Source organism: Narcine bancroftii, chromosome 12 (assembly GCF_036971445.1).
Source record: "Narcine bancroftii isolate sNarBan1 chromosome 12, sNarBan1.hap1, whole genome shotgun sequence".
Lineage (NCBI taxonomy): Eukaryota > Metazoa > Chordata > Chondrichthyes > Torpediniformes > Narcinidae > Narcine > Narcine bancroftii.
The window spans coordinates 103109970-103180129 of NC_091480.1; the positions used below are offsets into that span (position 1 = coordinate 103109970).

The window sequence follows — 70160 nt, forward strand, 5'->3', positions numbered from 1 at the left end:
CATGATGGTGATAAAGGTGACGATGATGTTGATAATCGGGATTATGATGATGATGATGATGATGTCAATGGTAATGATGCTTATGATGGTATTGGTGGTGATGTCGATGGTGACGATGATGATGGTGATGATGGTGATGATGAGGAAGATAATGATGATAGTGACGATGGTGAAGATGGTGATGGTGATGATAATGATGATGGTGATTATGGTGATGATGATCATGATGATGATGATGATAGAGATGATGATGGTGACAATGGTGATGATGGTTATGATGATGGTGATGATGTTGATAATGGTGATGGAGATGAAGATGATGATGGAGAAGGTGTTGATGATGATGATGATGGCAATGATGATGATGGTGACGATTTTGATTATGGTGATGATGGTGCTGATGTTGCTAATGGTGATGGTGATGATGATGCAGATGATGTTTGTGATGGTGAAGATGTTGAAGATGGTGATGATGGCGATGATGGTGATGATAATGATGATGACGGTGGTGACCAAGGTAATGATGGTGACAATGATGGTGAAGATCGTGATGTTTGTTATGATGGTAATCATGGTGATGATGATGATGATGTTGATGATGATGGAGATGATGGTGATAATGATGGTGATGATGATGACGATGGTGATGATGGTGATGCTGGTGATTATGATGGTGATGATGGTGATAATGCTAATCATGATGATAATGCTGATGATTGTGATGATGGTGACAGTGGTGACAATGGTGATGTTGGAGAAAATGGTGACAATGGAGATGATGGTGATGATGGTGTTGGTGATAAAGGTGACGATGATGATGGTGATTTTAAAGTGGATTATGACAATGGAGATGATGGTTATCATGGTGATGATGATCGTGATGATGGTGATGATGATGGTGATGATGTTGATGATGGTGACCATGGCGATTGTGGTGATTATTTTGATGTGGTGAAGATTTTTATGATGTTGACAATGTTGACGATGGTTATGATGGTGATGATGATGGTGATTATGGTGATGATGGTGATGGTGATGATGATGCAGATGATGTTTGTGATGGTGAAGATGTTGAAGATGGTGATGATGGCGATGATAATGATGATGACGGTGGTGACCAAGGTAATGATGGTGATGAGGATGGAAATGGTGATGATGGTGATGATGGTGACAATGATGGTGAAGATCGTGATGTTTGTTATGATGGTAATCATGGTGATGATGATGATGATGTTGATGATGATGGAGATGATGGTGATAATGATGGTGATGATGATGACGATGGTGATGATGGTGATGCTGGTGATTATGATGGTGATGATGGTGATGATGGTGACCATGGCGATTGTGGTGATTATGTTGATGTGGTGAAGATTTTTATGATGTTGACAATGTTGACGATGGTTATGATGGTGATGATGATGGTGATGATGGTGATGATGGTGATTGTGTTGAATTGACAAATCTCATGATGGAGATGATCGTGAAGATGGTGATAAAGATGACGATGATTGTGATGATGGTGACGATGGTGACAATGGTAATGATGATGTTGATGATGGTGATGATGATGAAAATGGTTATGATGGTAATGATGTTGAAGATGGTGCCAATGATGATGCTGGTCATTATAGTGACAGTGGTGACAATGGTGATGTTGGTGAAAATGGTGACAATGGTGATGATGGTTATGATGGTGATGATGTTGATGAATGCGCCAATGATGATGATGGTGGGTATAGTGACACTGATGATGATGGTGATGATGGTGCTGATGTTGATAAAGGTGACGATGATGATTGCATTTATGATGTGGATTATGATGATGGAGATGATGGTTATCATGGTGACAATCATTGTGACGATGGTGATGATGATGGTGACGATGGTGATGATGGTGATGATGGTGATTATGTTGAATTGACGATTCTCATGATGGTGATGATCGTGATGATGGTGATAAAGGTGATGATGATTGTGATGATGGTGACGATGACGGTAACGATGGTGACGATGGTGATGATGGTAACGATGGTGACGATGGTGATGATGGAGATGTTGATGGTGATAATGGTTATCATGGTGATGCTGGTGATGCTGGTGATTATGATGGTGATGATGGTGATAATGGTAATTATGATAATTTCTGATGAATGTGACGATGTTGGTGATGATGATGAAAATGTTTATTATGGTAATGATTTTGACGATGGTGCCAATGATGGTGATGTTGCCAATGAAGATGATGTTGGTTATAGTGACAATGATGATGTTGGTGATGATGGCGATGATGGTGATGATAGTTGTGATGGTAATGATGTTGAAGATGGTGCCAATGATGATGATGGTGGTGATAGTGAAAATGATGATGAAGGTGATAATGACAATGATGTTTATCATGATGATGATGTTGATGATGGTGATGATGATGAAAATGGTTATGGTGGTAATCATGTTGAAGATGCTGCCAATGATGATGATGATCATTATAGTGACAGTGGTGACAATGGTGATGTTGGTGAAAATGGTGACAATGGAGATGATGGTGATGATGTTGATGAATGTGCCAATGATGATGATGGTGGTTATAGTGACACAGATGATGATGGTGATGACGGTGTTGATGGTGATAAAGGTGATGATGATAATGGTGATTACGATGTGGAATATGATGATGAAGATGATGGTTATCATGGTGACGATGATCGTGACGATGGTGATGATGATGGTGACGATGGTGATGATGGTAACCATGGCGATTATGGTGATTATGTTGATGTGGTGAAGACTTTTATGATGTTGACAATGTTGACGATGGTTATGATGGTGACGATGATGGTGATGATGGTGATGATGGTGATTATGTTAAATTGACGATTCTCATGATGGTGATGATGGTGATAAAGTTGATGATGATTGTAATGATGGTGACGATGATGGTGACGATGGTGACGATGGTGATGATGGTAATGATGGTGATGATGGTGACGTTGATGGTGATGATGCCAATGATGATGATGTTGGTTATAGTGACAATGATGATGTTAGTGATGATGGCGATGATGGTGATGAGAGTTATGATGGTAATGATGTTGAAGATGGTGCAAATGATGATGATGTTGGTGATAGTGAAAATGATGATGATGGTGATAATGACAATGATGTTTATTATGATGATGATTTTGATGATGGTGATGATGATGAAAATGGATATGATGGTAATGATGTTGAAGATGGTGCCAATGATGATGATGGTCATTATAATGACAGTGGTGACAATGGTGATGTTGGTGAAAATGCTGACAATGGAGATGATGGTGATGGTGGTGATGATGGAGATGAAGTTGATGATGGAGAAGATGTTGCTGACGATGATGATGAAGGCAATGATGATGATGGTGACGATTTTGATTATGGTGATGATGGTGCTGATGTTGCTAATGGTGATGGTGATGATGATGCAGATGATGTTTGTGATGGTGAAGATGTTGAAGATGGTGATGATGGCGATGATGGTGATGATAATGATGATGACGGTGGTGACCAAGGTAATGATGGTGACAATGATGGTGAAGATCGTGATGTTTGTTATGATGGTAATCATGGTGATGATGATGATGATGTTGATGATGATGGAGATGATGGTGATAATGATGGTGATGATGATGACGATGGTGATGATGGTGATGCTGGTGATTATGATGGTGATGATGGTGATAATGCTAATCATGATGATAATGCTGATGATTGTGATGATGGTGACAGTGGTGACAATGGTGATGTTGGAGAAAATGGTGACAATGGAGATGATGGTGATGATGGTGTTGGTGATAAAGGTGACGATGATGATGGTGATTTTAAAGTGGATTATGACAATGGAGATGATGGTTATCATGGTGATGATGATCGTGATGATGGTGATGATGATGGTGATGATGTTGATGATGGTGACCATGGCGATTGTGGTGATTATTTTGATGTGGTGAAGATTTTTATGATGTTGACAATGTTGACGATGGTTATGATGGTGATGATGATGGTGATTATGGTGATGATGGTGATGGTGATGATGATGCAGATGATGTTTGTGATGGTGAAGATGTTGAAGATGGTGATGATGGCGATGATAATGATGATGACGGTGGTGACCAAGGTAATGATGGTGATGAGGATGGAAATGGTGATGATGGTGATGATGGTGACAATGATGGTGAAGATCGTGATGTTTGTTATGATGGTAATCATGGTGATGATGATGATGATGTTGATGATGATGGAGATGATGGTGATAATGATGGTGATGATGATGACGATGGTGATGATGGTGATGCTGGTGATTATGATGGTGATGATGGTGATGATGGTGACCATGGCGATTGTGGTGATTATGTTGATGTGGTGAAGATTTTTATGATGTTGACAATGTTGACGATGGTTATGATGGTGATGATGATGGTGATGATGGTGATGATGGTGATTGTGTTGAATTGACAAATCTCATGATGGAGATGATCGTGAAGATGGTGATAAAGATGACGATGATTGTGATGATGGTGACGATGGTGACAATGGTAATGATGATGTTGATGATGGTGATGATGATGAAAATGGTTATGATGGTAATGATGTTGAAGATGGTGCCAATGATGATGCTGGTCATTATAGTGACAGTGGTGACAATGGTGATGTTGGTGAAAATGGTGACAATGGTGATGATGGTTATGATGGTGATGATGTTGATGAATGCGCCAATGATGATGATGGTGGGTATAGTGACACTGATGATGATGGTGATGATGGTGCTGATGTTGATAAAGGTGACGATGATGATTGCATTTATGATGTGGATTATGATGATGGAGATGATGGTTATCATGGTGACAATCATTGTGACGATGGTGATGATGATGGTGACGATGGTGATGATGGTGATGATGGTGATTATGTTGAATTGACGATTCTCATGATGGTGATGATCGTGATGATGGTGATAAAGGTGATGATGATTGTGATGATGGTGACGATGACGGTAACGATGGTGACGATGGTGATGATGGTAACGATGGTGACGATGGTGATGATGGAGATGTTGATGGTGATAATGGTTATCATGGTGATGCTGGTGATGCTGGTGATTATGATGGTGATGATGGTGATAATGGTAATTATGATAATTTCTGATGAATGTGACGATGTTGGTGATGATGATGAAAATGTTTATTATGGTAATGATTTTGACGATGGTGCCAATGATGGTGATGTTGCCAATGAAGATGATGTTGGTTATAGTGACAATGATGATGTTGGTGATGATGGCGATGATGGTGATGATAGTTGTGATGGTAATGATGTTGAAGATGGTGCCAATGATGATGATGGTGGTGATAGTGAAAATGATGATGAAGGTGATAATGACAATGATGTTTATCATGATGATGATGTTGATGATGGTGATGATGATGAAAATGGTTATGGTGGTAATCATGTTGAAGATGCTGCCAATGATGATGATGATCATTATAGTGACAGTGGTGACAATGGTGATGTTGGTGAAAATGGTGACAATGGAGATGATGGTGATGATGTTGATGAATGTGCCAATGATGATGATGGTGGTTATAGTGACACAGATGATGATGGTGATGACGGTGTTGATGGTGATAAAGGTGATGATGATAATGGTGATTACGATGTGGAATATGATGATGAAGATGATGGTTATCATGGTGACGATGATCGTGACGATGGTGATGATGATGGTGACGATGGTGATGATGGTAACCATGGCGATTATGGTGATTATGTTGATGTGGTGAAGACTTTTATGATGTTGACAATGTTGACGATGGTTATGATGGTGACGATGATGGTGATGATGGTGATGATGGTGATTATGTTAAATTGACGATTCTCATGATGGTGATGATGGTGATAAAGTTGATGATGATTGTAATGATGGTGACGATGATGGTGACGATGGTGACGATGGTGATGATGGTAATGATGGTGATGATGGTGACGTTGATGGTGATGATGCCAATGATGATGATGTTGGTTATAGTGACAATGATGATGTTAGTGATGATGGCGATGATGGTGATGAGAGTTATGATGGTAATGATGTTGAAGATGGTGCAAATGATGATGATGTTGGTGATAGTGAAAATGATGATGATGGTGATAATGACAATGATGTTTATTATGATGATGATTTTGATGATGGTGATGATGATGAAAATGGATATGATGGTAATGATGTTGAAGATGGTGCCAATGATGATGATGGTCATTATAATGACAGTGGTGACAATGGTGATGTTGGTGAAAATGCTGACAATGGAGATGATGGTGATGATGGTTATGATGGTGATGATGTTGATGAATGTGCCAATGATGATGATGGTGGTTATAGTGACACTGATGATGATGGTGATGATGGTGTCGATGGTGATAAAGGTGACGATGATGATGGTGATTATGATGTGGATTATAACGATGGAGATTATGGTTATCATGGTGACAATGATGGTGACAATGGTGATGATGATGGTGACAATGATGGTGAAGATCGTGATGTTTGTTATGATGGTAATCATGGTGATGATGGTGATGTTGATGATGTTGGTAATGATGGTGATAATGATGGTGATGATGATGATGATGGTGATGATGGTGATGCTGGTGATTATGATGGTGACGATGTTGATGATGGTGATGATGGTGACCATGGCGATTATGTTGATTATGTTGATGTGGTGAAGAGTTTTATGATGTTGACAATGTTGACGATGGTGATGATGATGGTGATGATGGTGATGATGGTGATTATGTTGAATTGATGATTCTCATTATGGTGATGATCGTGATGATGGTGATAAAGGTGATGATGATTGTGATGATGTTGACGATGATGTTAATAATCGTGACGATGATGATGATGATGATGATGGTGACAATGGTAATGATGGTTATGATGGTATTGATGGTGATGTCGATGGTGACGATGATGATGGTGATGATGGAGATAATGGTGATGGTGATGATGATGGAGATGATGGAGATGATGATGATCATGATGATGGTGATGATGGTGATGATGAGGAAGATAGTGATTATAGTGACAATGGTGAAGATGGTGATGGTGATGATAACAATGATGGTGATTATGGTGATGAGGATCATGATGATGATGATAGTGATGATGATGGTGACAATGGTGATGATGGTTATGATGGTATTGATGGTGATGTTGATGGTGATGATGGTGATGATGTTGATGATGGTGATGATGGTGATGATGATGGTGATGATGTTGATAATGGTGATGGTGATGATGATGGAGATGAAGTTGATAATGGAGAAAATGTTGATGATGATGATGGCGATGATGATGATGGTGACGATTTTGATTATGGTGATGATGGTGCTGATGTTGCTAATGGTGATTGTGATGATGATGCAGATGATGTTGATGATGGTGAAGATGTTGAAGATGGTGTTGATGGCGATGATGGTGATGATAATGATGATGATGGTGGTGAGCAAGTTAATGATGGTGAGGAGGATGAAAATGGTGAGGAGGATGAAAATGGTGACGATGGTGATGATGGTGATGATGGTGACAATGATGGTGAACATCGTGATGTTTGATCTGATGGTGATCATGGTGATGATGGTGATGATGGTGATTATGTAGAATTGATGATTCTCATTATGGTGATGATCGTGATGATGGTGATAAAGGTGATGATGATTGTGATGATGGTGATGATGAAGTTGATAATCGTGATGATGATGATGATGATGATGATGGTGACAATGGTAATGATGGTTATGATGGTATTCATGGTGTTGTCGATTGTGACGATGATGATGGTGATGATGGTGATAATGGTGATGATGGTTATGAAGGTGATGATGTTGATGAATGTGCCAATGATGATGGTGGTTATAGTTATAGTGACACTGATGATGATGGTGATGATGGTATTGATGGTGATAAAGGTGACGATGATGATGGTAATTATGATGTGGATTATGACGATGGAGATTATGGTTATCATGGTGACGATGATCGTGAGGATGGTGATGATGGTGATGATGGTGACCATGGCGATTATGGTGATTATGTTGATGTGGTGAAGACTTTTATGATGTTGACAATGTTGACGATGGTTATGATGGTGGCGAAGATGGTGATGATGGTGATTATGTTGAATTGACGATTCTCATTATGGTGATGATCGTGATGATGGTGATAAAGGTGATGATGATTGTGATGATGGTGACGATGATGTTGATAATCGTGAAGATGATGATGATGATGATGATGGTGACAATGGTAATGATGGTTATGTTTGTATTGATGGTGATGTCGATGATGACGATGATGATGGTGATGATGGTGATAATGGTGATGGTGATGCTGATGGAGATGATGGAGATGATTATGATCATGATGATGCTGATAATGGTGATGATGAGGAAGATAGTGATGATAGTGATAATGGTGAAGATGGTGATGGTGATGATAACAATGATGGTGATTATGTGGATGAGGATCATGATGATGATGATAGTGATGATGATGGTGACAATGGTGATGATGGTTATGATGGTATTGATGGTGATGTTGATGGTGACGATGGTGATGATGGTGATGATGATGGTGATGATGTTGATAATGGTGATGGTGATGATGATGGAGATGAAGTTGATGATGGAGAAAATGTTGATGATGATGATGGCGATGATGATGATGGTGACGATTTTGATTATGGTAATGATGGTGCTGATGTTGCTAATGGTGATTGTGATGATGATGCAGATGATGTTGATGATGGTGAAGATGATGAAGATGGTGTTGATGGCGCTGATGGTGACGATAATGATGATGATTGTAGTGACCAAGGTGATGATGGTGATGGGGATGAAAATGGTGATGAGGATGAAAATGGTGACGATGGTGATGATGGTGAGAATGATGGTGAACATCGTGATGTTTCTTCTGATGGTGATCATGGTGATGATGGTGACGATGGTGATTATGTTGAATTAATGATTCTCATTATGTTGATGATTGTGATGATGGTGATAAAGGTGATGATGATTGTGATGATGGTGACGATGATGACGATGATGGTGACGATGATGATGATGGTGGTGACCAAGGTGATGATGGTCATGTGGATGAAAATGGTGACAATGGTGATGATGGTGATGATGGTGACAATGATGGTGAAGATCGTGATGTTTGTTATGATGGTAATCATGGTGATGATGGTGATGTTGATGATGATGGTGATGATGGTGATAATGATGGTGATGATGATGACGATGGTGATGATGGTGATGCTGGTAATTATGATGGTGATAATGGTGATAATGGTAATCATGATGATAATTCTGATGATTGTGATGATGATGGTGATTATGATGATGATGGTGCCAATGATGATGATGTTGGTTCTAGTGACAATGATGATGTTGGTGATGATGGCGATGATGGTGATAATAGTTATGATGGTAATGATGTTGAAGGAGGTGCCAATGATGATGATGGTGGTGATAGTGAAAATGATGATAATGGTGATAATGACAATTATGTTTATTATGATGATGATGTTGATGATGGTGACGATGATGAAAATGGTTATGATGGTAATGATGTTGAAGATGGTGCCAATGATGATGATGGTCGTTATAGTGACAGTGGTGACAATGGTGATGTTGGTGAAAATGCTGACAATGGAGTTGATGGTGATGATGGTTATGATGGTGATGATATTGATGAATGTGCCAATGATGATGATGGTGGTTATAGTGACACTGATGATGATGGTGATGTTGGTGAAAATGCTGACAATGGAGATGATGGTGATGATGGTTATGATGCTGATGATGTTGATGAATGTGCCAATGATGATGATGGTGGTTATAGTGACACTGATGATGATGGTGATGATGGTGTTGATGGTGATAAAGGTGACGATGATGATGGTGATTATGATGTGGATTATGACGATGGAGATTATGGTTTTCATGGTGACGATGATGGTGATGATGGTGATGATGATAGTGACGATGGTGATGATGGTGTTGATGGTGACCATGGCGATTATGTTGATTATGTTGATGTGGTGAAGAGTTTTATGATGTTGACAATGTTGACGATGGTGATGATGATGGTGATGATGGTGATGGTGATGCTGATGGAGATGATGGAGATGATGATGATCATGATGATGGTGATGATGGTGATGATGAGGAAGATAGTGATGAGAGTGACAATGGTGACGATGGTAATGGTGATGATAACAATGATGGTGATTATGGGGATGAGGATCATGATGATGATGATAGTGATGATGATGGTGACAATGGTGATGATGGTTATGATGGTATTGATGGTGATGTTGATGGTGACGATGGTGATGATGGTGATGATGATGGTGATGATGATGGTGATGATGTTGATAATGGTTATGGTGATGATGATGGAGATGAAGTTGATGATGGAGAAAATGTTGATGATGATGATGGCGATGATGATGATGGTGACGATTTTGATTATGGTGATGATGGTGCTGATGTTGCTAATGGTGATTGTGATGATGATGCAGATGATTTTGATGATGGTGAAGATGTTGAAGATGGTGTTGATGGTGATGATGGTGACGATAATGATGATGATGGTGGTGACCAAGATGATGATGGTGATGAGGATGAAAATGGTGACGAGGATGAAAATGGTGACGATGGTGATGATGGTGATGATGGTGACAATGATGGTGAACATCGTGATGTTTGTTCTGATGGTGATCATGGTGATGATGGTGATGATGGTGATTATGTTGAATTGACGATTGTCATGATGGTGATGATCGTGATGATGATGATAAAGGTGATGATGTTTGTGATGATGGTGACGATGGTGACGATGGTGATGATGGTGACGATGGTGACCATGGTAACGATGATGATGGTGATGATGTTGAAGATGGTGCCAATGATGATGATGGTCATTATAGTGACAGTGGTGTTAATGGTGATGTTGGTGAAAATGGTGACAATGGAGATGATGGTGATGATGGTTATGGTGGTGATGATGTTGATGAATGTGCCAATGATGATGATGGTGGTTATAGTAACACTGATAATGATGGTGATGATGGTGTTGATGGTGATAAAGGTGACGATGATGCTGGTGATTATGATGTGCATTATGAAAATGGAGATGATGGTTATCATGGTGACGATGATGGTGACGATGGTGATGATGATGGTGATGATGGTGATGATGATGAAAATGGGTATGATGGTAATGATGTTGAAGATGGTGCCAATGATGATGATGGTCATTATAGTGACAGTGGTGTTAATGGTGATGTTGGTGAAAATGGTGACAATGGAGATGATGGTGATGATGGTTATGGTGGTGATGATGTTGATGAATGTGCCAATGATGATGATGGTGGTTATAGTGACACTGATGATGATGGTGATGATGGTGTTGATGGTGATAAAGGTGACGATGATGATGGTGATTATGATGTGGATTATAACGATGGAGATTATGGTTTTCATGGTGACGATGATGGTGATGATGGTGATGATGATGGTGACGATGGTGATGATGGTGTTGATGGTGACCATGGCGATTATGTTGATTATGTTGATGTGGTGAAGAGTTTTATGATGTTGACAATGTTGACGATGGTGATGATGATGGTGATGATGGTGATGATGGTGATTATGTTGAATTGATGATTCTCATTATGGTGATGATCGTGATGATGGTGATAAAGGTGATGATGATTGTGATGATGGTGACGATGATGTTGATAATCGTGACGATGATGATGATGATGATGATGATGGTGACAATGATAATGATGGTTATGATGGTATTGATGGTGATGTCGATGATGACAATGATGATGGTGATGATGGTGATAATGGTGATGGTGATGCTGATGGAGATGATGGAGATGATGATGATCATGATGATGGTGATAATGGTGATAATGAGGAAGATAGTGATGATAGTGACAATGGTGAAGATGGTGATGATGATGATAACAATGATGGTGATTATGGGGATGAGGATCATGATGATGATGATAGTGATGTTGATGGTGACAATGGTGATGATGGTTATGATGGTATTGATGGTGATGTTGATGGCGACGATGGTGATCATGGTGATGATGATGGTGATGATGTTGATAATGGTGATGGTGATGATGATGGAGATGAAGTTGATGATGGAGAAAATGTTGATGATGATGATGGCGATGATGATGATGGTGACGATTTTGATTATGGTGATGATGGTGCTGATGTTGCTAATGGTGATTGTGATGATGATGCAGATGATGTTGATGATGGTGAAGATGTTGAAGATGGTGTTGATGGCGATGATGGTGACGATAATGATGATGATGGTGGTGACCAAGGTGTTGATGGTGATTGGGATGTAAATGGTGACGAGGATGAAAATGGTGACGATGGTGATGATGGTGATGATGGTGACAATGATGGTGAACATCGTGATGTTTGTTCTGATGGTGATCATGGTGCTGATGGTGATGATGGTGATTATGTTGAATTGACGATTCTCATGATGGTGATGATCGTGATGATGGTGATAAAGGTGACGATGATTTTGATGATGGTGACGATGATGGTGACGATGGTGACAATGGTGATGATGGTGACGATGGTGACCATGGTAACGATGATGATGATGGTGATGATGTTGAAAATGGTGCCAATGATGATGATGGTCATTATAGTGACAGTGGTGTCAATGGTGATGTTGGTGAATATGGTGACAATGGTGATGATGGTGACCATGGTAACGATGATGATGATGGTGATGATGTTGAAGATGGTGCCAATGATGATGATGGTCATTATAGTGACAGTGGTGTCAATGGTGATGTTGGTCAAAATGGTGACAATGGAGATGATGGTGATGATGGTTATGATGGTGATGATGTTGATGAATGTGCCAATGATGATGATGGTGGTTATAGTAACACTGATAATGATGGTGATGATGGTGTTGATGGTGGTAAAGGTGACGATGATGCTGGTGATTATTATGTGGATTATGACAATGGAGATGATGGTTATCATGGTGACGATAATGTTGACGATGGTGATGATGATGGTGATGATGGTGACCATGGAGATTATGGTGATTATGTTGACGATGATGTTGACGATGGTGATGATGATGGTGATGATGGTGACCATGGAGATTATGGTGATTATGTTGATGTGGTGAAGAGTTTTATGATGTTGACAATGTTGACGATGGTGATGATGATGGTGATGATGGTGATGATGGTGATTATGTTGAATTGACGATTCTCATGATGGTGATGATCGTGATGATGGTGATAAAGGTGACGATGATTGTGATGATTGTGACGATGATGGTGACGATGGTGAAAGTGGTAATGATGATGATGATGGTGATGATGATGAAAATGGTTATGATGGTAATGATGTTGAAGATGGTGCCAATGATGATGATGGTCATTATAGTGACAGTGGTGACAATGGTGATGTTGGTGACAAAGCTGACAATGGAGATGATGGTGATGATGATTATGATGGTGATGATGTTGATGAATGTGCCAATGATGATGATGGTGGTTATAGTGACACTGATGATGATGGTGATGATGGTGTTGATGGTGGTAAAGGTGACGATGATGCTGGTGATTATGATGTGGATTATGACGATGGAGATGATGGTTTTCATGGTGACGATGATGGTGATGATGATGGTGACGATGGTGATGATGGTGATGATGGTGACGAGGATGATGATGATGGTGGTGACCAAGGTGATGATGGTCATGAGGATGAAAATGGTGACAATGGTGATGATGGTGATGATAGCGATGATGGTGATAATAGTTATGATGGTAATGATGTTGAAGATGGTGCCAATGATGATGATGGTGGTGATAGTGAAAATGATGATGATGGTGATAATGACAATGATGTTTATGATGATGATGATGTTGATGATGGTGACGATGATGTAAATGGTTATGATGGTAATGATGTTGAAGATGGTGCCAATGATGATGATGTTCGTTATAGTGACAGTGGTGACAATGGTGATGTTGTTGAAAATGCTGACAATGGAGATGATGGTGATGATGGTTATGATGGTGATGATGTTGATGAATGTGCCAATGATGATGATGGTGGTTATAGTGACACTGATGATGATGGTGATGATGGTGTTGATGGTGATAAAGGTGACGATGATGATTGTATTTATGATGTGGATTATGACGATGGAGATTATGGTTTTCATGGTGACAATGATGGTGATGATGGTGATGATGATGGTGACGATGGTGATGATGGTGTTGATGGTGACCATGGCGATTATGTTGATTATGTTGATGTGGTGAAGAGTTTTATGATGTTGACAATGTTGACGATGGTGATGATGATGGTGATGATGGTGATGTTGGTGATTATGTTGAATTGATGATTCTCATTATGGTGATGATCGTGATGATGGTGATAAAGGTGATGATGATTGTGATGATGGTGATGATGGTGATGATGATGTTGATAATCGTGACGATGATGATGATGATGATGATGGTGACAATGGTAATAATGGTTATGATGGTATTGATGGTGATGTCGATGATGATGATGATGATGGTGATGATGGTGATAATGGTGATGGTGATGATGATGGAGATGATGGAGATGATGATGATCATGATGATGGTGATGATGGTGATGATGGTGACGATGATGTTGATAATCGTGACGATGATGATGATGATGATGATGATGGTGACAATGGTAATGATGGTTATGATGGTATTGATGGTGATGTCGATGATGACGATGATGATGGTGATGATGGTGATAATGGTGATGGTCATGATGATGGAGATGATGGAGATGATGATGATCATGATGATGGTGATGATGGTGATGATGAGGAAGATAGTGATGATAGTGACAATGGTGAAGATGGTGATGGTGATGATAACAATGATGGTGATTATGGGGATGAGGATCATGATGATGATGATAGTGATGATGATGGTGACAATGGTGATGATGGTTATGATGGTATTAATGGTGATGTTAATGGTGACGATGGTGATGATGGTGATGATGATGGTGATGATGTTGATAATGGTGATGGTGATGATGATGGAGATGAAGTTGATGATGGAGAAAATGTTGATGATGATGATGGTGATGATGATGATGGTGACGATTTTGATTATGGTGATGATGGTGCTGATGTTGCTAATGGTGATTGTGATGATGATGCAGATGATGTTGATGATGGTGAAGATGTTGAAGATGGTGTTGATGGCGATGATGATGACGATAATGATGATTATGGTGGTGACCAAGGTGATGATGGTGATGAGGATGAAAATGGTGACGAGGATGAAAATGGTGACGATGGTGATGATGGTGATGATGGTGACAATGATGGTGAACATCGTGATGTTTGTTCTGATGGTGATCATGGTGCTGATGGTGATGATGGTGATTATGTTGAATTGACGATTCTCATGATGGTGATGATCGTGATGATGGTGATGATGGTGATGATGGTGACGATGATGTTGATAATCGTGACGATGATGATGATGATGATGATGATGGTGACAATGGTAATGATGGTTATGATGGTATTGATGGTGATGTCGATGATGACGATGATGATGGTGATGATGGTGATAATGGTGATGGTCATGATGATGGAGATGATGGAGATGATGATGATCATGATGATGGTGATGATGGTGATGATGAGGAAGATAGTGATGATAGTGACAATGGTGAAGATGGTGATGGTGATGATAACAATGATGGTGATTATGGGGATGAGGATCATGATGATGATGATAGTGATGATGATGGTGACAATGGTGATGATGGTTATGATGGTATTAATGGTGATGTTGATGGTGACGATGGTGATGATGGTGATGATGATGGTGATGATGTTGATAATGGTGATGGTGATGATGATGGAGATGAAGTTGATGATGGAGAAAATGTTGATGATGATGATGGTGATGATGATGATGGTGACGATTTTGATTATGGTGATGATGGTGCTGATGTTGCTAATGGTGATTGTGATGATGATGCAGATGATGTTGATGATGGTGAAGATGTTGAAGATGGTGTTGATGGCGATGATGATGACGATAATGATGATTATGGTGGTGACCAAGGTGATGATGGTGATGAGGATGAAAATGGTGACGAGGATGAAAATGGTGATGATGGTGATGATGGTGATGATGGTGACAATGATGGTGAACATCCTGATGTTTGTTCTGATGGTGATCATGGTGCTGATGGTGATGATGGTGATTATGTTGAATTGACGATTCTCATGATGGTGATGATCGTGATGATGGTTATAAAGGTGACGATGATTGTGATGATGGTGACGATGTTGAAGATGGTGCCAATGATGATGATGGTCATTATAGTGACAGTGGTGTCAATGGTGATGTTGGTGAAAATGGTGACAATGGAGATGATGTTGATGATGGTTATGATGGTGATGATGTTGATGAATGTGCCAATGATGATGATGGTGGTTATAGTAACACTGATAATGATGGTGATGATGGTGTTGATGGTGATAAAGGTGACGATGATGCTGGTGATTATGATGTGGATTATGACAATGGAGATGATGTTTATCATGGTGATGATGATGGTGATGATGGTGATGATGATGGTGATGATGGTGACCATGGAGATTATGGTGATTATGTTGATGTGGTGAAGAGTTTTATGATGCTGACAATGTTGACGATGGTGATGATGATAGTGATGATGGTGATGATGGTGATTATGTTGAATTGACGATTTTCATGATGGTGATGATCGTGATGATGGTGATAAATGTGACGATGATTGTGATGATGGTGACGATGATGGTGACGATGGTGACGATGGTGATGATGGTGACGATGGTGACAGTGGTAATGATGATGATGATGGTGATGATGATGAAAATGGTTATGATGGTAATGATGTTGAAGATGGTGCCAATGATGATGATGGTCATTATAGTGACAATGGTGACAATGGTGATGTTGGTGACAAAGCTGACAATGGAGATGATGGTGATGATGTTTATGATGGTGATGATGTTGATGAATGTGCCAATGATGATGATGGTGGTTATAGTGACACTGATGATGATGGTGATGATGGTGTTGATGGTGATAAAGGTGACGATGATGATGGTGATTGTGATGTGGATTATGACGATGGAGATGATGGTTTTCATGGTGACGATGATGGTGATGATGATGGTGACGATGGTGATGATGGTGATGATGGTGACCATGGCGATTATGTTGATTATGTTGATGTGGTGAAGAGTTTTATGATGTTGACAATGTTGACGATGGTGATGATGATGGTGATGATGGTGATGATGGTGATTACGGTTATGATGGTGATGCTGGTGATGCTGGTGATTATGATGGTGATGATGGTGATAATGGTACTCATGATGATAATGCTAATGATTGTGACGATGATGGTGATGATGATGGTGATGATGGTGATGATGGTGATTATGTTGAGTTTTCGATTCTCATGATGGTGATGATCGTGATGATGGTGATAAAGGTGACGATGATGGTGACGATGGTGACGATGGTAATGATGATGATGGTGATGATGGTGATGATGATGATGATGGTCATTATAGTGACAGTGGTGACAATGGTGATTTTGCTGAAAATGGTGACAATGGAGATGATGATGTTGATGATGATGATGATGATGATGGTGATGATAGTGATGATGAGGAAGATAGTGATGATGGTGACAATGGTGAAGATGGTGATGGTGATGATAACGATGATGGTGATTATGGTGATGAGGATTATGATGATAATGATGATAGTGATGATGATGGTGACAATGGTGATGATGGTTATGATGGTGGCGAAGATGGTGATGATGGTGATTATGTTGAATTGACGATTCTAATGATGGTGATGATCGGGATGATGGTGATAAAGGTGATGGTGATTGTGATGATGGTGACGATGGTGACGATGGTGATGATGGTAACGATGATGATGATGGTGACGTTGATGGTGATTATGGTTATGATGGTGATGCTGGTGATGCTGGTGTTTATGATGGTGATGATGGTGATAATGGTACTCATGATGATAATGCTAATGATTGTGATGATGATGGTGATGATGATGGTGATGATGGTGATGATGGTGATTATGTTGAGTTTTCGATTCTCATGATGGTGATGATCGTGATGAAGGTGATAAAGGTGATGATGATGGTGACGATGGTGACGATTGTAATGATGATGATGATGGTGATGATGGTGATGATGATGAAAATGTTTATGATGGTAATGATGTTGAAGATGGTGCCAATGATGATGATGGTCATTATAGTGACAGTGGTGACAATGGTGATTTTGGTGAAAACGGTGACAATGGAGATGATGCTGAAGATGGTGACGATGGTGGCAATGGAGATGATGATGATGATGATGATGGTGATGATAGTGATGATGAGGAAGATAGTGATGGTAGTGACAATGGTGAAGATGGTGATGGTGATGATAACGATGATGGTGATTATGGTGATGAGGATTATGATGATGATGATGATAGTGATGATGATGGTGACAATGGTGATGATGGTTATGATGTTATTGATGGTGATGTTGATGGTAACGATGGTGATGATGGTGATGATGATGGTGATGATGTTGATAATGGTGATGGTGATGATGATGATGATGGTGATAAAGGTGATGATGATGGTGACGATGGTGACGATGGTAATTATGATGATGATGGTGATGATGGTGATGATGATGAAAATGGTTATGATGGTAATGATGTTGAAGATGGTGCCAATGATGATGATGGTCATTATAGTGACAGTGGTGACAATGGTGTTTTTGCTGAAAATGGTGACAATGGAGATGATGCTGATGATGGTGACGATGGTGGCAATGGAGATGATGATGATGATGATGATGATGATGATGATGGTGATGATAGTGATGATGAGGAAGATAGTGATGATGAGGAAGATAGTGATGATAGTGACAATGGTGAAGATGGTGATGGTGATGATAACGATGATGGTGATTATGGTGATGAGGATTATGATGATGATGATGATAGTGATGATGATGGTGACAATGGTGATGATGGTTATGATGGTATTGATGGTGATGTTGATGGTAACGATGGTGATGATGGTGATGATGATGGTGATGATGTTGATAATGGTGATGGTGATGATAATGGAGATGAAGTTGTTGATCGAGAAAATGTTGATGATGATGATGATGATGGCGATGATGATGACGGTGACGATTTTGATTATGGTGACGATGGTGCTTATGTTGCTAATGGTGATTGTGATGATGCAGATGATGTTGATGATGGTGAAGATGTTGAAGATCGTGATCATGACGATGATGGTGACGATAATGATGATGATGGTGGTGACCAAGGTGATGATGGTGATGAGGATGAAAATGGTGATGATGGTGATGATGGTGACAATGATGGTGAAGATCGCGATGTTTGTTATGATGGTGATCATGGTGATGATGGTGATTATGTTGAATTGACGATTCTCATGATGGTGATGATCGTGATGATGGTGATAAAGGTGACAATGATTGTGATGATGGTGACGATGATGGTGACGATGGTAACGATGATGATGATGGTGATGATGTTGAAGATGGTGCCAATGATGATGATGGTCATTATAGTGACATTGGTGACAATGGTGATGTTGGTGAAAATGGTGACAATGGAGATGATGGTGATGACGGTTGTAATGGTGATAATGTTGATGAATGTGCCAATGATGATGATGGTGGTTATCTTTGGCTTGGCTTCGTGGACGAAGATTTATGGAGGGGATAAAAAGTCCACGTCAGCTGTAGGCTCGTTTGTGGCTGACAAGTCCGATGCGGGACAGGCAGACACGATTGCAGCAGTTGCAGGGTGACGATGGTGATGATGGTGATGATGATGTTGATGATGTTGATAATGGTGATGGTGATGATGATTGAGATGAAGTTGATGATGGAGAAGATCTTGATAATGATAATGATGATGGCGATGATGGTGATGGTGATGATTTTGATTATGGTGATGATGGTGCTGATGTTGCTAATGGTGATGGTGATGATGATGCAGATGATGTTGATTATGGTGAAGATGTTGAAGATGGTGATGATGGCGATAATGGTGACGATAATGATGATGATGGTGGTGACCAAGGTGATGATGGTGATGAGGATGAAAATGGTGACGATGGTGCTGATGGTGATGATGGTGATTATGTTGAATTGACGATTCTCATGATGGTGATGATCGTGATGATGGTTATAAAGGTGACGATGATTGTGATGATGGTGACGATGATGGTGACGATGGTTACAATGGTGATGATGGTGACGATGGTGACCATGGTAATGATGATGATGATGGTGATGATGTTGAAGATGGTGCCAATGATGATGATGGTCATTATAGTGACAGTGGTGTCAATGGTGATGTTGGTGAAAATGGTGACAATGGAGATGATGGTGATGATGGTTATGATGGTGATGATGTTGATGAATGTGCCAATGATGATGATGGTGGTTATAGTAACACTGATAATGATGGTGATGATGGTGTTGATGGTGATAAAGGTGACGATGATGCTGGTGATTATGATGTGGATTATGACAATGGAGATGATGTTTATCATGGTGATGATGATGGTGACGATGGTGATGATGATGGTGATGATGGTGACCATGGAGATTATGGTGATTATGTTGATGTGGTGAAGGGTTTTATGATGCTGACAATGTTGACGATGGTGATGATGGTGATTATGTTGAATTGACGATTTTCATTATGGTGATGATCGTGATGATGGTGATAAAGGTGATGATGATTGTGATGATGGTGATGATGGTGACGATGATGTTGATAATCGTGACGATGATGATGATGATGATGATGGTGACAATGGTAATAATGGTTATGATGGTATTGATGGTGATGTCGATGATGATGATGATGATGGTGATGATGGTGATAATGGTGATGGTGATGATGATGGAGATGATGGAGATGATGATGATCATGATGATGGTGATGATGGTGATGATGGTGACGATGATGTTGATAATCGTGACGATGATGATGATGATGATGATGATGGTGACAATGGTAATGATGGTTATGATGGTATTGATGGTGATGTCGATAATGACGATGATGATGGTGATGATGGTGATAATGGTGATGGTCATGATGATGGAGATGATGGAGATGATGATGATCATGATGATGGTGATGATGGTGATGATGAGGAAGATAGTGATGATAGTGACAATGGTGAAGATGGTGATGGTGATGATAACAATGATGGTGATTATGGGGATGAGGATCATGATGATGATGATAGTGATGATGATGGTGACAATGGTGATGATGGTTATGATGGTATTAATGGTGATGTTGATGGTGACGATGGTGATGATGGTGATGATGATGGTGATGATGTTGATAATGGTGATGGTGATGATGATGGAGATGAAGTTGATGATGGAGAAAATGTTGATGATGATGATGGTGATGATGATGATGGTGACGATTTTGATTATGGTGATGATGGTGCTGATGTTGCTAATGGTGATTGTGATGATGATGCAGATGATGTTGATGATGGTGAAGATGTTGAAGATGGTGTTGATGGCGATGATGATGACGATAATGATGATTATGGTGGTGACCAAGGTGATGATGGTGATGAGGATGAAAATGGTGACGAGGATGAAAATGGTGACGATGGTGATGATGGTGATGATGGTGACAATGATGGTGAACATCGTGATGTTTGTTCTGATGGTGATCATGGTGCTGATGGTGATGATGGTGATTATGTTGAATTGACGATTCTCATGATGGTGATGATCGTGATGATGGTTATAAAGGTGACGATGATTGTGATGATGGTGACGATGATGGTGACGATGGTTACAATGGTGATGATGGTGACGATGGTGACCATGGTAATGATGATGATGATGGTGATGATGTTGAAGATGGTGCCAATGATGATGATGGTCATTATAGTGACAGTGGTGTCAATGGTGATGTTGGTGAAAATGGTGACAATGGAGATGATGGTGATGATGGTTATGATGGTGATGATGTTGATGAATGTGCCAATGATGATGATGGTGGTTATAGTAACACTGATAATGATGGTGATGATGGTGTTGATGGTGATAAAGGTGACGATGATGCTGGTGATTATGATGTGGATTATGACAATGGAGATGATGTTTATCATGGTGATGATGATGGTGACGATGGTGATGATGATGGTGATGATGGTGACCATGGAGATTATGGTGATTATGTTGATGTGGTGAAGAGTTTTATGATGCTGACAATGTTGACGATGGTGATGATGATAGTGATGATGGTGATGATGGTGATTATGTTGAATTGACGATTTTCATGATGGTGATGATCGTGATGATGGTGATAAATGTGACGATGATTGTGATGATGGTGACGATGATGGTGACGATGGTGACGATTGTGATGATGGTGACGATGGTGACAGTGGTAATGATGATGATGATGGTGATGATGATGAAAATGGTTATGATGGTAATGATGTTGAAGATGGTGCCAATGATGATGATGGTCATTATAGTGACAATGGTGACAATGGTGATGTTGGTGACAAAGCTGACAATGGAGATGATGGTGATGATGTTTATGATGGTGATGATGTTGATGAATGTGCCAATGATGATGATGGTGGTTATAGTGACACTGATGATGATGGTGATGATGGTGTTGATGGTGATAAAGGTGACGATGATGATGGTGATTGTGATGTGGATTATGACGATGGAGATGATGGTTTTCATGGTGACGATGATGGTGATGATGATGGTGACGATGGTGATGATGGTGATGATGGTGACCATGGCGATTATGTTGATTATGTTGATGTGGTGAAGAGTTTTATGATGTTGACAATGTTGACGATGGTGATGATGATGGTGATGATGGTGATGATGGTGATTACGGTTATGATGGTGATGCTGGTGATGCTGGTGATTATGATGGTGATGATGGTGATGATGATGATGATGGTCATTATAGTGACAGTGGTGACAATGGTGATTTTGCTGAAAATGGTGACAATGGAGATGATGATGTTGATGATGATGATGATGATGATGGTGATGATAGTGATGATGAGGAAGATAGTGATGATGGTGACAATGGTGAAGATGGTGATGGTGATGATAACGATGATGGTGATTATGGTGATGAGGATTATGATGATAATGATGATAGTGATGATGATGGTGACAATGGTGATGATGGTTATGATGGTGGCGAAGATGGTGATGATGGTGATTATGTTGAATTGACGATTCTAATGATGGTGATGATCGGGATGATGGTGATAAAGGTGATGGTGATTGTGATGATGGTGACGATGGTGACGATGGTGATGATGGTAACGATGATGATGATGGTGACGTTGATGGTGATTATGGTTATGATGGTGATGCTGGTGATGCTGGTGTTTATGATGGTGATGATGGTGATAATGGTACTCATGATGATAATGCTAATGATTGTGACGATGATGGTGATGATGATGGTGATGATGGTGATGATGGTGATTATGTTGAGTTTTCGATTCTCATGATGGTGATGATCGTGATGAAGGTGATAAAGGTGATGATGATGGTGACGATGGTGACGATTGTAATGATGATGATGATGGTGATGATGGTGATGATGATGAAAATGTTTATGATGGTAATGATGTTGAAGATGGTGCCAATGATGATGATGGTCATTATAGTGACAGTGGTGACAATGGTGATTTTGGTGAAAACGGTGACAATGGAGATGATGCTGAAGATGGTGACGATGGTGGCAATGGAGATGATGATGATGATGATGATGATGGTGATGATAGTGATGATGAGGAAGATAGTGATGGTAGTGACAATGGTGAAGATGGTGATGGTGATGATAACGATGATGGTGATTATGGTGATGAGGATTATGATGATGATGATGATAGTGATGATGATGGTGACAATGGTGATGATGGTTATGATGTTATTGATGGTGATGTTGATGGTAACGATGGTGATGATGGTGATGATGATGGTGATGATGTTGATAATGGTGATGGTGATGATGATGATGATGGTGATTATGTTGAGTTTTCGATTCTCATGATGGTGATGATCATGATGATGGTGATAAAGGTGATGATGATGGTGACGATGGTAATTATGATGATGATGGTGATGATGGTGATGATGATGAAAATGGTTATGATGGTAATGATGTTGAAGATGGTGCCAATGATGATGATGGTCATTATAGTGACAGTGGTGACAATGGTGTTTTTGCTGAAAATGGTGACAATGGAGATGATGCTGATGATGGTGACGATGGTGGCAATGGAGATGATGATGATGATGATGATGATGATGATGGTGATGATAGTGATGATGAGGAAGATAGTGATGATGAGGAAGATAGTGATGATAGTGACAATGGTGAAGATGGTGATGGTGATGATAACGATGATGGTGATTATGGTGATGAGGATTATGATGATGATGATGATAGTGATGATGATGGTGACAATGGTGATGATGGTTATGATGGTATTGATGGTGATGTTGATGGTAACGATGGTGATGATGGTGATGATGATGGTGATGATGTTGATAATGGTGATGGTGATGATAATGGAGATGAAGTTGTTGATCGAGAAAATGTTGATGATGATGATGATGATGGCGATGATGATGACGGTGACGATTTTGATTATGGTGACGATGGTGCTTATGTTGCTAATGGTGATTGTGATGATGCAGATGATGTTGATGATGGTGAAGATGTTGAAGATCGTGATCATGACGATGATGGTGACGATAATGATGATGATGGTGGTGACCAAGGTGATGATGGTGATGAGGATGAAAATGGTGATGATGGTGATGATGGTGACAATGATGGTGAAGATCGCGATGTTTGTTATGATGGTGATCATGGTGATGATGGTGATTATGTTGAATTGACGATTCTCATGATGGTGATGATCGTGATGATGGTGATAAAGGTGACAATGATTGTTATGATGGTGACGATGATGGTGACGATAGTAACGATGATGATGATGGTGATGATGTTGAAGATGGTGCCAATGATGATGATGGTTATTATAGTGACAGTGGTGACAATGGTGATGTTGGTGAAAATGGTGATAATGGAGATGATGGTGATGATGGTTATGATGGTGATGATCTTGATGAATGTGCCAATGATGATGATGGTGGTTATAGTTATAGTGACACTGATGATGATGGTGATGATGGTGTTGATGGTGATAAAGGTGACAATGATGATTGTATTTATGATGTGGATTATGACGATGGAGATGATGGTTATCATGGTGACGATGATCGTGACGATGGTGATGATAATGGTGACGATGGTGATGATGGTGATGATGGTGACCATGGTGATGATGGTGATTATGTTGATGTGGTGAAGAGTTTTATGATGTTGACAATGTTGACGATGGTTATGATGGTTACAATGATGGTGATGATGGTGATGATGGTGATTATGTTGAATTAACGATTCTCATGATGGTGATGATCGTGATGATGGTGATAAAGGTGACGATGATTGTGATGATGGTGACGATGATGGTGACGATGGCTATGATGGTGAAGATGGTGACAATGGTAATGATGATAATGATGGTGATGATGGTGATGATGATTGTGCCGATAGTGATGATGGTGACAATGGTGATGATGCTGATGATTGTGATAATGGTGACGATGATGTTGATAATCGTAATGATGATGATGATGGTGCTGATGGTGACAATCGTAATGATGGTTATGATGGTATTGATGGTGATGTCGATGGTGACGATGATGATGGTGATGATGGTGATAATGGTGATGATGATGGAGATTATAGAGATGATGATGATGATGATGATGATGATGGTGATGATGGTGATGATGAGGAAGATATTGATGATTGTGACAATGGTGAAGATGGTGATGGTGATGATAATGCTGATGTTGATTATGTTGATGAAGATTATAATGATGATGATAGTGATGATAATGGTGACGATGGTGATGATGGTGATGATGATGGTGATGATGTTGATAATGGTGATGGTGATGATGATGGAGATGAATTTGATGATGGAGAAGATGTTGTTGATGATGATTATGATGGTGATGATGATGATGGTGACGATTTTGATTATGATGATGATGGTGCTGATGTTGCTAATGGTGATTGTGATGATGATGCAGATTATGTTGATGATGGTGAAGATGTTGAAGATGGTGATGATGGCGATGATGGTGACAATGATGGTGAACATCGTGATGTTTGTTATGATGGTGATCATGGTGATGATGGTGATTATGTTGAAGTGACGATCCTCATGATGGTGATGATCGTGATGATGGTGATAAAGGTGACGATGATTGTGATGATGGTGTCGATGATGGTGACGTTGGTGACGATGGTGATGATGGTGACGTTGGTGAAAATGGTGACAATGGATATGATGGTGATGATGTTGATGAATGTGCCGATGATGATGGTGGTTATAGTAACACTGATAATGATGGTGATGATGGTGTTGATGGTGATAAAGGTGATGATGATGCTGGTGATTATGATGTGGATTATGACAATGGAGATTATGGTTATCATGGTGACGATGATGGTGACGATGGTGATGATGATGGTGATGATGGTGACCATGGAGATTGTGGTGATTATGTTGATGTGGTGAAGAGTTTTATGATGTTGACAATGCTGACGATGGTGATGATGATGGTGATGATGGTGATCATGGTGATTATGTTGAATTGACGATTCTCATGATGGTGATGATAGTGATGATGGTGATAAAGGTGACGATGATTGTGATGATGGTGTCGATGATGGTGACGATGGTGACGATGGTGATGATGGTGATGATGGTGACAGTGGTAATGATGATGATGATGGTGATGATGATGAAAATGGTTATGATGGTAATGATGTTGAAGATAGTGCCAATGATGATGATGGTCATTATAGTGACAGTGGTGACAATGGTGATGTTGGTGACAAAGCTGACAATGGAGATGATGGTGATGATGTTTATGATGGTGATGATGTTGATGAATGTGCCAATGATGATGATGGTGGTTATAGTGACACTGATGATGATGGTGATGATGGTGTTGATGGTGATAAAGGTGACGATGATGATGGTGATTATGATGTGGATTATGATGATGGAGATGATGGTTTTCATGGTGACGATGATGGTGATGATGGTGATGATGAAGGTGACGATGGTGATGATGGTGATGATGGTGACCATGGCGATTATGTTGATTATGTTGATGTGGTGAAGAGTTTTATGATGTTGACAATGTTGACGATGGTGATGATGATGGTGATGATGGTGATGATGGTGATTATGTTGAATTGATGATTCTCATTATGGTGATGATCGTGATGATGGTGATAAAGGTGATGATGGTTGTGATGATGGTGATGATGATGGTGACGATGATGATGATGATGGTGGTGACCAAGGTGATGATGGTCATGAGGATGAAAATGGTGACGATGGTGATGATGGTGATGATGGTGACAATGATGGTGAAGATCGTGATGTTTGTTATGATGGTAATCATGGTGATGATGGTGATGTTGATGATGATGGTGATGATGGTGATAATGATGGTGATGATGATGACGATGGTGATGATGGTGATGATGATGACGAAGGTGATGATGGTGATGCTGGTGATTATGATGGTGATAATGGTGATAATGGTAATCATGATGATAATTCTGATGATTGTGATGATGATGGTGATGATGATGAAAATGTTTATTATGGTAATGATGTTGATGATGGTGCCAATGATGATGATGGTGCCAATGATGATGATGTTGGTTATAGTGACAATGATGATGTTAGTGATGATGGCGATGATGGTGATGATAGTTATGATGGTAATGATGTTGAAGATGGTGCCAATGATGATGATGTTGGTGATAGTGAAAATGATAATGATGGTGATAATAACAATGATGTTTATCATGATGATGATGTTGAAGATGGTGCCAATGATGATGATGGTCATTATAGTGACAGTGGTGACAATGGTGATGTTGGTGAAAATGGTGATAATGGAGATGATGGTGTTAATGGTTATGATGGTGATGATCTTGATGAATGTGCCAATGATGATGATGGTGGTTATAGTTATAGTGACACTGATGATGATGGTGATGATGGTGTTGATGGTGATAAAGGTGACAATGATGATTGTATTTATGATGTGGATTATGACGATGGAGATGATGGTTATCATGGTGACGATGATCGTGACGATGGTGATGATGATGATGACGATGGTGATGATGGTGATGATGGTGACCATGGTGATTATGGTGATTATGTTGAATTGACGATTCTCATGATGGTGATGATCGTGATGATGGTGATAAAGGTGACGATGATTGTGATGATGGTGACAATGATGGTGATGATGGTGATGATGATTGTGCCGATAGTGATGATGATGACAATGGTGATGATGCTGATGATTGTGATAATGGTGACGATGATATTGATAATCATGATGATGATGATGATGGTGCTGATGGTGACAATCGTAATGATGGTTATGATGGTATTGATGGTGATGTCGATGGTGACGATGATGATGGTGATGATGGTGATAATGGTGATGATGATGGAGATTATAGAGATGATGATGATGATGATGGTGATGATGGTGATGATGAGGAAGATATTGATGATTGTGACAATGGGGAAGATGGTGATGGTGATGATAATGCTGAGGTTGATTATGTTGATGAAGATTATGATGATGATGATAGTGATGATGGTGATGATGGAGATGATGGTGATGATGATGGTGATGATGTTGATAATGGTGATGGTGATGATGATGGAGATGAAGTTGATGATGGAGAAGATGTTGATGATGATGATTATGATGGTGATGATGATGATGGTGACGATTTTGATTATGGTGATGATGGTGCTGATGTTGCTAATGGTGATTGTGATGATGATGCCAATGATGTTGATGATGGTGAAGATGTTGAAGATGGTGATGATGGCGATGATGGTGACAATGATGGTGAACATCGTGATGTTTGTTATGATGGTGATCATGGTGATGATGGTGATGATGGTGATTATGTTGAAGTGACGATCCTCATGATGGTGATGATCGTGATGATGGTGATAAAGGTGACGATGATTGTGATGATGGTGTCGATGATGGTGACGTTGGTGACGATGGTGATGATGGTGACGTTGGTGAAAATGGTGACAATGGAAATGATGGTGATGATGTTGATGAATGTGCCAATGATGATGATGGTGGATATAGTGACACTGATGATGATGGTGATGATGGTGTTGATGGTGATAAAGGTGACGATGATGCTGGTGATTATGATGTGGATTATGACGATGGAGATGTTGGTTATCATGGTGACGATGATCGTGACAATGGTGATGATGATGGTTATGAAGGTGATGATGTTTGTGATGATGGTGACAATGATGGTTACGATGGTGACGATGGTGATGATGGTGACGATGGTGATGATGGTGATATTGATGGTGATGATGGTTATGATGGTGATGCTGGTGATGCTGGTGATTATGATGGTGATGATGGTGATAATGGTAATCATGATGATAATGCTGATGAATGTGATGATGTTGGTGATGATGATGAAAATGTTTATTATGGTAATGATTTTGATGATGGTGCCAATGATGGTGATGGTGCCAATGATGATGATGTTGGTTATAGTGACAATGATGATGTTGGTGATGATAGCGATGATGGTGATGATAGTTATGATGGGAATGATGTTGAAGATGGTGCCAATGATGATGATGGTTATTGTAGTGACAGTGGTGACAATGGTGATGTTGGTGAAAATGGTGATAATGGAGATGATGGTGATGATGGTTATGATGGTGATGATGTTGATGAATGTGCCAATGATGATGATGGTGGTTATAGTGATACTGATGATGATGGTGATGATGTTGTTGATGGTGATAAAGGTGATGATGATGCTGGTGATTATGATGTGGATTATGACGATGGAGATGGTGGTTATCATGGTGACGATGATGGTGACGATGGTGATGATGGTTACTATGGCGATTATGGTGATTACGTTGATGTGGTGAAGAGTTTTATGATGTTGACAATGTTGACGATGGTGATGATGATGGTGATGATGGTGATGATGGTGATTATGTTGAATTGACGATTCTCATGATGGTGATGATCGTGATGATGGTGATAAAGGTGATGATGACTGTGATGATGGTGATGATGGTGATGATGGTTACAATGGTAATGATGATGATGATGGTAATGATGGTGATGATGATGAAAATGGTTATGATGATAATGATGTTGAAGATGGTGCCAATGATGATGATGGTCATTATAGTGACAGTGGTGACAATGGTGATGTTGGTGAAAATTGTGACAATGGAGATGATGGTGATGATGGTGATGATGGTGACAATGATGGTGAAGATCGTGATGTTTGTTATGATGGTGATCATGGTTATGATGGTGATGATGGTGACAATGGTAATGATGATGATGATGGTGATGATGGTGATCATGATGCTGATGATGTTGATAATGGTGATGGTGATGATGATGGAGATGAAGTTGTTGATGGAGAAGATGTTGATGATGATAATGACAATGATGTTTATGATGATGATGATGATGATGGTGACGATGATGAAAATGGTTATGATGGTAATGATGTTGAAGATGGTGCCAATGATGATGATGGTCATTATAGTGACAGTGGTGACAATGGTGATGTTGGTGAAAATGGTGATAATGGAGATGATGGTGATAATGGTTATGATGGTGATGATGTTGATGAATGTGCCAATGATGATGATGGTGGTTATAATTATAGTGAAACTGATGATGATAGTGATGATGGTGTTGATGGAGATAAAGGTGACAATGATGATTGTATTTATGATGTGGATGATGACGATGGAGATGATGGTGAAGATGGTGACAATGGTAATGATGATGATGATGGTGATGATGGTGATGATGATTGTGCCGATAGTGATGATGGTGACAATGGTGATGATGCTGATGATTGTGATAATGGTGACGATGATGTTTATAATCGTGATGATGATGATGATGGTACTGATGGTGACAATCGTAATGATGGTTCTGATGGTATTGATGGTGATGTCGTTGGTGACAATGATGATGGTGATGATGGTGATAATGGTGATGATGATGGAGATTATAGAGATGATGATGATGATGATGGTGATGATGGTGATGATGAGGAAGATATTGATGATTGTGACAATGGTGAAGATGGTGATGGTGATGATAATGCTGATGTTGATTATGTTGATAAAGATTATGATGATGATGATAGTGATGATAATGGTGACGATGGTGATGATGGTGATGATGATGGTGATGATGTTGATAATGGTGATGGTGATGATGATGGAGATGAATTTGATGATGGAGAAGATGTTGTTGATGATGATTATGATGGTGATGATGATGATGAATGTGCCAATGATGATGATGGTGGATATAGTGACAATGATGTTGTTGGTGATGATAGCGATGATGGTGATGATAGTTATGATGGGAATGATGTTGAAGATGGTGCCAATGATGATGATGGTGGTGAAGGTGATGATGATTGTGATGATGGTGACAATGATGGTGACCATGGTGACGATGGTGATGATGGTGACGATGGTGATGATGGTGATATTGATGGTGATGATGGTTATGATGGTGATGCTGGTGATGCTGGTGATTATGATGGTAATGATGGTGATAATGGTAATCATGATGATAATGCTGATGAATGTGACGATGTTGGTGATGATGATGAAAATGTTTATTATGGTAATGATTTTGATGATGCTGCCAATGATGGTGATGGTGCCAATGATGATGATGTTGGTTATAGCGACAATGATGTTTTTGGTGATGATAGCGATGATGGTGATGATAGTTATGATGGGAATGATGTTGAAGATGGTGCCAATGATGATGATGGTGGTGAAGGTGATGATGATTGTGATGATGGTGACAATGATGGTGACCATGGTGACGATGGTGATGATGGTGATGATGGTGGCAATGGTAATGACGATGATGATGATGATGATGGTGATGATGGTGATGATGATGAAAATGTTTATTATGGTAATGATTTTGATGATGGTGCCAATGATGGTGATGGTGCCAATGATGATGATGTTGGTTATAGTGACAATGATGATGTTGGTGATGATAGCGATGATGGTGATGATAGTTATGATGGGAATGATGTTGAAGATGGTGCCAATGATGATGATGGTTATTGTAGTGACAGTGGTGACAATGGTGATGTTGGTGAAAATGGTGATAATGGAGATGATGGTGATGATGGTTATGATGGTGATGATGTTGATGAATGTGCCAATGATGATGATGGTGGTTATAGTGATACTGATGATGATGGTGATGATGTTGTTGATGGTGATAAAGGTGATGATGATGCTGGTGATTATGATGTGGATTATGACGATGGAGATGGTGGTTATCATGGTGACGATGATGGTGACGATGGTGATGATGGTTACTATGGCGATTATGGTGATTACGTTGATGTGGTGAAGAGTTTTATGATGTTGACAATGTTGACGATGGTGATGATGATGGTGATGATGGTGATGATGGTGATTATGTTGAATTGACGATTCTCATGATGGTGATGATCGTGATGATGGTGATAAAGGTGATGATGACTGTGATGATGGTGATGATGGTGATGATGGTTACAATGGTAATGATGATGATGATGGTAATGATGGTGATGATGATGAAAATGGTTATGATGATAATGATGTTGAAGATGGTGCCAATGATGATGATGGTCATTATAGTGACAGTGGTGACAATGGTGATGTTGGTGAAAATTGTGACAATGGAGATGATGGTGATGATGGTGATGATGGTGACAATGATGGTGAAGATCGTGATGTTTGTTATGATGGTGATCATGGTTATGATGGTGATGATGGTGACAATGGTAATGATGATGATGATGGTGATGATGGTGATCATGATGCTGATGATGTTGATAATGGTGATGGTGATGATGATGGAGATGAAGTTGTTGATGGAGAAGATGTTGATGATGATAATGACAATGATGTTTATGATGATGATGATGATGATGGTGACGATGATGAAAATGGTTATGATGGTAATGATGTTGAAGATGGTGCCAATGATGATGATGGTCATTATAGTGACAGTGGTGACAATGGTGATGTTGGTGAAAATGGTGATAATGGAGATGATGGTGATAATGGTTATGATGGTGATGATGTTGATGAATGTGCCAATGATGATGATGGTGGTTATAATTATAGTGAAACTGATGATGATAGTGATGATGGTGTTGATGGAGATAAAGGTGACAATGATGATTGTATTTATGATGTGGATGATGACGATGGAGATGATGGTGAAGATGGTGACAATGGTAATGATGATGATGATGGTGATGATGGTGATGATGATTGTGCCGATAGTGATGATGGTGACAATGGTGATGATGCTGATGATTGTGATAATGGTGACGATGATGTTTATAATCGTGATGATGATGATGATGGTACTGATGGTGACAATCGTAATGATGGTTCTGATGGTATTGATGGTGATGTCGTTGGTGACAATGATGATGGTGATGATGGTGATAATGGTGATGATGATGGAGATTATAGAGATGATGATGATGATGATGGTGATGATGGTGATGATGAGGAAGATATTGATGATTGTGACAATGGTGAAGATGGTGATGGTGATGATAATGCTGATGTTGATTATGTTGATAAAGATTATGATGATGATGATAGTGATGATAATGGTGACGATGGTGATGATGGTGATGATGATGGTGATGATGTTGATAATGGTGATGGTGATGATGATGGAGATGAATTTGATGATGGAGAAGATGTTGTTGATGATGATTATGATGGTGATGATGATGATGAATGTGCCAATGATGATGATGGTGGATATAGTGACAATGATGTTGTTGGTGATGATAGCGATGATGGTGATGATAGTTATGATGGGAATGATGTTGAAGATGGTGCCAATGATGATGATGGTGGTGAAGGTGATGATGATTGTGATGATGGTGACAATGATGGTGACCATGGTGACGATGGTGATGATGGTGACGATGGTGATGATGGTGATATTGATGGTGATGATGGTTATGATGGTGATGCTGGTGATGCTGGTGATTATGATGGTAATGATGGTGATAATGGTAATCATGATGATAATGCTGATGAATGTGACGATGTTGGTGATGATGATGAAAATGTTTATTATGGTAATGATTTTGATGATGCTGCCAATGATGGTGATGGTGCCAATGATGATGATGTTGGTTATAGCGACAATGATGTTTTTGGTGATGATAGCGATGATGGTGATGATAGTTATGATGGGAATGATGTTGAAGATGGTGCCAATGATGATGATGGTGGTGAAGGTGATGATGATTGTGATGATGGTGACAATGATGGTGACCATGGTGACGATGGTGATGATGGTGATGATGGTGGCAATGGTAATGACGATGATGATGATGATGATGGTGATGATGGTGATGATGATGAAAATTGTTATGATGGTAATAATGTTGAAGATGGTGCCAATGATGATGATGGTCATTATAGTGACAGTGGTGACAATGGTGATGTTGGTGAAAATGGTGATAATGGTGATGATGGTTATGATGGTATTGATGGTGATGTTGATGGTGACGATGATGATGATGGTGATGGTGATGATAATGGAGATGAAGTTTATGATGGAGAAAATGTTGATGATGATGACGATGGCGATGATGATGATGATGGTGACGATTTTGATTATGGTGATGATGGTGCTGATGTTGCTAACGGCGATGGTGATGATGATGCAGATGATGTTGATGATGGTGAAGATGTTGAAGATGGTGATGATGGCGATAATGTTGAAAATAATGATGACGATGGTGCTGACCAAGGTGATGATGGTGATGAGGATGAAAATGGTGACGATGGTGATGATGGTGATGATGGTGACAATGATGGTGAAGATCGTGATGTTTGCTATGATGGTAATCATGGTGATGATGGTGATGTTGATGATGATGGTGATGATGATGTGGATTATGACGATGGAGATGATGGTTATCATGGTGACAATGATGGAGACAATGGTGATGATGATGGTGATGATGGTGATGATGGTGATGATGGAGATGTTGATGGTGATGATGGTTATGATGGTGATGCTGGTGATGCTGGTGATTATGATGGTGATGATGGAGATAATGGTAATCATGATGATAATGCTGATGAATGTGACGATGTTGGTGATGATGATGAAAATGTTTATTATGGTAATGATTTTGATGATGGTGCCAATGATGGTGATGGTGCCAATGATGATGATGTTGGTTATAGTGACAATGATGATGTTGGTGATGATAGCGATAATGGTGATGATAGTTATGATGGTAATGATGTTGAAGATGGTGCCAATGATGATGATGGTGGTGATAGTGAAAATGATGATGATAGTGATAATGACAATGATGTTTATTATGATGATGATGATGATGATGATGGTGACGATGATGAAAATGGTTATGATGGTAATGATGTTGAAGATGGTGCCAATGATGATGATGGTCATTATAGTGACAGTGGTGACAATGGTGATGTTGGTGAAAATGGTGATAATGGAGATGATGGTGATAATGGTTATGATGGTGATGATCTTGATGAATGTGCCAATGATGATGATGGTGGTTATAGTTATAGTGACACTGATGATGATGGTGATGATCGTGTTGATGGAGATAAAGGTGACAATGATGATTGTATTTATGATGTGGATGATGACGATGGAGATGATGGTTATCATGGTGACGATGATCGTGACGATGGTGATGATGATGGTGACGATGGTGATGATGGTGATGATGGTGACCATGGTGATTATGTTGATGTGGTGAAGAGTTTTATGATGTTGACAATGTTGACGATGCTTATGATGGTTACAATGATGGTGATGATGGTGATGATGGTGATTATGTTGATGAATGTGCCAATGATGATGATGGTGGTTATAGTGATACTGATGATGATGGTGATGACGTTGTTGATGGTGATAAAGGTGATGATGATGATGATGGTGATTATGATGTGGATTATGACGATGGAGATGGTGCTTATCATGGTGACGATGATGGTGACGATGGTGATGATGGTGACCATGGCGATTATGGTGATTACGTTGATGTGGTGAAGAGTTTTATGATGTTGACAATGTTGACGATGGTGATGATGATGGTGATGATGGTGATGATGGTGATTATGTTGAATTGACGATTCTCATGATGGTGATGATCGTGATGATGGTGATAAAGGTGATGATGACTGTGATGATGGTGATGATGGTGAAGATGGTTACAATGGTAATGATGATGATGATGGTGATGATGGTGATGATGATGAAAATGGTTATGATGGTAATGATGTTGATGGTGCCAATGATGATGATGGTCATTATAGTGACAGTGGTGACAATGGTGATGTTGGTGAAAATTGTGACAATGGAGATGATGGTGATGATGGTTATGATGGTGACAATGATGGTGAAGATCGTGATGTTTGTTATGATGGTAATCATGGTGATGATGGTGATGATGATGATGATGGTGATGATAACGTGGATTATGACGATGGAGATGATGGTTATCATGGTGACGATGATGGTGACAATGGTGATGATGATGATGATGATGTTGATGATGATGGTGACCATGGCGATTATGGTGATTATGTTAATGTGGTGAAGAGTTTTATGATGTTGACAATGTTAACGATGGTTATGATGGTGACGATGATGGTGATGATGGTGATGATGGTGATTATGTTGAATTGATGATTCTCATGACGATGATGATCGTGATGATGGTGAAAAAGGAGACGATGATTGTGATGATGGTGACAATGATGGTGACCATGGTGACGATGGTGATGATGGTGACAATGGTGGCAATGGTAATGATGATGACGATGGTGATGATGGTGATGATGTTGAAAATTGTTATGATGGTAATGATGTTGAAGTTTGTGCCAATGATGATGATGGTGAAGATGTTGAAGATGGTGAAGATGGCGATGATGGTGACAATGATGGTGAACATCGTGATGTTTGTTATGATGGTGATCATGGTGATGATGGTGATGATGGTGATTATGTTGAAGAGACAATCCTCATGATGGTGATGATCATGATGATGGTGATAAAGGTGACGATGATTGTGATGATGGTGTCGATGATGGTGACATTGGTGATGATGGTGATGATGGTGACGATGGTGACCATGGCGATTATGGTGGTTATGTTGATGTGGTGAAGAGTTTTATGATGTTGACAATGTTGACGATGGTGATGATGATGGTGATGATGGTGATTATGTTGAATTGACGATTCTCATGATGGTGTTGACCGTGATGGTGACGATGGTGACGATGGTGATGATGGTGACGATGGTGATGATGGTGATGTTGATGGTGATGATGGTTATGATGGTGATGCTGGCGATGCTGGTTATTATGATGGTGATGATGGTGATGAAGGTGATAAAGGTGATGATGATTGTGATAATGGTGATGATGATGGTGACGATTGTGACGATGGTGATGATCGTGACGATGGTGATGATGGTGATGTTGATGGTGATGATGGTTATGATGGCGATGCTGGCGATGCTGGTGATTATGATGGTGATGATGGTGATAATGGTAATCATGACGATAATGCTAATGATTGTGACAATGATGGTGTTGATGATGGTGATTGTTATAGATAGAGAATTTAGGTTAAAAAGGGCTTAAGTTAAAATGTGATGATTAATCATAAAAGGGGAAGCCAGAATAGACAGGGAGCTACCATAAAAGTTCAGCTAGACAATGTTATAACAAACAGAGATTTTCATGGTCACAGTGAGACATGTAGGAGCCAAAGATTGATAAAAGGAGTGAGAAACAGAATTTAGTGTGTGTAGAGTTCGTAGTGTACGTAACAAACATGATAATTACAAATGCAAGTGTACTTCGGATGATTTTGCAAAAACTAACCAATTAAAACAGTGTTAAAAAGAAGGGGAAGGACAAACAAAAAAGGTATAAAAATCAATGCACTGTATGTATCGGGGCTTGACTTGGCGAGAAGCCAGATGAGTCCAACTCTGCAGACTTGTGAATAAAGCTTGTCGTGTCATCAATTTTAAAGAGACTCGTGTGAGAATTTGTACTTCTGACAGTGATGATGGTGATGATGGTGATTATGTTGAATTGACGATTCTCATGATGGTGATGATGGTGATGATGGTGATAAAGGTGATGATGATTGTGATGATGGTGACGATGGTGACGATGGTGATGATGGTTACGATGGTGGCAATGCTAATGATAATGATGATGGTGATGATGGTGATGATGATTGTGCCGATAGTGATGATGGTGACAATGGTGATGATGCTGATGATTGTGATAATGGTGACGATGATGTTGATAATCGTGATGATGATGATGATGATGATGGTGACAATGGTAATGATGGTTATGATGGTATTGATGGTGATGTCGATGGTGACGATGATGATGGTGATGTTGAGGAAGATAGTGATGATAGTGACAATGGTGAAGATGGTGATGGTGATGATAACGATGATGGTGATTATGGTGATGAGGATCATGATGATGATGATGGTGACAATGGTGATGATGGTTATGATGGTATTGATGGTGATGTTGATGGTGACGATGATGATGATGGTGATGGTGATGATAATGGAGATGAAGTTTATGATGGAGAAAATGTTGATGATGATGACGATGGCGATGATGATGATGGTGACGATTTTGATTATGGTGATGATGGTGCTGATGTTGCTAACGGCGATGGTGATGATGATGCAGATGATGTTGATGATGGTGAAGATGTTGAAGATGGTGATGATGGCGATAATGTTGAAAATAATGATGACGATGGTGCTGACCAAGGTGATGATGGTGATGAGGATGAAAATGGTGACAATGGTGATGATGGTGATGATGGTGACAATGATGGTGAAGATCGTGATGTTTGCTATGATGGTAATCATGGTGATGATGGTGATGTTGATGATGATGGTGATGATGATGTGGATTATGACGATGGAGATGATGGTTATCATGGTGACAATGATGGAGACAATGGTGATGATGATGGTGATGATGGTGATGATGGTGATGATGGAGATGTTGATGGTGATGATGGTTATGATGGTGATGCTGGTGATGCTGGTGATTATGATGGTGATGATGGAGATAATGGTAATCATGATGATAATGCTGATGAATGTGACGATGTTGGTGATGATGATGAAAATGTTTATTATGGTAATGATTTTGATGATGGTGCCAATGATGGTGATGGTGCCAATGATGATGATGTTGGTTATAGTGACAATGATGATGTTGGTGATGATAGCGATAATGGTGATGATAGTTATGATGGTAATGATGTTGAAGATGGTGCCAATGATGATGATGGTGGTGATAGTGAAAATGATGATGATAGTGATAATGACAATGATATTTATTATGATGATGATGATGATGATGATGGTGACGATGATGAAAATGGTTATGATGGTAATGATGTTGAAGATGGTGCCAATGATGATGATGGTCATTATAGTGACAGTGGTGACAATGGTGATGTTGGTGAAAATGGTGATAATGGAGATGATGGTGATAATGGTTATGATGGTGATGATCTTGATGAATGTGCCAATGATGATGATGGTGGTTATAGTTATAGTGACACTGATGATGATGGTGATGATCGTGTTGATGGAGATAAAGGTGACAATGATGATTGTATTTATGATGTGGATGATGACGATGGAGATGATGGTTATCATGGTGACGATGATCGTGACGATGGTGATGATGATGGTGACGATGGTGATGATGGTGATGATGGTGACCATGGTGATTATGGTGATTATGTTGATGTGGTGAAGAGTTTTATGATGTTGACAATGTTGACGATGCTTATGATGGTTACAATGATGGTGATGATGGTGATGATGGTGACCATGGTGATTATGGTGATTATGTTGATGTGGTGAAGAGTTTTATGATTTTGACAATGTTGACGATGCTTATGATGGTTACAATCATGGTGATGATGGTGATGATGGTGATTATGTTGATGAATGTGCCAATGATGATGATGGTGGTTATAGTGATACTGATGATGATGGTGATGACGTTGTTGATGGTGATGATGATGTGGATTATGACGATGGAGATGATGGTTATCATGGTGACAATGATGGAGACAATGGTGATGATGATGGTGATGATGGTGATGATGGTGATGATGGAGATGTTGATGGTGATGATGGTTATGATGGTGATGCTGGTGATGCTGGTGACGATGATGGTGATGATGGTGATGATGGTGATTATGTTGAATTGATGATTCTCATGACGATGATGATCGTGATGATGGTGAAAAAGGAGACGATGATTGTGATGATGGTGACAATGATGGTGACCATGGTGACGATGGTGATGATGGTGACAATGGTGGCAATGGTAATGATGATGACGATGGTGATGATGGTGATGATGTTGAAAATTGTTATGATGGTAATGATGTTGAAGTTTGTGCCAATGATGATGATGGTGAAGATGTTGAAGATGGTGAAGATGGCGATGATGGTGACAATGATGGTGAACATCGTGATGTTTGTTATGATGGTGATCATGGTGATGATGGTGATGATGGTGATTATGTTGAAGAGACAATCCTCATGATGGTGATGATCATGATGATGGTGATAAAGGTGACGATGATTGTGATGATGGTGTCGATGATGGTGACATTGGTGATGATGGTGATGATGGTTGCAATGGTAATGACGATGATGATGATGATGATGGTGATGATGGTGATGATGATGAAAATTGTTATGATGGTAATAATGTTGAAGATGGTGCCAATGATGATGATGGTCATTATAGTGACAGTGGTGACAATGGTGACGTTGGTGAAAATGGTGATAATGGAGATGATGGTGATAATGGTTATGATGGTGATGATGTTGATGAATGTGCCAATGATGATGATGGTGGTTATATTTATAGTGACACTGATGATGATGGTGATGATGGTGTTGATGGAGATAAAGGTGACAATGATGATTGTATTTATGATGTGGATGATGACGATGGAGATGATGGTTATCATGGTGACGATGATCGTGACGATGGTGATGATGATGGTGACGATGGTGATGATGGTGACCATGGTGATTATGGTGATTATGTTGATGTGGTGAAGAGTTTTATGATGTTGACAATGTTGACGATGCTTATGATGGTTACAATGATGGTGATGATGGTGATGATGGTGATTATGTTGATGAATGTGCCAATGATGATGATGGTGGTTATAGTGATACTGATGATGATGGTGATGACGTTGTTGATGGTGATAAAGGTGATGATGATGATGATGGTGATTATGATGTGGATTATGACGATGGAGATGGTGGTTATCATGGTGACGATGATGGTGACGATGGTGATGATGGTGACCATGGCGATTATGGTGATTACGTTGATGTGGTGAAGAGTTTTATGATGTTGACAATGTTGACGATGGTGATGATGATGGTGATGATGGTGATGATGGTGATTATATTGAATTGACGATTCTCATGATGGTGATGATCGTGATGATGGTGATAAAGGTGATGATGACTGTGATGATGGTGATGATGGTGAAGATGGTTACAATGGTAATGATGATGATGATGGTGATGATGGTGATGATGATGAAAATGGTTAAGATGGTAATGATGTTGATGGTGCCAATGATGATGATGGTCATTATAGTGACAGTGGTGACAATGGTGATGTTGGTGAAAATTGTGACAATGGAGATGATGGTGATGATGGTTATGATGGTGACAATGATGGTGAAGATCGTGATGTTTGTTATGATGGTAATCATGGTGATGATGGTGATGATGATGATGATGGTGATGATAACGTGGATTATGACGATGGAGATGATGGTTATCATGGTGACGATGATGGTGACAATGGTGATGATGATGATGATGATGATGATGATGGTGATGATGGTGACCATGGCGATTATGGTGATTATGTTAATGTGGTGAAGAGTTTTATGATGTTGACAATGTTAACCATGGTTATGATGGTGACGATGATGGTGATGATGGTGATGATGGTGATTATGTTGAATTGATGATTCTCATGATGATGATGATCGTGATGATGGTGAAAAAGGAGACGATGATTGTGATGATGCTGACATTGATGGTGACCATGGTGACGATGGTGATGATGGTGACAATGGTGGCAATGGTAATGATGATGATGATGGTGATGATGGTGATGATGTTGAAAATTGTTATGATGTTGAAGTTTGTGCCAATGATGATGATGGTGAAGATGTTGAAGATGGTGAAGATGGCGATGATGGTGACAATGATGGTGAACATCGTGATGTTTGTTATGATGGTGATCATGGTGATGATGGTGATGATGGTGATTATGTTGAAGAGACAATCCTCATGATGGTGATGATCGTGATGATGGTGATAAAGGTGACGATGATTGTGATGATGGTGTCGATGATGGTGACATTGGTGACGATGGTGATGATGGTGACGATGGTGACCATGGCGATTATTGTGGTTATGTTGATGTGGTGAAGAGTTTTATGATGTTGACAATGTTGACGATGGTGATGATGATGGTGATGATGGTGATTATGTTGAATTGACGATTCTCATGATGGTGTTGACCGTGATGGTGACGATGGTGACGATGGTGATGATGGTGACGATGGTGATGATGGTGATGTTGATGGTGATGATGGTTATGATGGTGATGCTGGCGATGCTGGTTATTATGATGGTGATGATGGTGATGAAGGTGATAAAGGTGATGATGATTGTGATAATGGTGATGATGATGGTGACGATTGTGACGATGGTGATGATCGTGACGATGGTGATGATGGTGATGTTGATGGTGATGATGGTTATGATGGCGATGCTGGCGATGCTGGTGATTATGATGGTGATGATGGTGATAATGGTAATTATGACGATAATGCTAATGATTGTGACAATGATGGTGTTGATGATGGTGATTGTTATAGATAGAGAATTTAGGTTAAAAAGGGCTTAAGTTAAAATGTGATGATTAATCATAAAAGGGGAAGCCAGAATAGACAGGGAGCTACCATAAAAGTTCAGCTAGACAATGTTATAACAAACAGAGATTTTCATGGTCACAGAGAGACATGTAGGAGCCAAAGATTGATAAAAGGAGTGAGAAACAGAATTTAGTGTGTGTAGAGTTCGTAGTGTACGTAACAAACATGATAATTACAAATGCAAGTGTACTTCGGATGATTTTGCAAAAAACTAACCAATTAAAACAGTGTTAAAAAGAAGGGGAAGGACAAACAAAAAAGGTATAAAAATCAATGCACTGTATGTATCGGGGCTTGACTTGGCGAGAAGCCAGTTGAGTCCAACTCTGCAGACTTGTGAATAAAGCTTGTCGTGTCATCAATTTTAAAGAGACTCATGTGTGAGAATTTGTACTTCTGACAGTGATGATGGTGATGATGGTGATTATGTTGAATTGACGATTCTCATGATGGTGATGATCGTGATGATGGTGATAAAGGTGATGATGATTGTGATGATGGTGACGATGGTGAAGATGGTGATGATGGTTACGATGGTGGCAATGCTAATGATAATGATGATGGTGATGATGGTGATGATGATTGTGCCGATAGTGATGATGGTGACAATGGTGATGATGCTGATGATTGTGATAATGGTGACGATGATGTTGATAATCGTGATGATGATGATGATGATGATGGTGACAATGGTAATGATGGTTATGATGGTATTGATGGTGATGTCGATGGTGACGATGATGATGGTGATGTTGAGGAAGATAGTGATGATAGTGACAATGGTGAAGATGGTGATGGTGATGATAACGATGATGGTGATTATGGTGATGAGGATCATGATGATGATGATGGTGACAATGGTGATGATGGTTATGATGGTATTGATGGTGATGTTGATGGTGACGATGATGATGATGGTGATGGTGATGATAATGGAGATGAAGTTTATGATGGAGAAAATGTTGATGATGATGACGATGGCGATGATGATGATGGTGACGATTTTGATTATGGTGATGATGGTGCTGATGTTGCTAACGGCGATGGTGATGATGATGCAGATGATGTTGATGATGGTGAAGATGTTGAAGATGGTGATGATGGCGATAATGTTGAAAATAATGATGACGATGGTGCTGACCAAGGTGATGATGGTGATGAGGATGAAAATGGTGATGATGGTGATGATGGTGATGATGGTGACAATGATGGTGAAGATCGTGATGTTTGCTATGATGGTAATCATGGTGATGATGGTGATGTTGATGATGATGGTGATGATGGTGATAATGATGGTGATGATGATGACGATGGTGATGATGGTGATGCTGGTGATTATGATGGTGATGATGGTGATAATGGTAATCATGATGATAATGCTGATGATTGTGATGATGATGGTGATGATGGTGACGATGGTGATGATGGTGACGATGGTGGCAATGGTAATGATGATTATGATGGTGATGATGGTGATGATGATTGTGCCGATAGTGATGATGGTGACAATGGTGATGATGATTGTGATAATGGTGATGATGATGTTGATAATCGTGATGATGATGATGATGATGATGGTTATGATGGTGATGTCGATGGTGACGATGATGATGGTGATGATTGTGATAATGCTGATGGTGATGATGATGGAGATGATGGAGATGATGATGATGATGATTGTGATGATGGTGATGATGAGGAAGATAGTGATGATAGTGACAATGGTCAAGATGGTGATGGTGATGATAATGATGATGGTGATTATGGTGATGAGCATCATGATGATGATGATGCTGACAATGGTGATGATGGTTATGATGGTATTGATGGTGATGTTGATGGTGATGATGGTGATGGTGATGTTGATGGAGATGATGTTGATGATGGTAAAGATGTTGAAGATGGTGATGATGGCGATAATGTTGAAGATAATGTTGATGATGGTGGTGACCAAGGCGATGATGGTGATGAGGATGAAAATGTTGACGATGGTGATTATGGTGATGATGGTGACAATGATGGTAAAGATCGTGATATTGTTTATGATGGTGATCATGGTGATGATGGTGATGTTGATGATGATGGTGATGATGGTGATAATGATGGTGATGATGATGATGCTGTTGATGGTGATAAAGGTGACGATGATAATTGTGATTATGATGTGGATTATGACGATGGAGATGATGGTTATCATGGTGACGATGATCGTGACGATGGTGATGATGATGGTGACGATGGTGATGGTGGTGACCATGGTGATTATGGTGATTATATTGATGTGGTGAAGAGTTTTATGATGTTGACAATGTTGACGATGTTTATGATGGTTACAATGATGGTGATGATGGTAATGATGGTGATTATGTTGAATTGACGATTCTCATGATGGTGATGATCGTGATGATGGTGATGATGATGGTGACGATGGTGATGATGGTTATGATGGTGACAATGATGGTGAAGATCGTGATGTTTGTTATGATGGTAATCATGGTGATGATGGTGATGTTCATGATGATGGTGATGATGATGTGGATTCTGACGATGGAGATGATGGTTATCATGGTGACAATGATGGTGACAACTGTGATGATGATGGTGATGATGGTGATGATGGTGATGATGGAGATGTTGATGGTGATGATGGTTATGATGGTGATGCTGGTGATGCTGGTGATTATGATGGTGATGATGGTGATAATGGTAATCATGATGATAATGCTGATGAATGTGACGATGTTGGTGATGATGATGAAAATGTTTATTATGGTAATGATTTTGATGATGGTGCCAATGATGGTGATGGTGCCAATGATGATGATGTTGGTTATAGTGACAATGATGATGTTGGTGATGATAGCGATGATGGTGATGATAGTTATGATGGTGATGATAGTTATGATGGTATTGATGTTGAAGATGGTGCCAATGATGATGATGGTGGTGATAGTGAAAATGATGATGATAGTGATAATGACAATGAAGTTTATGATGATGATGATGATGATGATGATGGTGACGATGATGAAAATGGTTATGATGGTAATGATGTTGAAGATGGTGCCAATGATGATGATGGTCATTATAGTGACAGTGGTGACAATGGTGATGTTGGTGAAAATGGTGATAATGGAGATGATGGTGATAATGGTTATGATGGTGATGATGTTGATGAATGTGCCAATGATGATGATGGTGGTTATAGTTATAGTGACACTGATGATGATGGTGATGATGGTGTTGATGGTGATAAAGGTGACAATGATGATTGTATTCATGATGTGGATTATGACGATGGAGATGATGGTTATCATGGTGACAATGATCATGACGATGGTGATGATGATGGTGACGATGGTGATGATGGTGATGATGGTGACCATGGTGATTATGGTGATTATGTTGATGTGGTGAAGAGTTTTATGATGTTGACAATGTTGACGATGGTTATGATGGTTACAATGATGGTGATGATGGTGATGATGGTGATTATGTTGAATTGACGATTCTCATGATGGTGATGATTGTGATGATGGTGATAAAGGTGACGATGATTGTGATGATGGTGACAATGATGGTGATGATGGTGACGATGGTGATGATGTTGAAGATGGTGACAATGGTAATGATGATGATGATGTTGATGATGGTGATGATGATTGTGCCGATAGTGATGATGGTGACAATGGTGATGATGCTGATGATTGTGATAATGGTGATAATGATGTTGATAATCGTGATGATGATGATGGTGACAATCGTCATGATGGTTATGATGGTATTGATGGTGATGTCGATGGTGACGATGATGATGGTGATGATGGTGATAATGGTGATGATGATGGAGATTATAGAGATGATTATGATGATGATGATGATGGTGATGATGGTGATGATGAGGAAGATATTGATGATTGTGACAATGGTGAAGATGGTGATGGTGATGATAATGCTGATGTTGATTATGTTGATGAAGATTATGATGATGATGATTGTGATGATGATGGTGACGATGGTGATGATGGTGATGATGATGGTGATGATGTTGATAATGGTGATGGTGATGATGATGGAGATGAAGTTGATGATGGAGAAGATGTTGTTGATGATTATTATGATGGTGATGTTGATGATGCTGAAGATGTTGAAGATGGTGATGATGGCGATAATGTTGAAAATAATGATGACGATGGTGCTGACCAAGGTGATGATGGTGATGAGGATGAAAATGGTGATGATGGTGATGATGGTGATCATGGTGACAATGATGGTGAAGATCGTGATGTTTGCTATGATGGTAATCATGGTGATGATGGTGATGTTGATGATGATGGTGATGATGGTGATAATGATGGTGATGATGATGACGATGGTGATGATGGTGATGCTGGTGATTATGATGGTGATGATGGTGATAATGGTAATCATGATGATAATGCTGATGATTGTGATGATGATGGTGATGATGGTGACGATGGTGATGATGGTGACGATGGTGGCAATGGTAATGATGATTATGATGGTGATGATGGTGATGATGATTGTGCCGATAGTGATGATGGTGACAATGGTGATGATGATTGTGATAATGGTGATGATGATGTTGATAATCGTGATGATGATGATGATGATGATGGTTATGATGGTAATGATGGTTATGATGGTATTGATGGTGATGTCGATGGTGACGATGATGATGGTGATGATTGTGATAATGCTGATGGTGATGATGATGGAGATGATGGAGATGATGATGATGATGATTGTGATGATGGTGATGATGAGGAAGATAGTGATGATAGTGACAATGGTCAAGATGGTGATGGTGATGATAATGATGATGGTGATTATGGTGATGAGCATCATGATGATGATGATGCTGACAATGGTGATGATGGTTATGATGGTATTGATGGTGATGTTGATGGTGATGATGGTGATGGTGATGTTGATGGAGATGATGTTGATGATGGTAAAGATGTTGAAGATGGTGATGATGGCGATAATGTTGAAGATAATGTTGATGATGGTGGTGACCAAGGTGATGATGGTGATGAGGATGAAAATGTTGACGATGGTGATTATGGTGATGATGGTGACAATGATGGTAAAGATCGTGATATTGGTTATGATGATGATCATGGTGATGATGGTGATGTTGATGATGATGGTGATGATGGTGATAATGATGGTGATGATGATGATGCTGTTGATGGTGATAAAGGTGACGATGATAATTGTGATTATGATGTGGATTATGACGATGGAGATGATGGTTATCATGGTGACGATGATCGTGACGATGGTGATGATGATGGTGACGATGGTGATGATGGTGACCATGGTGATTATGGTGATTATATTGATGTGGTGAAGAGTTTTATGATGTTGACAATGTTGACGATGTTTATGATGGTTACAATGATGGTGATGATGGTAATGATGGTGATTATGTTGAATTGACGATTCTCATGATGGTGATGATCGTGATGATGGTGATGATGATGGTGACGATGGTGATGATGGTTATGATGGTGACAATGATGGTGAAGATCGTGATGTTTGTTATGATGGTAATCATGGTGATGATGGTGATGTTCATGATGATGGTGATGATGATGTGGATTCTGACGATGGAGATGATGGTTATCATGGTGACAATGATGGTGACAACGGTGATGATGATGGTGATGATGGTGATGATGGTGATGATGGAGATGTTGATGGTGATGATGGTTATGATGGTGATGCTGGTGATGCTGGTGATTATGATGGTTCTTTCTTTGGCTTGGCTTCGCGGACGAAGATTAATGGAGGGGGTAAAAAGTCCACGTCAGCTGCAGGCTCGTTTGTGGCTGACCAGTCCGATGCGGGACAGGCAGACACGATTGCAGCGGTTGCAAGGGAAAATTGGTTGGTTGGGGTTGGGTGTTGGGTTTTTCCTCCTTTGCCTTTTGTCAGTGAGGTGGGCTCTGCGGTCTTCTTCAAAGGAGGCTGCTGCCCGCCAAACTGTGAGGCGCCAAGATGCACGGTTTGAGGCGTTATCAGCCCACTGGCGGTGGTCAATGTGGCAGGCACCAAGAGATTTCTTTAGGCAGTCCTTGTACCTTTTCTTTGGTGCACCTCTGTCACGGTGGCCAGTGGAGAGCTCGCCATATAATACGATCTTGGGAAGGCGATGGTCCTCCATTCTGGAGACGTGACCCATCCAGCGCAGCTGGATCTTCAGCAGCGTGGACTCGATGCTGTCGACCTCTGCCATCTCGAGTACCTCGACGTTAGGGGTGTGAGCGCTCCAATGGATGTTGAGGATGGAGCGGAGACAACGCTGGTGGAAGCGTTCTAGGAGCCGTAGGTGGTGCCGGTAGAGGACCCATGATTCGGAGCCGAACAGGAGTGTGGGTATGACAACGGCTCTGTATACGCTTATCTTTGTGAGGTTTTTCAGTTGGTTGTTTTTCCAGACTCTTTTGTGTAGTCTTCCAAAGGCGCTATTTGCCTTGGCGAGTCTGTTGTCTATCTCATTGTCGATCCTTGCATCTGATGAAATGGTGCAGCCGAGATAGGTAAACTGGTTGACCGTTTTGAGTTTTGTGTGCCCGATGGAGATGTGGGGGGGCTGGTAGTCATGGTGGGGAGCTGGCTGATGGAGGACCTCAGTTTTCTTCAGGCTGAGTTCCAGGCCAAACATTTTGGCAGTTTCCGCAAAGCAGGACGTCAAGCGCTGAAGAGCTGGCTCTGAATGGGCAACTAAAGCGGCATCATCTGCAAAGAGTAGTTCACGGACAAGTTTCTCTTGTGTCTTGGTGTGAGCTTGCAGGCGCCTCAGATTGAAGAGACTGCCATCCGTGCGGTACCGGATGTAAACAGCATCTTCATTGTTGGGGTCTTTCATGGCTTGGTTCAGCATCATGCTGAAGAAGATTGAAAAGAGGGTTGGTGCGAGAACACAGCCTTGCTTCACGCCATTGTTAATGGAGAAGGGTTCAGAGAGCTCATTGCTGTATCTGACCCGACCTTGTTGGTTTTCGTGCAGTTGGATAATCATGTTGAGGAACTTTGGGGGACATCCGATGCGCTCTAGTATTTGCCAAAGCCCTTTCCTGCTCACGGTGTCGAAGGCTTTGGTGAGGTCAACAAAGGTGATGTAGAGTCCTTTGTTTTGTTCTCTACACTTTTCTTGGAGCTGTGTGAGGGCAAAGACCATGTCAGTGGTTCCTCTGTTGGTGATAATGGTAATCATGATGATAATGCTGATGAATGTGACGATGTTGGTGATGATGATGAAAATGTTTATTATGGTAATGATTTTGATGATGGTGCCAATGATGGTGATGGTGCCAATGATGATGATGTTGGTTATAGTGACAATGATGATGTTGGTGATGATAGCGATGATGGTGATGATAGTTATGATGGTGATGATAGTTATGATGGTATTGATGTTGAAGATGGTGCCAATGATGATGATGGTGGTGATAGTGAAAATGATGATGATAGTGATAATGACAATGAAGTTTATGATGATGATGATGATGATGATGATGATGGTGACGATGATGAAAATGGTTATGATGGTAATGATGTTGAAGATGGTGCCAATGATGATGATGGTCATTATAGTGACAGTGGTGATAATGGTGATGTTGGTGAAAATGGTGATAATGGAGATGATGGTGATAATGGTTATGATGGTGATGATGTTGATGAATGTGCCAATGATGATGATGGTGGTTATAGTTATAGTGACACTGATGATGATGGTGATGATGGTGTTGATGGTGATAAAGGTGACAATGATGATTGTATTCATGATGTGGATTATGACGATGGAGATGATGGTTATCATGGTGACAATGATCATGACGATGGTGATGATGATGGTGACGATGGTGATGATGGTGATGATGGTGACCATGGTGATTATGGTGATTATGTTGATGTGGTGAAGAGTTTTATGATGTTGACAATGTTGACGATGGTTATGATGGTTACAATGATGGTGATGATGGTGATGATGGTGATTATGTTGAATTGACGATTCTCATGATGGTGATGATTGTGATGATGGTGATAAAGGTGACGATGATTGTGATGATGGTGACAATGATGGTGATGATGGTGACGATGGTGATGATGTTGAAGATGGTGACAATGGTAATGATGATGATGATGTTGATGATGGTGATGATGATTGTGCCGATAGTGATGATGGTGACAATGGTGATGATGCTGATGATTGTGATAATGGTGACGATGATGTTGATAATCGTGATGATGATGATGGTGACAATCGTCATGATGGTTATGATGGTATTGATGGTGATGTCGATGGTGACGATGATGATGGTGATGATGGTGATAATGGTGATGATGATGGAGATTATAGAGATGATTATGATGATGATGATGGTGATGATGGTGATGAATGTGCCAATGATGATGATGGTGGTTATATTTATAGTGACACTGATGATGATGGTGATGATGGTGTTGATGGAGATAAAGGTGACAATGATGATTGTATTTATGATGTGGATGATGTCGATGGAGATGATGGTTATCATGGTGACGATGATCGTGACGATGGTGATGATGATGGTGACGATGGTGATGATGGTGACCATGGTGATTATGGTGATTATGTTGATGTGGTGAAGAGTTTTATGATGTTGACAATGTTGACGATGCTTATGATGGTTACAATGATGGTGATGATGGTGATAATGGTGATTATGTTGATGAATGTGCCAATGATGATGATGGTGGTTATAGTGATACTGATGATGATGGTGATGACGTTGTTGATGGTGATAAAGGTGATGATGATGATGATGGTGATTATGATGTGGATTATGACGATGGAGATGGTGGTTATCATGGTGACGATGATGGTGACGATGGTGATGATGGTGACCATGGCGATTATGGTGATTACGTTGATGTGGTGAAGAGTTTTATGATGTTGACAATGTTGACGATGGTGATGATGATGGTGATGATGGTGATGATGGTGATTATATTGAATTGACGATTCTCATGATGGTGATGATCGTGATGATGGTGATAAAGGTGATGATGACTGTGATGATGGTGATGATGGTGAAGATGGTTACAATGGTAATGATGATGATGATGGTGATGATGGTGATGATGATGAAAATGGTTAAGATGGTAATGATGTTGATGGTGCCAATGATGATGATGGTCATTATAGTGACAGTGGTGACAATGGTGATGTTGGTGAAAATTGTGACAATGGAGATGATGGTGATGATGGTTATGATGGTGACAATGATGGTGAAGATCGTGATGTTTGTTATGATGGTAATCATGGTGATGATGGTGATGATGATGATGATGGTGATGATAACGTGGATTATGACGATGGAGATGATGGTTATCATGGTGACGATGATGGTGACAATGGTGATGATGATGATGATGATGATGATGATGGTGATGATGGTGACCATGGCGATTATGGTGATTATGTTAATGTGGTGAAGAGTTTTATGATGTTGACAATGTTAACCATGGTTATGATGGTGACGATGATGGTGATGATGGTGATGATGGTGATTATGTTGAATTGATGATTCTCATGATGATGATGATCGTGATGATGGTGAAAAAGGAGACGATGATTGTGATGATGGTGACAATGATGGTGACCATGGTGACGATGGTGATGATGGTGACAATGGTGGCAATGGTAATGATGATGATGATGGTGATGATGGTGATGATGTTGAAAATTGTTATGATGTTGAAGTTTGTGCCAATGATGATGATGGTGAAGATGTTGAAGATGGTGAAGATGGCGATGATGGTGACAATGATGGTGAACATCGTGATGTTTGTTATGATGGTGATCATGGTGATGATGGTGATGATGGTGATTATGTTGAAGAGACAATCCTCATGATGGTGATGATCGTGATGATGGTGATAAAGGTGACGATGATTGTGATGATGGTGTCGATGATGGTGACATTGGTGACGATGGTGATGATGGTGACGATGGTGACCATGGCCATAAAAGTTCAGCTAGACAATGTTATAACAAACAGAGATTTTCATGGTCACAGTGAGACATGTAGGAGCCAAAGATTGATAAAAGGAGTGAGAAACAGAATTTAGTGTGTGTAGAGTTCGTAGTGTACGTAACAAACATGATAATTACAAATGCAAGTGTACTTCGGATGATTTTTCAAAAACTAACCAATTAAAACAGTGTTAAAAAGAAGGGGAAGGACAAACAAAAAAGGTATAAAAATCAATGCACTGTATGTATCGGGGCTTGACTTGGCGAGAAGCCAGTTGAGTCCAACTCTGCAGACTTGTGAATAAAGCTTGTCGTGTCATCAATTTTAAAGAGACTCATGTGTGAGAATTTGTACTTCTGACAGTGATGATGGTGATGATGGTGATTATGTTGAATTGACGATTCTCATGATGGTGATGATCGTGATGATGGTGATAAAGGTGATGATGATTGTGATGATGGTGACAATGGAGATGTTGGTGATGATGGTTATGATGGTGATGATGTTGATGAATATGCCAATGTTGATGATAGTGGTTATAGTGACACTGATGATGATGGTGATGATGGTGTTGATGGTGATAAAGGTGACGATGATGTTGATAATTGTGATGTTGGTGATGATGATGGTGTCAATGGTAATGATGGTTATGATGGTATTGATGGTGACATCGATGGTGACGATGATGATGGTGATGATGTTGATGATGGTGATGAAGAGGAAGATAGTGATTATAGTGACAATGGTGAAGATGGTGATGGTGATGATAACGATGATGGTGATTATGGTGATGAGGATCATGATGATGATGATAGTGATGATGATGGTGACAATGGTGATGATCGTTATGGTGGTATTGATGGTGAAGTTGATGGTGACAATGGTGATGGTGATGATGATTGTGATGATGTTGATAATGGTGATGGTTATGATGATGGAGATGAAGTTGATGATGGAGAAGATGTTGATGACGATGATGATGAAGGCGATGACGATGATAGTGACGATTTTGATTATGGTGATGATGGTGCTGATGTTGCTAAAGGTGATGGTGATAATGATGCAGATGATGTTGATGATGGTGAAGATGTTGAAGATGGTGATGATGGCGATGATGGTGATGATAATGATGATACCGGTGGTGACCAAGGTGTTGATGGTGATGAGGATGAAAATGGTGACGATGGTGATGATGGTGATGATGGTGATGTTTGCGATGATGGTGATGATAGTTATGATGGTAATGATGTTGAAGATGGTGACAATGATGATGATGGTCATTATAGTGACAGTGGTGACAATGGTGGTGTTGGTGAAAATGGTGACAATGGAGATGTTGGTGATGATGGTTATGATGGTGATGATGTTGATGAATATGCCAATGTTGATGATAGTGGTTATAGTGACACTGATGATGATAGTGATGATGGTGTCGATGGTGATAAAGGTGACGATGATGTTGATAATTGTGATGTTGGTGATGATGATGGTGTCAATGTTAATGATGGTTATGATGGTATTGATAGTGACATCGATGGTGACGATGATGATGGTGATGATGGTGATAATGGTGATGGCGATGATGGTGGAGATGATAGAGTTGATGATGATGATGATGGTGATGATGGTGATGAAGAGGACGATAGTGATTATAGTGACAATGGTGAAGATGGTGATGGTGATGATAACGATGATGGTGATTATGGTGATGAGGATCATGATGATGATGATAGTGATGATGATGGTGACAATGGTGATGATGGTTATGGTGGTATTGATGGTGATGTTGATGGTGACAATGGTGATGATGGTGATAATGATTGTGATGATGTTGATAATGGTGATGGTGGTGATGATAGAGATGAAGTTGATGATGGAGAAGCTGTTGATGACGATGATGATGAAGGCGATGATGATGATGGTGACGATTTTGATTATGGTGATGATGGTGCTGACGTTGCTAAAGGTGATGGTGATGATGATGCAGATGATGTTGATGATGGTGAAGATGTTGAAGATGGTGATGATGGCGATGCTGGTGATGATAATGATGATACTGGTGGTGACCAAGGTGTTGATGGTGATGAGGATGAAAATGTTGACGATGGTGATGATGGTGATGTTTGTTATGATGATGATGATGATGATGATGATGATGGTGATAATGATGGTGATGATGATGACGATGGTGATGATGGTGATGCTGGTGATTATGATGGTGATGATGGTGATGATCGTGATTATGTTGAATTGACGATTCTCATGATGGTGATGATCGTGATGATGGTGATAAAGGTGATGATGATTGTGATGATGGTGACGATGGTGACGATGGTGATGATGGTGATGATTGTGACAATGGTAATGCTGATGATGATGGTGATGATGATGTAAATGGTTATGATGGTAATGATGTTGAAGATGGTGCCAATGATGATGTTGGTCATTGTAGTGACAGTGGTGACAATGGTGACAATGGAGATGATGGTGATAATGGTTATGATGGTGATGATGTTGATGAATGTGCCAATGATGATGATGGTGGTTATAGTTATAATGACACTGATGATGATGGTGATGATGGTGTTGATGGTGATAAAGGTGAATATGATGATTGTATTTATGATGTGGATTATGACGATGGAGATGATGGTTATCATGGTGACAATGATCGTGACGATGGTGATGATGATGGTGACGATGGTGATGATGGTGATGATGGTGACCATGGTGATTATGGTGATTATGTTAATGTGGTGAAGAGTTTTATGATGTTGACAATGTTGACGATGGTTATGATGGTGACGATGATGGTGATGATGGTGATGATGGTGATTATGTTGAATTGACGATTCTCATGATGGTGATGATCGTGATGAAGGTGATAAAGGTGATGATGATTGTGATAATGGTGATGATGATGGTGACGATTGTGACGATGGTGATGATCGTGACGATGGTGATGATGGTGATGTTGATGGTGATGATGGTTATGATGGCGATGCTGGCGATGCTGGTGATTATGATGGTGATGATGGTGATAATGGTAATCATGACGATAATGCTAATGATTGTGACGATGATGGTGTTGATGATGGTGATTGTTATAGATAGAGAATTTAGGTTAAAAAGGGCTTAAGTTAAAATGTGATGATTAATCATAAAAGGGGAAGCCAGAATAGACAGGGAGCTTACCATAAAAGTTCAGCTAGACAATGTTATAACAAACAGAGATTTTCATGGTCACAGTGAGACATGTAGGAGCCAAAGATTGATAAAAGGAGTGAGAAACAGAATTTAGTGTGTGTAGAGTTCGTAGTGTATGTAACAAACATGATAATTACAAATGCAAGTGTACTTCGGATGATTTTGCAAAAACTAACCAATTAAAACAGTGTTAAAAAGAAGGGGAAGGACAAACAAAAAAGGTATAAAAATCAATGCACTGTATGTATCGGGGCTTGACTTGGCGAGAAGCCAGTTGAGTCCAACTCTGCAGACTTGTAAATAAAGCTTGTCGTGTCATCAATTTTAAAGAGACTCATGTGTGAGAATTTGTACTTCTGACAGTGATGATGGTGATGATGGTGATTATGTTGAATTGACGATTCTCATGATGGTGATGATCATGATGATGGTGATAAAAGTGATGATGATTGTGATGATGGTGACGATGGTGACGATGGTGATGATGGTTACGATGGTGTCAATGCTAATGATAATGATGATGGTGATGATGGTGATGATGATTGTGCCGATAGTGATGATGGTGACAATGGTGATGATGCTGATGATTGTGATAATGGTGACGATTATGTTGATAATCGGGATGATGATAATGATGATGGTGACAATGGTAATGATGGTTATGATGGTATTGATGGTGATGTCGATGGTGACGATGATGATGGTGATGTTGAGGAAGATAGTGATGATAGTGACAATGGTGAAGATGGTGATGGTGATGATAACGATGATGGTGATTATGGTGATGAGGATCATGATGATGATGATGGTGACAATGGTGATGATGGTTATGATGGTATTGATGGTGATGTTGATGGTGACGATGATGATGATGGTGATAGTGATGATAATGGAGATGAAGTTTATGATGGAGAAGATGTTGATGATGATGATGATGGCGATGATGATGATGGTGACGATTTTGATTATGGTGATGATGGTGCTGATGTTGCTAACGGTGATGGTGATGATGATGCAGATGATGTTGATGATGGTGAAGATGTAGAAGATGGTGATGATGGCGATAATGTTGAAAATAATGATGACGATGGTGCTGACCAAGGTGATGATGGTGATGAGGATGAAAATGGTGACGATGGTGATGATGGTGATGATGGTGACAATGATGGTGAAGATCGTGATGTTTGTTATGATGGTAATCATGGTGATGATGGTGATGTTGATGATGATGGTGATGATGGAGATAATGATGGTGATGATGATGACGATGGTGATGATGGTGATGCTGGTGATTATGATGGTGATTATGGTGATAATGGTAATCATGATGATAATGCTGATGATTGTGATGATGATGGTGATGATGGTGACGATGGTGATGATGGTGCCGATGGTGGCAATGGTAATGATGATTATGATGGTGATGATGGTGATGATGATTGTGCCGATAGTGATGATGGTGACAATGGTGATGATGCTGATGATTGTGATAATGGTGATGATGATGTTGATAATCGTGATGATGATGATGATGATGGTGACAATGGTAATGATGGTTATGATGGTATTGATGGTGATGTCGATGGTGACGATGATGATGGTGATGATTGTGATAATGCTGATGGTGATGATGATGGAGATGATGGAGATGATGATGATGATGATTGTGATGATGGTGATGACGATGAAGATAGTGATGATAGTCACAATGGTGAAGATGGTGATGGTGATGATAATGATGATGGTGATTATGGTGATGAGCATCATGATGATGATGATGCTGACAATGGTGATGATGGTTATGATGGTATTGATGGTGATGTTGATGGTGATGATGGTGATGGTGATGATGATGGAGATGATGTTGATGATGGTGAAGATGTTGAAGATGGTGATGATGGCGATAATGTTGAAGATAATGTTGATGATGGTGGTGACCAAGATGATGATGGTGATGAGGATGAAAATGTTGACGATGGTGATTATGGTGATGATGGTGACAATGATGGTGAAGATGGTGATATTGGTTATGATGGTGATCATGGTGATGATGGTGATGATGATGATGATGGTGATGATGGTGATAATGATGGTGATGATGATGATGGTTTTGATGGTGATAAAGGTGACGATGATAATTGTGATTATGATGTGGATTATGACGATGGAGATGATGGTTATCATGGTGACGATGATCGTGACGATGGTGATGATGATGGTGACGATGGTGATGATGGTGACCATGGTGATTATGGTGATTATATTGATGTGATGAAGAGTTTTATGATGTTGACAATGTTGACGATGTTTATGATGGTTACAATGATGGTGATGATGGTAATGATGGTAATGATGGTGATTATGTTGAATTGACGATTCTCATGATGGTGATGATCGTGATGATGGTGATGATGATGGTGACGATGGTGATGATGGTTATGATGGTGACAATGATGGTGAAGATCGTGATGTTTGTTATGATGGTAATCATGGTGATGATGGAGATGATGATGATGATGATTGTGATGATGGTGATGATGAGGAAGATAGTGATGATAGTGACAATGGTGAAGATGGTGATGGTGATGATAATGATGATGGTGATTATGGTGATGAGCATCATGATGATGATGATGCTGACAATGGTGATGATGGTTATGATGGTATTGATGGTGATGTTGATGGTGATGATGGTGATGGTGATGATGATGGAGATGATGTTGATGATGGTGAAGATGTTGAAGATGGTGATGATGGCGATAATGTTGAAGATAATGTTGATGATGGTGGTGACCAAGGTGATGATGGTGATGAGGATGAAAATGTTGACGATGGTGATTATGGTGATGATGGTGACAATGATGGTGAAGATCGTGATATTGGTTATGATGGTGATCATGGTGATGATGGTGATGTTGATGATGATGGTGATGATGGTGATAATGATGGTGATGATGATGATGGTGTTGATGGTGATAAAGGTGACGATGATAATTGTGATTATGATGTGGATTATGACGATGGAGATGATGGTTATCATGGTGACGATGATGGTGACGATGGTGATGATGATGGTGACGATGGTGATGATGGTGATGATGGTGACCATGGTGATTATGGTGATTATATTGATGTGGTGAAGAGTTTTATGATGTTGACAATGTTGACGATGTTTATGATGGTGACAATGATGGTGAAGATCGTGATGTTTGTTATGATGGTAATCATGGTGATGATGGTGATGTTGATGATGATGGTGATGATGATGTGGATTATGACGATGGAGATGATGGTTATCATGGTGACAATGATGGTGACAATGGTGATGATGATGGTGATGATGGTGATGATGGAGATGTGGATGGTGATGATGGTTATGATGGTGATGCTGGTGATGCTGGTGATTATGATGGTAATGATGGTGATAATGGTAATCATGATGATAATGCTGATGAATGTGATGATGTTGGTGATGATGATGAAAATGTTTATTATGGTAATGATTTTGATGATGGGGCCAATGATGGTGATGGTGCTAATGATGATGATGTTGGTTATAGTGACAATGATGATGTTGGTGATGATAGCGATGATGGTGATGATAGTTATGATGGTGATGATAGTTATGATGGTAATGATGTTGAAGATGGTGCCAATGATGCTGATGGTGGTGATAGTGAAAATGATGATGATAGTGATAATGACAATGATGTTTATGATGATGATGATGATGATGATGATGATGGTGACGATGATGAAAATGGTTATGATGGTAATGATGTTGAAGATGGTGCCAATGATGATGATGGTCATTATAGTGACAGTGGTGACAATGGTGATGTTGGTGAAAATGGTGATAATGGAGATGATGGTGATAATGGTTATGATGGTGATGATGTTGATGAATGTGCCAATGATGATGATGGTGGTTATAGTTATAGTGACATTGATGATGATGGTGATGATGGTGTTGATGGTGATAAAGGTGACAATGATGATTGTATTTATGATGTGGATTATGACGATGGAGATGATGGTTATCATGGTGACAATGATCGTGACGATGGTGATGATGATGGTGACGATGGTGATGATGGTGATTATGTTGATGTGGTGAAGAGTTTTATGATGTTGACAATGTTGACGATGGTTATGATGGTTACAATGATGGTGATGATGGTGATGATGGTGATTATGTTGAATTGACGATTCTCATGATGGTGATGATCGTGATGATGGTGATAAAGGTGATGATGATTGTGATTATGGTGACAATGATGGTGAGGATGGTGATGATGGTGAAGATGGTGACAATGCTAATGATGATGATGATGATGATGATGGTGATGATGATTGTGCCGATAGTGATGATGGTGACAATGGTGATGATGCTGATGATGAGGAAGATATTGATGATTGTGACAATGGTGAAGATGGTGATGGTGATGATAATGCTGATGTTGATTATGTTGATGAAGATTATGATGATGATGATAGTGATGATGATGGTGACGATGGTGATGATGGTGATGATGATGGTGATGATGTTGATAATGGTGATGGTGATGATGATGGAGATGAAGTTGATGATGGAGAAGATGTTGTTGATGATTATTATGATGGTGATGTTGATGATGCTGAAGATGTTGAAGATGGTGATGATGGCGATAATGTTGAAAATAATGATGACGATGGTGCTGACCAAGGTGATGATGGTGATGATGGTGACAATGATGGTGATGATGATGACGATGGTGATGATGGTGATGCTGGTGATTATGATGGTGATTATGGTGATAATGGTAATCATGATGATAATGCTGATGATTGTGATGATGATGGTGATGATGGTGACGATGGTGATGATGGTGACGATGGTGGCAATGGTAATGATGATTATGATGGTGATGATGGTGATGATGATTGTGCCGATAGTGATGATGGTGACAATGGTGATGATGCTGATGATTGTGATAATGGTGACTATTATGTTGATAATCGTGATGATGATGATGATGATGGTGACAATGGTAATGATGGTTATGATGGTATTGATGGTGATGTCGATGGTGACGATGATGATGGTGATGTTGAGGAAGATAGTGATGATAGTGACAATGGTGAAGATGGTGATGGTGATGATAACGATGATGGTGATTATGGTGTTGAGGATCATGATGATGATGATGGTGACAATGGTGATGATGGTTATGATGGTATTGATGGTGATGTTGATGGTGACGATGATGATGATGGTGATGGTGATGATAATGGAGATGAAGTTTATGATGGAGAAGATGTTGATGATGATGATGATGGCGATGATGATGATGGTGACGATTTTGATTATGGTGATGATGGTGCTGATGTTGCTAACGGTGATGGTGATGATGATGCAGATGATGTTGATGATGGTGAAGATATAGAAGATGGTGATGATGGCGATAATGTTGAAACTAATGATGACGATGGTGCTGACCAAGGTGATGATGGTGATGAGGATGAAAATGGTGACGATGGTGATGATGGTGATGATGGTGACAATGATGGTGAAGATCGTGATGTTTGTTATGATGGTAATCATGGTGATGATGGTAATGTTGATGATGATGGTGATGATGGTGATAATGATGGTGATGATGATGACGATGGTGATGATGGTGATGCTGGTGATTATGATGGTGATTATGGTGATAATGGTAATCATGATGATAATGCTGATGATTGTGATGATGATGGTGATGATGGTGACGATGGTGATGATGGTGACGATGGTGGCAATGGTAATGATGATTATGATGGTGATGATGGTGATGATGATTGTGCCGATAGTGATGATGGTGACAATGGTGATGATGCTGATGATTGTGATAATGGTGATGATGATGTTGATAATCGTGATGATGATGATGATGATGGTGACAATGGTAATGATGGTTATGATGGTATTGATGGTGATGTCGATGGTGACGATGATGATGGTGATGATTGTGATAATGCTGATGGTGATGATGATGGAGATGATGGAGATGATGATGATGATGATTGTGATGATGGTGATGATGATGAAGATAGTGATGATAGTGACAATGGTGAAGATGGTGATGGTGATGATAATAATGATGGTGATTATGGTGATGAGCATCATGATGATGATGATGCTGACAATGGTGATGATGGTTATGATGGTATTGATGGTGATGTTGATGGTGATGATGGTGATGGTGATGATGATGGAGATGATGTTGATGATGGTGAAGATGTTGAAGATGGTGATGATGGCGATAATGTTGAAGATAATGTTGATGATGGTGGTGACCAAGATGATGATGGTGATGAGGATGAAAATGTTGACGATGGTGATTATGGTGATGATGGTGACAATGATGGTGAAGATGGTGATATTGGTTATGATGGTGATCATGGTGATGATGGTGATGATGATGATGATGGTGATGATGGTGATAATGATGGTGATGATGATGATGGTGTTGATGGTGATAAAGGTGACGATGATAATTGTGATTATGATGTGGATTATGACGATGGAGATGATGGTTATCATGGTGACGATGATCGTGATGATGGTGATGATGATGGTGACGATGGTGATGATGGTGACCATGGTGATTATGGTGATTATATTGATGTGATGAAGAGTTTTATGATGTTGACAATGTTGACGATGTTTATGATGGTTACAATGATGGTGATGATGGTAATGATGGTGATTATGTTGAATTGACGATTCTCATGATGGTGATGATCGTGATGATGGTGATGATGATGGTGACGATGGTGATGATGGTTATGATGGTGACAATGATGGTGAAGATCGTGATGTTTGTTATGATGGTAATCATGGTGATGATGGAGATGATGATGATGATGATTGTGATGATGGTGATGATCAGGAAGATAGTGATGATAGTGACAATGGTGAAGATGGTGATGGTGATGATAATGATGATGGTGATTATGGTGATGAGCATCATGATGATGATGATGCTGACAATGGTGATGATGGTTATGATGGTATTGATGGTGATGTTGATGGTGATGATGGTGATGGTGATGATGATGGAGATGATGTTGATGATGGTGAAGATGTTGAAGATGGTGATGATGGCGATAATGTTGAAGATAATGTTGATGATGGTGGTGACCAAGGTGATGATGGTGATGAGGATGAAAATGTTGACGATGGTGATTATGGTGATGATGGTGACAATGATGGTGAAGATCGTGATATTGGTTATGATGGTGATCATGGTGATGATGGTGATGTTGATGATGATGGTGATGATGGTGATAATGATGGTGATGATGATGATGGTGTTGATGGTGATAAAGTTGACTATGATAATTGTGATTATGATGTGGATTATGACGATGGAGATGATGGTTATCATGGTGATGATGGTGATGTTGATGATGATGGTGATGATGGTGATAATGATGGTGATGATGATGATGGTGTTGATGGTGATAAAGGTGACGATGATAATTGTGATTATGATGTGGATTATGACGATGGAGATGATGGTTATCATGGTGACGATGATGGTGACGATGGTGATGATGATGGTGACGATGGTGATGATGGTGATGATGGTGACCATGGTCATTATATTGATGTGGTGAAGAGTTTTATGATGTTGACAATGTTGATGATGTTTATGATGGTGACAATGATGGTGAAGATCGTGATGTTTGTTATGATGGTAATCATGGTGATGATGGTGATGTTGATGATGATGGTGATGATGATGTGGATTATGACGATGGAGATGATGGTTATCATGGTGACAATGATGGTGACAATGGTGATGATGATGGTGATGATGGTGATGATGGAGATGTGGATGGTGATGATGGTTATGATGGTGATGCTGGTGATGCTGGTGATTATGATGGTAATGATGGTGATAATGGTAATCATGATGATAATGCTGATGAATGTGATGATGTTGGTGATGATGATGAAAATGTTTATTATGGTAATGATTTTGATGATGGGGCCAATGATGGTGATGGTGCTAATGATGATGATGTTGGTTATAGTGACAATGATGATGTTGGTGATGATAGCGATGATGGTGATGATAGTTATGATGGTGATGATAGTTATGATGGTAATGATGTTGAAGATGGTGCCAATGATGATGATGGTCATTATAGTGACAGTGGTGACAATGGTGATGTTGGTGAAAATGGTGATAATGGAGATGATGGTGATAATGGTTATGATGGTGATGATGTTGATGAATGTGCCAATGATGATGATGGTGGTTATAGTTATAGTGACATTGATGATGATGGTGATGATGGTGTTGATGGTGATAAAGGTGACAATGATGATTGTATTTATGATGTGGATTATGACGATGGAGATGATGGTTATCATGGTGACAATGATCGTGACGATGGTGATGATGATGGTGACGATGGTGATGATGGTGATTATGTTGATGTGGTGAAGAGTTTTATGATGTTGACAATGTTGACGATGGTTATGATGGTTACAATGATGGTGATGATGGTGATGATGGTGATTATGTTGAATTGACGATTCTCATGATGGTGATGATCGTGATGATGGTGATAAAGGTGATGATGATTGTGATTATGGTGACAATGATGGTGAGGATGGTGATGATGGTGAAGATGGTGACAATGCTAATGATGATGATGATGATGATGATGGTGATGATGATTGTGCCGATAGTGATGATGGTGACAATGGTGATGATGCTGATGATGAGGAAGATATTGATGATTGTGACAATGGTGAAGATGGTGATGGTGATGATAATGCTGATGTTGATTATGTTGATGAAGATTATGATGATGATGATAGTGATGATGATGGTGACGATGGTGATGATGGTAATGATGATGGTGATGATGTTGATAATGGTGATGGTGATGATGATGGAGATGAAGTTGATGTTGGAGAAGATGTTGTTGATGATGATTATGATGGTGATGATGATGATGGTGACGATTTTGATTATGGTGATGATGGTGCTGATGTTGCTAATGGTGATTGTGATGATGATGCAGATTATGTTGATGATGGCGAAGATGTTGAAGATGGTGATGATGGCGATGATGGTGACAATGATGGTGAACATCGTGATGTTTGTTATGATGGTGATCATGGTGATGATCGTGATGATGGTGATGATGATGGTGACGATGGTGATGATGGTTATGATGGTGACAATGATGGTGAAGATCGTGATGTTTGTTATGATGGTAATCATGGTGATGATGGTGATGTTGATGATGATGTTGATGATGGTGACGATGGTTATGATGATGATGACGATGGTGATGATTGTGATGCCGGTGATTATGATGGTGATGATGGTGATAATGGTAATCTTGATGATAATGCTGATGATTGTGATGATGATGGTGATGATGGTGACGATGGTGATGATGGTGACGATGGTGGCAATGGTAATGATGATTATGATGGTGATGATGGTGATGATGATTGTGCCGATAGTGATGATGGTGACAATGGTGATGATGCTGATGATTGTGATAATGGTGACGATTATGTTGATAATCGTGATGATGATGATGATGATGGTGACAATGGTAATGATGGTTATGATGGTATTGATGGTGATGTCGATGGTGACGATGATGATGGTGCTGTTGAGGAAGATAGTGATGATAGTGACAATGGTGAAGATGGTGATGGTGATGATAACGATGATGGTGATTATGGTGATGAGGATTATGATGATGATGATGGTGACAATGGTGATGATGGTTATGATGGTATTGATGGTGATGTTGATGGTGACGATGATGATGATGGTGATGGTGATGATAATGGAGATGAAGTTTATGATGGAGAAGATGTTGATGATGATGATGATGGCGATGATGATGATGGTGACGATTTTGATTATGGTGATGATGGTGCTGATGTTGCTAACGGTGATGGTGATGATGATGCAGATGATGTTGATGATGGTGAAGATATAGAAGATGGTGATGATGGCGATAATGTTGAAACTAATGATGACGATGGTGCTGACCAAGGTGATGATGGTGATGAGGATGAAAATGGTGACGATGGTGATGATGGTGATGATGGTGACAATGATGGTGAAGATCGTGATGTTTGTTATGATGGTAATCATGGTGATGATGGTAATGTTGATGATGATGGTGATGATGGTGATAATGATGGTGATGATGATGACGATGGTGATGATGGTGATGCTGGTGATTATGATGGTGATTATGGTGATAATGGTAATCATGATGATAATGCTGATGATTGTGATGATGATGGTGATGATGGTGACGATGGTGATGATGGTGACGATGGTGGCAATGGTAATGATGATTATGATGGTGATGATGGTGATGATGATTGTGCCGATAGTGATGATGGTGACAATGGTGATGATGCTGATGATTGTGATAATGGTGATGATGATGTTGATAATCGTGATGATGATGATGATGATGGTGACAATGGTAATGATGGTTATGATGGTATTGATGGTGATGTCGATGGTGACGATGATGATGGTGATGATGGTGATAATGCTGATGGTGATGATGATGGATATGATGGAGAAGATGATGATGATGATTGTGATGATGGTGACAATGGTGAAGATGGTGATGGTGATGATAACGATGATGGTGATTATGGTGATGAGCATCATGATGATGATGATGCTGACAATCGTGATGATGGTTATAATGGTATTGATGGTGATGTTGATGGTGACGATGGTGATGATGGTGATGGTGATGATGATGGAGATGAAGTTTATGATGGAGAAGATGTTGATGATGATGATGATGATGGCAATGATGATGATGGTGACGATTTTGATTATGGAGATGATGGTGCTGATGTTACTAATGTTTTTGGTGATGATGATGCAGATGATGTTGATGATGGTGAAGATGTTGAAGATGGTGATGATGGCGATAATGTTGAAGATAATGTTGATGATGGTGGTGACCAAGGTGATGATGGTGATGAGGATGAAAATGTTGACGATGGTGATTATGGTGATGATGGTGATAATGATGGTGATGATGATGATGATGGTGATGATGGTTATGCTGGTGATTATGATGGTGATGATGGTGATAATGGTAATCATGATGATAATGCTGATGATTGTGATGATGATGGTGATGATGATGAAAATGTTTATTATGGTAATGATGTTGATGATGATGCCAATAATGATGATGGTGCCAATGATAATGGTGTTGGTGATTATGGTGATGAGGATCATGATGATGATGATAGTGATGATGATGGTGACAATGGTGATGATGTTTATGGTGGTATTGATGGTGATGTTGATGGTAACAATGGTGATGATGGTGATAATGATTGTGATGATGTTGATAATGGTGATGGTGATGATGATGGAGATGAAGTTGATGATGGAGAAGATGTTGATGATGATGATGATGAAGGCGATGATGATGATGGTGACGATTTTGATTATGGTGATGATGGTGCTGATGTTGCTAAAGGTGATGGTGATGATGATGCAGATGATGTTGATGATGGTGAAGATGTTGAAGATGGTGATGATGGCGATGATGGTGATGATAATGATGATACTGGTGGTGACCAAGGTGTTGATGGTGATGAGGATGAAAATGTTGACGATGGTGATGATGGTGATGTTTGTTATGATGATGATGATGATGATGATGATGGTGATAATGATGGTGATGATGATGACGATGGTGATGATGGTGATGCTGGTGATTATAATGGTGATGATGGTGATGATCGTGATTATGTTGAATTGACGATTCTCATGATGTTGATGATCGTGATGATGGTGATAAAGGTGATGATGATTGTGATGATGGTGACGATGGTGACGATGGTGATGATGGTGATGTTGGTGACAATGGTAATGATGATGATGATGGTGATGATGATGTAAATGGTTGTGATGGTAATGATGTTGAAGATGGTGCCAATGATGATGATGGTCATTGTAGTGACAGTGGTGGCAATGGTGACGTTGGTGAAATTGCTAATGATGGTGACCATGGCGATTATGGTGATTATGTTGTTGTGGTGAAGACTTTTATGATGTTGACAATGTTAACGATGGTTATGATGGTGACGATGATGGTGATGATGGTGATGATGGTGATTATGTTGAATTGACGATTCTCATGATGGTGATGATCGTGATGAAGCTGATAAAGGTGATGATGATTGTGATAATGGTGATGATGATGGTGATGATTGTGACGATGGTGATGATCGTGACGATGGTGATGATGGTGATGTTGATGGTGATGATGGTTATGATGGCGATGCTGGCGATGCTGGTGATTATGATGGTGATGATGGTGATAATGGTAATCATGACGATAATGCTAATGATTGTGACGATGATGGTGTTGATGATGGTGATTGTTATAGATAGAGAATTTAGGTTAAAAAGGGCTAAGTTAAAATGTGATGATTAATCATAAAAGGGGAAGCCAGAATAGACAGGGAGCTTACCATAAAAGTTCAGCTAGACAATGTTATAGCAAACAGAGATTTTCATGGTCACAGAGAGACATGTAGGAGCCAAAGATTGATAAAAGGAGTGAGAAACAGAATTTAGTGTGTGTAGAGTTCGTAGTGTATGTAACAAACATGATAATTACAAATGCAAGTGTACTTCGGATGATTTTGCAAAAACTAACCAATTAAAACAGTGTTAAAAAGAAGGGGAAGGACAAACAAAAAAGGTATAAAAATCAATGCACTGTATGTATCGGGGCTTGACTTGGCGAGAAGCCAGTTGAGTCCAACTCTGCAGACTTGTAAATAAAGCTTGTCGTGTCATCAATTTTAAAGAGACTCATGTGTGAGAATTTGTACTTCTGACAGTGATGATGGTGATGATGGTGATTATGTTGAATTGATGATTTTCATGATGGTGATGATCACGATGATGGTGATAAAGGTGATGATGATTGTGATGATGGTGACGATAGTGACGATGGTGATGATGGTTACGATGGTGTCAATGCTAATGATAATGATGATGGTGATGATGGTGATGATGATTGTGCCGATAGTGATGATGGTGACAATGGTGATGATGCTGATGATTGTGATAATGGTGACGATTATGTTGATAATCGGGATGATGATGATGATGATGGTGACAATGGTAATGATGGTTATGATGGTATTGATGGTGATGTCGATGGTGACGATG

The 70160-nt window shown here is 39.8% G+C and overlaps 6 protein-coding genes across 6 annotated transcripts; all 6 read left to right on the forward strand.

The window, feature by feature from the left end:
* Positions 1-14523: 14523 nt before the first annotated feature.
* Positions 14524-16905, forward strand: LOC138746688 (coiled-coil domain-containing protein 1-like). The gene is made up of 5 exons (XM_069904984.1): positions 14524-14616; positions 14997-15561; positions 15783-15926; positions 16056-16397; positions 16457-16905. Exons 1-5 carry the CDS (start codon positions 14524-14526, stop codon positions 16903-16905), a joined length of 1593 nt encoding a protein of 530 aa, XP_069761085.1.
* Positions 16906-17455: 550 nt separating this feature from the next.
* LOC138746689 (uncharacterized) lies at positions 17456-19985 on the forward strand. The gene is made up of 8 exons (XM_069904985.1): positions 17456-17636; positions 17683-17880; positions 18081-18293; positions 18344-18703; positions 18944-19225; positions 19355-19528; positions 19562-19663; positions 19798-19985. The coding sequence occupies exons 1-8, from the start codon at positions 17456-17458 to the stop codon at positions 19983-19985; spliced, it is 1698 nt and encodes a 565-aa protein (XP_069761086.1).
* A 10631-nt stretch (positions 19986-30616) lies between these two features.
* On the forward strand, positions 30617-32007 carry LOC138746690 (serine-aspartate repeat-containing protein C-like; the record flags this gene model as incomplete). Its single annotated transcript, XM_069904986.1, has 5 exons — positions 30617-30876; positions 31062-31429; positions 31544-31606; positions 31658-31837; positions 31946-32007. Coding segments are annotated over exons 1-5 (933 nt in total), but the record flags the coding sequence as incomplete, so codon positions are not given.
* Positions 32008-33116: 1109 nt separating this feature from the next.
* LOC138746691 (serine-aspartate repeat-containing protein C-like) lies at positions 33117-34507 on the forward strand (the record flags this gene model as incomplete). Its single annotated transcript, XM_069904988.1, has 5 exons — positions 33117-33376; positions 33562-33929; positions 34044-34106; positions 34158-34337; positions 34446-34507. Coding segments are annotated over exons 1-5 (933 nt in total), but the record flags the coding sequence as incomplete, so codon positions are not given.
* A 9614-nt stretch (positions 34508-44121) lies between these two features.
* Positions 44122-46031, forward strand: LOC138746692 (uncharacterized). The gene is made up of 6 exons (XM_069904989.1): positions 44122-44265; positions 44412-44505; positions 44593-44748; positions 44800-44967; positions 45307-45420; positions 45526-46031. The coding sequence occupies exons 1-6, from the start codon at positions 44122-44124 to the stop codon at positions 46029-46031; spliced, it is 1182 nt and encodes a 393-aa protein (XP_069761090.1).
* A 6761-nt stretch (positions 46032-52792) lies between these two features.
* LOC138746693 (aspartate and glycine-rich protein-like) lies at positions 52793-56555 on the forward strand. Its single transcript, XM_069904990.1, has 7 exons — positions 52793-52839; positions 52881-53125; positions 54458-54532; positions 54668-54706; positions 55307-55450; positions 55835-55903; positions 56002-56555. The coding sequence occupies exons 1-7, from the start codon at positions 52793-52795 to the stop codon at positions 56553-56555; spliced, it is 1173 nt and encodes a 390-aa protein (XP_069761091.1).
* The last annotated feature ends 13605 nt before the right edge of the window (positions 56556-70160 follow it).

Excerpts from the sequence above, each read along its gene's own strand:
- LOC138746688 (XM_069904984.1), top strand. The coding sequence starts at position 14,524 with ATGATTCTCATTATGGTGATGATCGTGATGATGGTGATAAAGGTGATG. Across the intron at positions 14,617-14,996 it reads TGATGATGATGTTGATAATC|GAAGATAGTGATGATAGTGA; the intron begins GTGACGATGATG and ends GGTGATGATGAG. Across the intron at positions 15,927-16,055 it reads GGATCATGATGATGATGATA|ATGAAGTTGATGATGGAGAA; the intron begins GTGATGATGATG and ends ATGATGATGGAG.
- LOC138746689 (XM_069904985.1), top strand. The coding sequence starts at position 17,456 with ATGGTGATGATGATGGTGATGATGGTGATGATGGTGATTACGGTTATG. Across the intron at positions 19,529-19,561 it reads TCGTGATCATGACGATGATG|GTGATGATGGTGATGAGGAT; the intron begins GTGACGATAATG and ends GTGGTGACCAAG. Across the intron at positions 19,664-19,797 it reads TGGTGATCATGGTGATGATG|ATGGTGCCAATGATGATGAT; the intron begins GTGATTATGTTG and ends ATGATGTTGAAG.
- LOC138746692 (XM_069904989.1), top strand. The coding sequence starts at position 44,122 with ATGGTGATAAAGGTGATGATGATTGTGATGATGGTGACGATGGTGAAG. Across the intron at positions 44,749-44,799 it reads TGGTGAAGATGTTGAAGATG|GTGATGATGGTGATGAGGAT; the intron begins GTGATGATGGCG and ends GTGCTGACCAAG. Across the intron at positions 44,968-45,306 it reads TGGTGATGATGATGACGATG|ATGATGGAGATGATGATGAT; the intron begins GTGATGATGGTG and ends ATGATGATGGAG.
- LOC138746693 (XM_069904990.1), top strand. The coding sequence starts at position 52,793 with ATGGTGATGATGGTGATGATGATGAAAATGGTTAAGATGGTAATGAT. Across the intron at positions 54,707-55,306 it reads TGAAGGCGATGACGATGATA|TTGATGATGATGATGATGGT; the intron begins GTGACGATTTTG and ends GAGATGATAGAG. Across the intron at positions 55,451-55,834 it reads TGATGATAGTGATGATGATG|ATGATGATGATGATGATGAT; the intron begins GTGACAATGGTG and ends GTGATGTTTGTT.